We start from the raw sequence: 71,269 nt of genomic DNA, 5'->3' as shown, positions 1-71,269 counted from the left end.
TATATCATCCCCAAATGGATGGCCTGGTGGAGAGATTCAATCGAACACTAAAGACTATGCTATGGAGGTTAGTAGGGGATGACCCACGAGAATGGGACAGACTGTTGCCAGCCCTCTTGTTTGCCATTAGAGAGGTACCACAGTCCTCAGTTGGATTCTCCTCGTTTGAATTGTTATACGGGCGGCAGCCTCGGGGAATCCTAGACATAGTAAAAGAGGGCTGGGAAGAGCTGGACACATGAGGGCAGGGGACAGCTCAGTACCTCTTGCAGTTATGAGGAAAATTACAAAAAGTCAGACAGTTGGCAGCAACCAACCTACAGGGAGCCCAGGAGAGGCAAGAGCAGCACTACAATCAGACGGCCCAGAGGCGGGTGTTCCAACCAGGGGACCGGGTCCTTCTACTGTTGCCCTCGCAAGAATCTAAACTCATGGCGAGATGGCAAGGCCCATTTGAAGTGCGACGAAAGATTGGGGAGGTGGACTATGACATACAACTCTCAGGGAAACGGAGGGATACGCAAGTATACCACGTTAACCTCTTAAAAAAATGGAACCCACAGGAGTGTCTCCTCATAGATCCCCGGCCTCCTGAGCCAGAGTGGGGCGCATGAAGCAGAGAGCCCACCGGAGAAGCACCGGCCCAGGTGGAGGAAGAGCTGAATCCCGGACAACAAAGAGCGGGGCAGGAGCTGTTACAGAGATTCGCACATGATCTCACAAAGTGACCGGGGAAAACGACACTCGCCCAACATGAGATTTCTACAGAACCTGGTAAGAAGGTGTGTGACCCGGTGTGGCCCGTGCCACGGAAAATGTGGGAGGTGGTCCAAGAGGAGCTCCGGGCAATGAAGCAATGGGGGGTTATTGAAGAGTCATATAGTGGCTGGTGGAGTTCTATCGTATTGGTACCTAAGAACGACGGGACTGTGAGATTCTGCATTGATTTCAGGAAAATGAATTCAATATCCCGATTTGACGCGTACCCCATGCTGCGCGTGGACGAGCTCCTAGAGCGGGTAGGAAGGTATGTGACCACCCTTGACTTGTCGAAAGGGTACTGGCAAATTCCACTGCCCCCCGCAGTGAGAGAAAAAACAGCCTTCTCTACGCCGTTCGAACTGTATCAGTTCGTAACCATGCCCTTCGGGCTGCAGGGGGTGGTGGCGACGTTCCAGTGTCTAATGGACCGAGTGCTGAATAAACACCAACAATACGCAGCAGCATACATCGATGACATTATAATCTTTAGCCAGACCTGGCCTGAACACCTGCAACAGGTAGAGGCGGTCCTGCAGTCGCTAGGGGAGGCCGGGCTTACAGCGAACCCTAGTAAATGTAAATTCGGTAAGAGGGAAGTGTCCTACCTGGGATACACGGTCGGGAGGGGAAGACTGAGGCCCTTGGTCGATAAAGTAGGGGCCATCAGGAACTACCCCCCCCCCCCCTTCTACAAAAAAGCAAGTGCGACAATTTTTAGGGCTGGCAGGCTATTACCGACGATTCGTGCCTCACTTTGCAACAATTGCAGCTCCTTTAACGGAAATGACACGGAAGGGGAAACCTCAAAAGGTAGTATGGACCGAGCAAGGGATGCGGGCCTTTCAGAACTTAAAGGACCACCTGCAGAGAGCCCCAATACTGACTCAACCCGATTTCTCAAAAGCATTTATATTGCAGACAGATGCCTCAGAGCTGGGGTTGGGGGCAGTATTGGCCCAGGAGGCAGAGGAGGCGGACCATCCCATACTATACATAAGCCGCAAGCTGTTTCCTCGGGAACGAAATTACTCCACGATAGAGAAGGAGGCACTAGCCATTCAGTGGGCGATGGAATTGTTACGCTATTATCTTTTAGGGACCAAGTTTGTACTGATGATGACCACGCACCCCTGAAATGGCTACAGAATATGAAAGACACCAACCAACGGATAATGCGGTGGTACTTGGCACTCCAGCCATACTGCTTTGAAGTAGTACACTGACCGGGTAAAAGACATCTGAATATGGACTTTTTTTTGCGCATAGCAGAGGAAGGGGAGGGAGAGGATGGCACAATCCTGAGGGGAAAGGTATGTGATGGGGCAGGGCTGCCCCGCACTCTCGCCTGGAAAGAAGAGACGGCGGCGTGGCCGGGAATGCAGAGCGCAAGCCACGGCACCGTGAACATGGTGCAGGCGCTGGAAGCCGAGCCGGCACCTAGGAGTGACGTCAGGGGCTGGTGATGGGGTGAGGGCGTCACCACACCCCCTCCGGGAGCAGAGGAGGACCGGGGGGGGGGGCACAGGACCCAGTCCAGCGAACGCTCTGGCAAGCCCCACAGGGGGAGGAAGGGATGCTGGCGCAGGGGGTGGGGCCGATAAGGTTCCAAGGATAAATGAGGGAGAGGGGAAGGAGAAAGGGGGGAGCAGGAACCTGTCAGGCGGACAGGTAAGCAAAGGCCGGAAAGAGGCCGGCCGGGAGGAAGTGACCCAGGGTAGGGCTGAGTGTACGCCCGAGGGTTGGTGCATTTAGGGGAAACACCCCACCAATCGAGACGGGGAGGATTCTCTGTCCTTAGGACCCTGGGTCAGGACCTGGAGAGAGGGCAGGCCCAGGTCCCCCTCCCGCAGCCAAGGAGCTGAGCCGGCTGTGTGTCACGCTATAGTGCAAGTAGATTAGGGGGAGGTCCCCCAGGTTGCACCAGGTGGGCACGAATAAACTTGTAATTCCTACAAACTGTGTGGAGGGTCACGTGGGTTATTACGCGAGCAGTTACAGGGTGTGATCGTCACTCGGCCTGGACATCGTGCTACACTCTGTGCACATGGAAGCATGTGCTGCGCCAGTCTGCACCATGCAGCCTCAGGAGGCAGCCCCAAAGCACTTCTGGGCTCCTGTTCACAGGCTCTGAGGAGACCACACACACGTCTGGCCTCTGGCGTGGACACCCTCCCACCAGCCACCACTGAAAGCAGGCTGGGCACAAGGGTGCTCGCATGACCCCACACAGACTGAGGAGTGCCGCACACAGGCATGCCTGCCCACATAAGGCACCACCCGCTCCCGCGGACAGCACTGTTAGGCACAGGTGTGTGTGTGGGCCCCATGGAAGGCCAAGCTGCTCCAGGCACCTCTCCTGCCCATTGGATCCCAGTGTGGCTGGACACTTTCCTTGCCTGCTTGTCCGTGGGATGGGGGGGGGGGGGGTAGGGAGGCGGGAAGTGTGGTCCCTAGTTCGTGCCGCGTGTAGCCGCGCGGCACGGGGTTCGAACGAGCCGGGAGTTAAAAATGGCGGCGCCCCGCTTATGCAAATGAAATTCAAATCCCGGGCTTCATTTGCAAGTGCAGTATGCCTACATTACCCTCCTAGTTCGAACTAGCGGGGTAGTGTAGACATACCCAGAATGAGAGGAAGTGCCTGAGCCCTTGGTAGCTGCCTGCCCCCCTCCCCTCCCCCCCCCCCCAAACACCCCAGGAGCCACCCCCCCGAGCCCCCCCCCCACAGGGCTGTGTGAGAGCTGGATGGTAGAACCCCTCAGGGATGGGGCTTCCCCCCCAGCCCACCCCTACCCCCCTTTCCCTAGGGTCCCCCAACTGCAGGGACTGCAGCCCAAGAGTGCCTTACCTCCATGAGGAGGACCCTGACAGTGGACTTTCCCATGCCAAACTGGTTGCCCACTGACCAGTAGCCGTCTGGGGTCACAAGCTTCCATACAGTGATGGTGACCCACTTCTCCAGGGGGATGGCAGGTCACATCTGGGTGTGCCATCATCAGAGGGCAGGGGCAAGCCAGGCACACAACTCCATAAAGGTGGCCTTCTGCATGCAGAAGTTTTGGAGCCACTGATGATTGGCCCACCGCTCCATAACCAGCTGGTCCCACTAGTTGGAACTGGTGTCCAGCCTTCAGAACCTTCTCTGTACTGTGGGGTGTGGGTGCAAGGGCAAGTAGGAATAAGGGTATGTCTACACTACAAAGTTAGTTCGAACTAACGGACGTTAGTTCGAACTAACTTTCATAGGCGCTACACTAGCGCTCCGTTAGTTTGAATTTAATTCGAACTAGCGGAGCGCTTAGTTCGAACTAGGAACACTTCATTTTACGAGGATTAAGCCTAGTTCGAACTAGCTAGTTCGAATTAAGGGATGTGTAGCCCCTTAATTCGAACTAGTGGGAGGCTAGCCCTCCCCAGCTTTCCCTGGTGGCCACTCTGGCCAACACCAGGGAAACTCGTCTGCCCCCCTCCCGGCCCCCTTAAAGGGGCATGGGCTGGCTACGGTGCCAGTGCCAGGTGCAAGCCTGCCAGCACCCAGCCAGCAGATCCTGCACCTGGCACGGATCGAGCCACCCACCCAATGCCCCCCAGCCCTCCCCCTCTTCCCGAGACCAGGCTGGCAGCGCCCGGGAGCTTGCCCGGGACCACAAGAGGTGGGCACCCGCCTGGGCTAGTGCAGACATCGTGAACCTCGTCCACGACCTCCGCACTAGGCACAGGAAAGTGGCTGTCTAGGGCAGGAGAGCTGCCAGCCTGGCCACCCAGGAGCAGGTGTGCAAGAGAATCAAGGGGGTCCAGTGAGACCCCCGACCCTGAGCCCTGAGCTTACAGTGGCCGTCCTGGGTCAGACCAAAGGTCCATCTAGCCCAGTAGCCTGTCTGCTGACAGCGGCCAACCCTAGGGACCCTGGAGGGGATGGACCGAAGACAGTGACCAAGCCATTTGTCTCGTGCCATCCCTCTCCAGCCTTCCACAAACTTTGGGCAGGGAAACCACTCCTACCCCCTGGCTAATACCACTCCATGGACCCAACCTCCATGACTTGATCTCACTTCCCTTTAAACTCTGTTCTAGTTCTAGCCTTCACAGCCTCCTGCAGCAAGGAGTTCCACAGATTGACTCTTTGCTTTGTGAAGAACAACTTGCTGTTAGTGATAGAAATGTAGCCGTGTTAGTCTGGGGTAGTTGAAGCAAAATGCAGGACAATGTAGCACTTTAAAGACTAACAAGATGGTTTATTAGATGATGAGCTTTCATGGGCCAGACCCACTTCCTCAGATCAAATAGTGGAAGAAAGTAGTCACAACCATATATACCAAAGGATACAATTAGAAAAAATGAACAAATATGAAAAGGACAAATCACATTGCAGAACAGGAGGGGGATGCGGGGGGGGGGGGGGGGAGGAAGGAAGGTAAGTGTCTGTGAATTGATGATATTAAAGGTAGGGAGAGTGGGATGTTTGTGAGTTAATGGTATTACAGGTGATAATTGGGGAAACTGTCTTGGTAATGGGTGAGATAGTTCAAATGTTTGTTAAGTCCTTGTTGGAAAGTGTCGAATTTTAACATGAATGACAGTTCAGAGGATTCCCTTTCAAGTGCAGATGTAAAAGGTCTTTGTAGCAGAATGCAGGTGGTTAAGTCATTGAGAGAGTGTCCTTTCTGGTTAAAATGGCAAGAAACTGTTTTCTCTTTGTGATCTTGTCTGATATCTGTTTTGTGGGCATTAATCCTTTGGCGAAGTGTCTGAGATGTTTGTCCAATGTACATAGCAGACGGACACTTTCGGCACATGATAGCATACATTATATTTCTGGATGCGCAGGAATATGTGTTCTTGATCTTATAACTCACTTGGTTAGGTCCAATAATGGTATCAGCAGAATGAATATGTGGACAAAGCTGGCAACGGGGTTTGTTGCAAGGGAAGGTACCAGGGTTGGTATTAGTGTGGTATGTCCTGTGGTGGTTGGTAAGAATCATCTTGAGGTTAGGTGGTTGTCTATAGGAGACTATGGGTCTGTCTCACCATACTCAAAGTGGCTCTGGATCCTGTTCCAATATAGGCTGTAGTTTATTGATAATGTGTTGATAATGTGTATAGTAGATTTCTTGTCACCGACTGACACCTTGCAAGACTTTTGTTCCACCAGACAAGAAATCTACTATACACACTTCTATTCCCTACAACAAAGAAAAGACAATAAATTTTCTAACCTGCTCCATACCACTGGCTACAACAGCAACTGCCTCAACCCACCGGATAATATTGTTAACCTCTCCAGCTACAAACTCAATCCAGCAGAAGAGTCTGTCTTGTCCCAGGGTCTCTCTTTCTGCCCCACGTCCCCCACAAACTGGATACAATTTTGTGGTGACCTTGAGGCTTTTTTTCGCCGCCTCCGTCTCCGAGAATATTTCCAAACCACCACTGAACATCAATCTGACCTACCAGATCCCCCCTATCAACACCAAAGGAAAAATAATTCTATATGGACTCCCCCTGACGGTCGGAATTACAATCTGGATTTCTATATACACAGCTTCCGCAACAACGCACAGACTGACATTATTCGCAAACGACAACAAGCGACACACAATCTTAGCCGCGCTGAACACCATGCCATCCAGAGTCTCAAAAACAACCTGGACATTGTAATCAAACCAGCTGACAAAGGGGGTGCTGTGGTCATTATGAATAAAGCCGACTATAACCAGGAGGCAACCAGACAACTCTCGAACACCACATTTTACAAACCTCTCCCCTCTGATCCCACCTTGGACTACCAAAAGAAACTACACTGTCTCCTTAAAAGCCTCCCCACAGCTACTCGGGAACAAATCCTCACAGAATCACCTTCTGACCCCCGACCAGGATTGTTCTATCTACTTCCCAAGATCCATAAACCTGGGCACCCCGGACGTCCCATCATCTCTGGTATTGGCACGCTCACTACTGGTCTATCCAGCTATGTAGACACTCTTCTCAAACCCTTCGTAACCAATACCCCCAGCTATCTCCGAGACACTACTGACTTCCTAAGGAAACTACAAAACATCGATAACCTCCCCAATAATACCATCCTTGCCACCATGGATGTAGAAGCTCTATATACCAACATCCCACATGAAGACGGATTACAAGCAATTAGAAACACTATCCCAGAGGACACTACTGCCAACCTGATAGCAGACCTATGTAACTTTGTTCTCACCCACAATTATTTCCAGTTTGAGAACAACTTATACCTCCAGATCAGCGGCACAGCCATGGGTACACGCATGGCCCCACAGTATGCTAACATCTTTATGGCTGACCTAGAACAACGTTTCCTCAACTCCCGTCCCCTTTCACCCCTCCTCTACCTACGGTACATCGATGACATCTTTATGATCTGGACGCATGGCCAAGAAACACTGGAGATATTCCACAGAGATTTCAACAACCTACACCCCACCATCAACCTCAGCCTGGACCATTCTACACGAGAGATCCACTTCCTGGACACCACCGTACAAATCAACAATGGAAAATTAGACACCACTCTCTACAGAAAACCCACCGACTCATACAGTTACCTACGTGCATCCAGCTCCCATCCAGAACACACCACACGATCCGTTGTCTATAGCCAAGCCCTTCGATACAACCGCATCTGCTCTAATCCCACTGACAGAGACCAGAAGCTTCAGGATCTCTACCAAGCATTTATAAATCTCAACTACCCACCCAGAGAAATAAAAAAGCAAATTGAAAGAGCCAGACGAATACCTAGAAACCATCTACTTCAAGATAGACCCAAGAAAACCAACAATAGAACACCACCTGTCATCACCTACAACCCCCAACTTAAACCTGTCCAACACATTATCAATAAACTACAGCCTATATTGGAACAGGATACCATACTCAAAGAGGCTCTGGGAGACAGACCCATAGTCTCCTATAGACAACCACCTAACCTCAAGATGATTCTTACCAACCACCACAGGACATACCACACTAATACCAACCCTGGTACCTTCCCTTGCAACAAACCCCGTTGCCAGCTTTGTCCACATATTCATTCTGCTGATACCATTATTGGACCTAACCAAGTGAGTTATAAGATCAAGAACACATATTCCTGCGCATCCAGAAATATAATCTATGCTATCATGTGCCGAAAGTGTCCGTCTGCTATGTACATTGGACAAACATCTCAGACACTTCGCCAAAGGATTAATGCCCACAAAACAGATATCAGACAAGATCACAAAGAGAAAACAGTTTCTTGCCATTTTAACCAGAAAGGACACTCTCTAAATGACTTAACCACCTGCATTCTGCTACAAAGACCTTTTACATCTGCACTTGAAAGGGAATCCTCTGAACTGTCATTCATGTTAAAATTCGACACTTTCCAACAAGGACTTAACAATCATTTGAACTATCTCACCCATTACCAAGATAGTTTCCCCAATTATCACCTCTAATACCATTAACTCACAAACATCCCACTCTCCCTACCTCTAATATCATCAATTCACAGACACTTACCTTCCTTCCTCCCCCCCCCCCCCCCCCGCATCCCCCTCCTGTTCTGCAATGTGATTTGTCCTTTTCATATTTGTTCATTTTTTTTAATTGTATCCTTTGGTATATATGGTTGTGACTACTTTCTTCCACTATTTGATCTGAGGAAGTGGGTCTGGCCCACGAAAGCTCATCATCTAATAAACCATCTTGTTAGTCTTTAAAGTGCTACATTGTCCTGCATTTTGCTTCAACTTGCTGTTACTAGTTTGAAGCCTGCTACCCATTCCTTTCCTTTGGTGTCCTCTAGTCCTTCTTTATGGGAACTAATGAACTTTTCTGTATGCACCCTCTCCACCCCACTCATGCTTTTAGAGACCTCTATCCTGTCCCCCCTCCGTCTCCTCTTTTCTAAGCTGAAAAGTCCCAATCTCTTTAGCCTCTCTTCATATGGGACCTGTTCCCAACCCCTGATCATTTTAGTTGCCCTCCCCTCTCCCAGCCCCTCTCTTCCCCTCTCCCACCTCCTTTTCCCAGTCTCCCCCAGTTTTGTTGAATAAAGACAGATTCCATTTTGGAAGACACGTTATCTTTATTTTGTACATCAAGAAGAGGGGCTAGGGAAGGGTAAGTGGAAGGAGGTGAGGGAGGATTGGGGTACGAGCCCCCGATGGGGAGGACTGGGCTGGCTCTGCAGGCTTCTGGGGGTGGAAGCTCTCCTGCAGCCCCCCAATTGCCCCCTCTCCCCAGATGGCAGCCTGCGGCAAGTGCAGCCGGGCTGATGGCCGAGTGGTGTGATGTGCCCAGTGTGGGTAGTCCGGGCAATCCAAGCCAGGACTGCTTTGCAAGCGGGGCACCCCTGAGAACTGTCTGTCCGGGGTGGGGGTCGGGACCCTTTAAGCACAGCCCTCGGCTAGCCTGAGAAAGCATCTCCACACTCTAAGTTCTTCTCTGATGCCCTGCCGGCACTGCTTCCGGCCATCCTTAAGCCCGGTTCAGGGTCCACTTAATGTGGACATGCTAGTTCGAATTAGCAAAACGCTAATTCAAACTAGATTTTTAGTCTGGATCCGTTAGTTCAAATTAGCTTAGTTCGAATTAACTAATTCGAACTAAGTTAGTTCGAATTAACGTTGTAGTGTAGACATACCCTAAGGGATCTTCCGGAAAAGGGTTTATTTTCCGCAAGATCCCTAGACTGGCGCTTTTCTCCGGCAAAACCCCGAGCCGGAAAAAAGCGGCAGCCATGTTCATGCAAATGCCGCGGGGGTATTCAAATCCCCCGTGGCATTTGCAATTCCGAAGTGTCTCATTAACATCCCTTTTACGGAAAAGGGTGCCAATGTAGGCACAGCCAATGTGTAAGTAGGGTAAAATTTAGATAAATCCATCAGGTTTTATTGTTTTCTGTTGTGGGACTTTGGATCTGATGTCTGTGCTGTTAGAAATGGGGTTTCCTCTCTTTTGTAACTAAGATTTGGCCCATGCGAGTCCCCATGAGTATATTAATTGGCGACTTTTTCCATCTAGTCATTATGCTTGCAACAGGAGTATTGTTTTGATAAAAGTTCTTTCTTTTTTATTAACTTGGTATTGGTTCAGTTGTGTCCTGGAAAATCTGTCTATGGGATCTGCATGCCTCTGACTAGGGGATAGCAGCCAGAGACTGCAATTTGTATTTTCTCTTTTCTTTTTCAAGCTCTTTGGGGAAAAGAGCTTGGAGTGCCCTAGGGTTGGTTTCAAGTGTCCACCCCTGTTTGTGGGTTCAAAAGCACTTGATGGTGGCAGCGGATTTTATCCCCAAAATCTAGGTTTTTAAGATTTTGGGGGGAAGTTTTATACCAAAGCCTGGAAAGATAAGGTTTTGGGGTACTTTTGCATTCATCGTGCCAGAGCGGGGAATCAGCCTTGACAACGCGTCTCAGCTAGCCGTAGGCAACAGCACCCGGAAGCAACTGCTGACCTAATGCTCTGCCTGAACTGGTTTCGGGTGGTCTTAAATGCGAGATAGTGTCCAATCAATGTGGACGCTATCTTTCGAAAAAGCACATCACTTTTTCGTTGCACTTTTGCTGTGTAGATGCTCTCTTTCGAAATAAGCTTTTCTGGAAGATCTCTTCTGGAAAAGCTTCTTCTGAAATAGGTTTGCAGTCTAGACATAGCCTGAAAGAGAGGGGTTTTTCTTTCTCTCTTCTTTGTTTAAGATCAGAGCAGTTTTTTTCGAGGTATGAAGAGAGACGGGCTTTCCCAGGAATGGACGTCTTGAAATGTGTAAGTAGGGAAAAGTTTATATAGCCCGTCAGGTTTTATTGTTTTCCTTGTTTGGGGGTTTGGAAATCGTGTCTTCGCTGGTGTCATGGTGTTCAATTTATTTTAGATCCAAGGGAAACCAGGACACCCAGGGAAACTTAAAGCTTGCAATAAATAAGAAAGTGGTTAAGCAGTTAATACGGTTGTTTAAGTTTTACAAGCCTTAAAAACAATTACTATACAATTTAAACCTTAAATACTATAAATTCTAAAGCAATTAATAGAAGATTTACTATAATACAATAATAAAGTCTAGTTCACTTATGTAAACCCACAGGGGTACGGATTCGCTTCGACACAGAGCCTCTAATGAGTAGGGATACTTTATAATAGCAGTAACTTAGCAAAGCAAAGCAGATAGGAGTTACAGGGCTTATGGCATGCTTACGTCCCTTCTACTGCGGGAAGTCCCGTCCCCGTTGTCCTTGCTTCAAGGGCTGTAGTGGACATGGCTCCAGCTAGGGGAGGTCCGGGAACCCACGAGGTCTGGGTCCCTGGTGAGACTTCACGTGCACGGGACCCACCAACATCTTTGTACCCCAGCTGTTTACTGGGTGAGCACGTGCTGTCTGAGTGCCATTCTTATCACTCTTATGAGCTGAGACCAAGGTCAAACTTGTTTACTGCTTAGTAGTTTCCCAGCTCAAGTGCATGGGTTAAAGCTGATAAGAGCCAGCTGGTGTTTCAGGTTCCAGGGCTGAAATACAGGGCTGGGAATGTCCATCCTCAGCTCTCGGACCTGCGGGCCCACTTACAGCCTATACTACAGCTGGTTAATTGTTTTTCTCTTTGTAACTAAGGATTATAACCCAGGGATTTCCCCTGAGTCTATTTCACTCCATGGCTTTTTAACACACGGTCATTTACAATGCTTGCAACAGTAGTTTTGTTTTGATAATAAAAGTGTTTTCCTTTTGGTTTTGATTAACCGGTATTGGTTGATTGTTGTGTCCTTTGTCATATAAGAAGCCATATGCGGGGCCTGCAGCCCAGAGGACTGGGATGGAAGTTTCCATCCTTGGAATACACAGCCTAGTACAGCCTTGAACCCTGCAAACGCAAACACCAGATGGCCCTTATCGGCTGCAGCCCATGCAATTGAGCTGGGAATGTAGTGAGGAATAAATCACATTGACCTCGATTTCAACTTCACTTATGTCTGGTTTATGGATGGGTCAGCTAAATAAGGAGCCAGGCGGCGTTGCTGGAGGGCTGTTGCCCTCAACCCTGGGTGAGCCCCACAAGAAATAGATCAAGGCCAGGGCTTGTCTAGTCAATATGCTGAACTGAAAGCTGCTGCCCTGGCCATTGATACAGCACTCAAATTGGGGGACTCCCAAATCCGGCTTTATACTGATTCCTGGGCAGTGGCACAGGGCTTAACCACCTGGGCATCAGTATGGGCCCAGGATGACTGGACTATCAAGGGAAAGCCAGTTTGGAGCAAAGAGCTGTGGTAGGCGCTACAGGAGGCAGCCAAACACATACCTATATACATCATGCATGTGGATGCCCACCAGCGAGTAACAATAGAGCACTACTATAATGACCAAGCTGACCGCGTAGCGCAAATTGATGCGGTACAGATTGCTGCTGCTGCCCCCGATGAACTAGCTATGTGAGCCCGTGAGCATGCAAGCCACCTTGGCCTGCATGCCCTCTATCAGTGGGCCCAATCCCGGGGGCTCCCTGTGACTCAGCATTCTTACAGGCATCCAAAGCTAGCCTGCAGAGCATGCATGGCCTTCAAGCCATACTGTGTGGAGAAAGGGGTGCCCGAGATGGTACCACAAGGGGATGGCCCTGGACAGATCTGGCAACTTGACTGTCAGCCCATTGCCGGAGAGCCAACACAAACGGTACATACTGACCATGGTAGATACAGGCACTGGCTTTGCTGAGGTATGGGCCACGCAACGTGCCACCCAAGGTGCCACCTAACAGGGCAAAACCGATGGTATATAATACTATCACGGTCTCCCTGACCAGCTACACTCGGATAATGGTCCGCATTTCATCAGCAACCACCTGTAGGAATGGGCCAAGGGCTTGGGGATTCGCTGGGTGTTTCATGTTCCCTATCATCCACAGGCAGCGCTTTAACGGCCTGCTCAAACCCCAATTAAGGCTTGTGGACGGGTTTTGGGGTGCAATCGCCCCCTGCCACTTGGCAGGGGGGTTCGGCGAACCCCGTCATCCAACTCTGTGGCGCCTATTGCCAGGTCTGGGCCCAGGCCTGCGCCGTCGGGTGGCGATCACCTCGCTCCCACGAGTCCGGGGGATCTGCGAACCCAGTAGCCGCTCCCCTCAGTAGGGCCCTTTGTGTTTCGCCCCAATGGATCGATTCTCTCTCGCGGGGTCGGGGTGGCACCGACTCCTGAAGTGATGTGGGAGGGGGAAGGGGACCTGGGCCCACCCTCTCCTCCAGGTTCCAGCCCGGGGCCCTAAGTGCAGGGGTCCACTCGTCCCCTGCACGACAGACGTGGGATGCGTTCCCTAAACACGTCTGTCCACGGGCGCCAGAAGGACCCCGCCCCGGGCTGCTTCCTCCCCTACATGTGTTCCTGTACCCCGCCTGGGAGGTCCCCGGGGCCTACCGTGATTCTGATGTCCAGTTCTGTGGATGTTTCCACTCGGCATCTGATCCCGGGCCCGAAGGCAGGAGGCGTCTGCGGGGATCCTAGGCCTCCGCGAGGCTGCGTCTGGCGGCCAACCATCCTTAGGGGCGGCGCCGTCCCGATCCCGGCCCAGGGCTCCCCTGCGGCCAGCCCTGGAGGCTGCCCCCCCTTCGCTGCCGGCGGGCCTTTTTGAAATGGCCCGCCGGTTGTGACGTGCCCTCGGGGCCTCGCCCCCCTCAGGACATGGTGGGCTCCCCCACCTCTTCCCACCCGTCAATCCGCACGTCTGCCCCCCGCGGACACATGCAGGAGGCGGGGCCAGCCGCCGCTCGGCTGCGCATGCGCGGGGGAAGGTTCTGCCGGCGCTGCCTGCTCCCGGCAAGACCACGGTGTCCCGGCGCCGTCACTGGGGCCACGGCTTCCTCTGGCCCCTCCCCGCACATTAACATGCGGGTTGCTCACAACCCGTCACAAGGCTATTAATTGGCGCGCCCGACTTCAAGGGGTGGGCTCCTGTTCTGTCCCAAGCAGTGTATCTACTGAACCAGCATCCGTACTATAGGCTAGCCCCCCTCGCTAGGCAGAAAGGTGAGACACTATGGCTGTGTCTACATTGTGTTACCCAGGGCAGCGGTTGCAAACTGGAGGGATTGTACCCGAAGGGCCAGGTGATACTTATTGGGTAAGCCTCACTAACAAGCCACATCTATGATGTTTTGACAGGAAAAAAACTTCTCTGACAATAGAATGGCAGTTCATGTGTGGTGCCTCCTGGTCCTCTTTCGCCACCTGGCCCTCCCTCCCTGGCCAGGGGGTGGGGTACAACAAGCCAGGACCATGTCTCCATAACTCTCCTTATGAAACATGCAGAGGTTAACCGTACCATCGACAACTACACCTGTGATGCTGGCCACAGCTTCCCAGTCAGCACTGTAACCCTGCATGATGCTGTGAGGGGCCCATCACCGTGAACCGGCGTTCTGTACCTGTATACTCACAAGCAAAATGTTACCCACCAGGTTGCAATGAACACCACCACAAACTGTTGTTGGGACAGTAGAGCTTCTATTATACTTTTCGCTAACCAGACCTATCTCCTCTCACTAATTAATCATACTTGCTCTCCCCCTAAGCCAAATGTTACCTTGCTTGTAAATCATACGGTCTATTTTTACGATAATAGCGAGATTCAGGGACGTAGTTATTTGGTATTCCTGATATACCTTTGGCCTCTCCCTACCCAATACCCTGCTAATGCTACCCCTCCCATGGCACTATTATTGCTGGACACCTGTAGCCCGGTCCTGTTTGGGCCTCATATTCATAAGCTTTTTGTGCAAATTAATGTTAGCACGGTTCGTGTCAGTACATATAACAAAGTGTGTGCTGTTTGGGCAGACCCCATTTGGTACCCATGGCAATTGCCAGCACTGTGACGTAATCATTGAAGTGTGGCAGACACCATATTGGGAGGGGTGGGGACAGGGACAGGTATCCTGAATTCTTTTGACATCGAAACCCTTAGGAATAAGTTACAAAAATTGGGCGGACTTAATGCTGGGGCACTTACCCCACAAGACCAGATGTTAGAAACCACATTTTGGGTACCCTATACATGTGGGAGGGACAATGGAAACTTTGGAAGGTGGCAAAAGCCTCCTTATGGAGCACTTATGTCAGCCTCACCTCCAACATAAGCTTTGCCCCAGCATGTATGGTGGATCAGCTCCTGTCTACTATCCAGTACCAAAACTTGTATTCGCTTTTAAGCATGGCTGCCCGCACTCAGCTCGAAACTGTGTTAGCTCAGCTCCACAGTATGTATTTGAGCGGGTATGTCCGGCGTACTGCCGACCCGCAGTTGGGGGAGGACATACTGCTCCTGGGTCTTGAGATAGCTGTTCCCCGACCATCTCAACCCCCCGAGGACATGGTGCAACTTCGAAAAGTAGAGATACAATATGGACACCAGAGATATTGGGGATAAAACTACTGGTAGGCTCAAATGGTACATATCTGCATCATGAATGCCAGTGGTGGGGCAAGGCATGGGTCTGCCCCCTCCTACCCCTCAACACCAGAACCTTGCAGTCTAAAGCGTAGTGCAGCAACCTGCATATGGCACCCTATTGAAAGCAACACCACCCGGGTGCACGATAATGGTCAAGGCTGTGAACACTATAGAGTGGGAGGACGAAACTCTTCATGCTCACCCTGTGCAAGTGTGCCATTGCAAGGTAACTTTCATGCTAGACCGCACAATAGGCAGTGTGTATTGGGCTACCAGATATGATCAGCAGTTCTTGAATTTGTCCCTTACTCCCACATATCTCATTCCCGCTGCGGCTAGCATTCCCTTAATTGGATAACTTTTTGCAAAAAAACCCGAAGTCACTCAATTCTTGGCTGCACAGGGGCAGCGCTTGGTACGTACCTATGTCTGTATGTAGTATGCCTCAGGCGAATTATTACGTTTGGCCAAAGAGAAGTCTGATCTAACCATACGTCACTGGTGGGATATTTTCAAGGCCTAAGGCCCCTGCCCTCCTCAACCTCGCCCTTCATCCAATTGTTATTCTGTGCATATTGATTGGCTTTGACTTCATTGGAACATGTTATCGCTGTTGGCGCCTTCTGTATATATACACGTGTGCAACAAATCACATATCGTATGCATGCTACACCTGGTAGAATGTCATATAAGAAGCCATGCGCAGTGTCCGCAGCCCAGAGGGCTGGGATGGACGTTTCCATCCTTGGAGTACACAGCCTAGTACAGCCTTGAACCTTGCAAACACAAACACCAGATGACCCGTATCAGCTGCAGCCCATGCAGTTGAGCTGGAACTGTAGTAAGGAGTAAATCACATTTACCTTGATTTCAACTTCATGAGAATGCTAATAGTGATGTGGGGGCACTATGCGCACACCCAGGAAACAACTGCGATATAGTGTGGGGAGTCCCATGCCTGGTGAGTTTCACCAGGGACCTAGACCTCGGAGGGTGCCCTGGATTCCTGCCCCGCCCCCACTGGAGCCACGGCGACCGTGGCCCTTGAAGTGAGGATCAGGGATAAGTCTCCCTGCGATAGAAGGGATATAAGCATTCCAAGTGCCTTTTACTCTGTAGTGCTTGCTGATGTGCACTCTGTCTATAGTAGCAGTGATGTAGTGAGAATAATAAAACAAAATCAACTGTGTTGAAGCAAATCTATAATCTTGTTCGTCCATGGCCCTGTGAGTTGACATCTGTGACGGGGCGGTGGAGCCCCTGCCGACGGGACTCACCGGCACTTGCACTGAGGCGCCGGAGGCGCTCAGCAGTGAGAGAGCCGCCTGCCGCGGTAAGCCGTGCAGGGCCTGCTCATCCACGGCGCCCCATGCATGCACCAGACCCCGACCAACCCCCGGCAAGCTTCAGCGTGGTGGGGGCGAGCAGGACCCCCCCCCCCAAGGGGGACCAAAAGACATGATCCCACCTGGAGTGTCCCTGAAATCACCACCCTCCTCAAGATGTGGAGTGAGGAGTCCCTGCAAGACCCCAGGGCCAAACACCGCAATGCGGAGATCTACTCCCACATGGCTGTATCCCTGGCAGAGTGAGATCACCCTGCCTGGACCATGGAGCAAGGTGAAGGAGCTCCATCAGGAGTACATTAAGGCCAGGGAGCAGAGGGGGTGCTCAGGGGCAGGCCCCCAAACCTGCCCCTACTACAAAGAGCTCCACCACATCCTTGGGGGGGGAACCCTCTTTCCCTTCCATTGTGATGGACTCCAGCCTGGAGCAGCAGGTAGTCCAGCACCCAGAGCCTGTCCCTGACCTGGAGGAAACAAAGGGAGGTCCAGCCCCCGATGGAGGAGAACGACAATGATGACCAGGACAGCGGGAACATCACCCTGTCCCCGGAGCCAGTCCCTGTGACCCTGGACATCTCCCAAGCCTCAGAGGAGGCTTGGGAGGGCTCCTCAGGTACGCCCCCCCACACACACACCCCCACACACACCCCCACACGGCAGGGGAGGTGGCCGCACAGGGGGTGGGGAGCACAGTGTCATGCAGGCCATTAGGCCAGCACATGCTGCTGCAGTCTGGGCACGTGCAGCGTGAGGGTGCGGCTCGCAGCCACAGCAGCCAGCTCCTCAACGTGCCCCGGAGCCTGCTGCCAGCCTCATACCTAGCTACAGGAATCCTGCCCCTGCCGGGGGGGGGGGGGGGGGAGGAGGGAAGGACAGCCCGCACCCAGCTGGCTAGTAGCAAGGGCACAGGCACAGGCACAAGCGCACCCCCCCCCCCCCCACACACACACACCCTGGAGTGCTGCACACAGAACATGAGGGGATCCACTGTGACCGTAAACTTCCCTTGCCTGCCTGGCCATGGTATGTGTGTGTGTCCGGGGGGAGAGGGGGAGAAGAGAGCAGCACGGTCCTCTGGCCATCTCAGAGCCCATGAAACAGGGTGTGCTGTGCAGGCCACACATGGCCTTGCACCTGGGACATCTCCCTCCTGTGGGCCGCGGACTGGTGTGGTCGCTGCTCACACAGGAGGGCAGAGTGACAGGGAATGTGTGTGCAGCGACAACTGACCGCCCCTCCCTCTTGTGTGTTCTCCACAGCCTGACCAGCCAGGACGCAGGGCCCAGCCACACCATCGCAGTCACCTGTCAGAGTCCAGGGGAGCCACAGACGGGCCAGGCCTGGGGAGAAGCTCATGCAGCAACACGTTGGCATCATGCGTGACATCCATGACACCCTGTCACACAGGCTCAGTGCAGACCTTGAATGGCAGGAGCGTGCATGGACAGATGATGTCGCCTTGCAACAACTTTACCAACATCCTGTCCCGCACGGGGAAACACCCGCCCAATGCCACTGCCCCTGCCTTCCACCCTCCTATGGCCCTCGCCCATCCATCTGCCCACCTTGCTATGCCTCTGCTCCCTGCCTTCCCCATAGGGAAGCTCCTTACCTACACGAGGATGGCCCTGACGGTGGACTTCCCCACCCCAAACTGGTTGGCCACCGACTGGCAACTGTCTGGGGTGGCCAGCTTGCAGAGGGCAATAGCAATGCACTTCTGGACAGGAATGGCGGGCCGCAGGTGGGAGTCACATCTCTGGAGGGTGGGTGCGAGCCAGGCACAGAGCTCGAAGAAGGTGGCCTTGCGCATTCTAAAGTTGTGCAGCCACTGCTGGTCGTCCCTCCGCTCCATGACCAGCCAGTCCCACCAGTCCGAGCTGGTCTCCAGCCTCCTGGGTATGGTGGGGTGCGGCAACCAGACCGGAGCAGCCACAGCCACACAGAGGGATGCGAGGAGGAGTTCAGTGTCCACATCCAGCTGCAACAAGTAGGTTGCTGGAATCAAGTGCTGCAGGAACTGCAGCATGGCCGTGTGGGGCCGTCGTGTGCCCAGGGGCAGCTCGGGCTCCATGGCAAACAGCAAGAAGCTGTGTCGCCCCCAAAAAGGCATAGGGCAGACACAGCAGGCACTGCTGAAGCTTAGCTTTGCCAAAGAGAGGTCCACAAGCAGGCAGCAGAAGCAGCTGTTCAGGGGGTCCCTTTAAGCGCACATCTCTGGAGGGCTCCGGCAACAGCATTGAAGAGCGACTGGTGACCTCTAGCCTGGCTAGAACCGGTTCCGGGTGGCTTTTATGTGCAGGAGAGCATCCAATAGTGTGGACGCTCTCTTGCGCAAAAGTGATGTGCTTTGAGGTGTGGACATGCTCTTGCGCAAGAAGTTTTTGCGCAAAATCTCTTGCGCAAAAAGCCTGCAGTGTAGACGTAGCCTAGGAGTCGAAGAGAGGTTTTACAGAGTTTATTCTACTAGCCGGCTCCCCATCTCTGCACTCGGAGTGTCAGGTTGCAGAATTGAGCCGTGACATGGTGGTAGAGGTGGGATCATTTTGAGAACCCATAATTTTAAGAGGACACAGGAAAAAAAAAACCACTCCCCAAAACTCTCAACCAGTCACAAGAAAACCCTTTCTCCCCCCCCACGTTGCTGCCCTGGGGAAAGGCACACAGGTTAACCCTGTAAAGCGAGACAGACCAACCCAAACAGGTTTTTCGCCCCCTCTAGCTTTTGGGGCAACTGAATAGCTAGGCTAAAATAGGGCAGGGAAACAGCCCAGTGCATGCTTTTGAGGTCAGTCACGGTAGCCCTAAAGCAACCAACCCTTCCTAAGTGACTCCCCAAGGTGAAAACAGCCTCAGATCAGGGCAAGATGTCCTCCTCGGGGTGTGAGTCTTCCCCAGAGGTGGAGGGACAGGAGCATATCTGTGTGAGGCCAGGGGAAAGTAACCTTGTGGGGGCAGGAGCAGATGATAAGAACGGCCATACTGGGTCAGATCAAAGGTCCATCCAGCCCAGTATCCTGTCGGCCAACAGTGGCCAGTGCCATCTGTCCCAGAGGGAGTGAATCAAACAGGTAATGATCAAGCGATCTCTCTCCTGCCAACCATCTCCACCCTCTGACAAACCGAGGCTAGGGACACCATCATGGAAGACTTCTTAGCAGCAGAAGCTCCGGTGGGTCCCGCACTCAGATGGGGCTTCCCCTCCTGAACCGGCAAACCTGAAGGCAGGATCCCAAAGGGAAGGCCCGTTGTGACGACGCGTCGGGGTTTTCCCATCTCCTGCACCCCGAAATGGCATGAACAGACTTCACCAGCCAGTAGAATGGAGGTTGTTTATTGTTCCTCCAGCACAGCGCAGCACAGATGTAATCTGGTTACAGAAACTGGGGCTAAGAGGCCTCAGTGCCCCCCTTGAGATAGGGGAGTCCCAGCCCCCCTCCCCAGCTCCTTCTTCCCTGCCTTCCAGCCAGGAACTAACTCCCCCTCTTCCAGCCCTGCCCACAGCCAGGGCAGCATTCCACCTCCCTTTGTTTCTCCCCATGGGGGGCCGCAGGTCAGACAGGTTTTTGAGTCACCTTTGCATAATGAGGTTTTCCCTGCTGGGTCTTGCTCCGGACAGCAGAGGTCACCACAGCCCAGCAAGTACCCCCACTACGTCACAGTTCTCCCCCCTCCGAGAGCAAACTGAGCAGGGTCACTCCGCTCGTGACCTAGGGAAGTTCGGGCCCCTCGCTACGGGACAGCGCGTCGGCGATGATGTTGGCCTCCCCTTGACGTGGATCACTTCCATGTCGTAGTCCTGTAGGAGCAGGCTCCACCGCAGCAGCTTGGTGTTGGTCCCTTTCATCTGGTGTAGCCAGGTCAGGGGGCAGTGGTCGGTGAACACCGTGAAACACCGGCCAAACAGGTATGGCTGCAGCTTTTGCAGGGCCCACACCATGGCCAGGCATTCCCTCTCTACGGTCGCGTAGCTCCGCTCCCGGGGCAGCAGCTTCCTGCTCAGGTACACGATGGGGTGACGTTCCCCTTTCTCGTCCGCCTGCATCAGCACCGCCCCCAGCCCGGTGTCCGAGGCGTCCGTAAACACGATAAAGGGCTTGTCGAAGTCTGGGTTTACCAACACTGGGGCCTTGGCCAGGGCTTCCTTCAGTGCACAGAGAGCCCTCTGGCACTGCTCCGTCCAGACCACCCTGTCTGGCCTCCCCTTCCTGCACAGCTCTGTGATCGGGGCAGCGATGGAGCTGAAGTTGGGCGCAAACCTCCGGTAGTACCCCGCCATCCCAATGAAAGCCTGGACCTGCTTCTTGGTCTGGGGCACAGGCCAGTCCCGGATGGCCTCCACTTTGGCCGGCTCCGGCTTCAAGCAGCCACTCCCCACCTTATGGCCCAGGTAGGACACTTCGGCCATTCCAACCTTGCACTTCCCAGCCTTTACGGTCAGCCCAGCCTCCCTCAGCCGATACAGTACCTGGTTGATCTGGGCCACGTGGTCCTCCCAGGACTGGCTGAAGACGCAGATGTCATTGATGTACGCTAGGGCACAGTTCTCCATTCCCCGCAGCAGTTGGTCCACCAGGCGCTGGAAGGTGGCCGGCGCCCCTTTGAGGCCGAAGGGCAGGACCAGGAACTCATAGAGCCCCAGCGGCGTGATGAAAGCCGATTTCAGACTGGCCTCCTGGTCTAGCGGCACCTGCCAGTAGCCCTTGGTGAGGTCCAGGGTGGTGAGGTAGCGAGCTCCCCCCAGCTTGTCCAGGAGCTCGTCGGGCCTTGGCATCGGGTAGGCGTCGGACACCATGATGGCGTTGAGCTTCCGGTAGTCCACGCAGAACCGGATCGACCCGTCCTTCTTGGGAACCAGCACCACGGGAGAGGCCCAGGGGCTGGAGGATGGCTGGATCACCCCCAGGGCCAACATGTCCTGGACCTCTCTCTCCAGGTCCTGGGCTGTTTTCCCTGTGACCCTGAATGGGGAGCAGCGCACCGGGGGGTGAGTGCCCGTCTGCACCCGGTGGACAGCCAGGTTGGTGAGACCAGGCTTGTCGGAGAACAGCTGCTGGTGGGAGCGCAGCACCTCCCGGATCTCGGCCTGCTGGGCCGGAGTGAGCTGGTCCGAGGGGGAAATTGACTCCAGCGAAGAGTCCTCTCCGGTCCCAGGGAACAGGCCCACCAGGGGATCCTCCCCCTGCTCCTCCCAGGGCTTACACACGGCCAGCACCAAGTTCTCCCTGTCCCAGTACGGCTTCATCATGTTAACATGATATACCCGCTGGCCGCGCGTCCGGCCCGTCAGCTCCACCACGTAGTTCACCTCGTTCAGCTGCTTAACCACCTTGAAGGGGCCGTCCCAGGCGGCTTGCAGCTTGTTCTTCCGCACGGGGATCAGGACCATCACCTGGTCCCCGGTAGCGTAGGCGCGGGCCCGTGCATTGCGGTCGTACCAGACCTTCTGCTTCCTCTGGGCCCTGCTCAGGTTCTCTCTGGCCAGGCCCATGAGCTCGGCAAGTCTTTCCCGGACTGTCAGGACGTATTCCACGACCGGCTCACCCTCTGGGGAGACCTTCCCCTCCCACTCGTCTTTCAGTAAGTCCAGGGGGCCCCTCACTCACCTCCCATATAACAGCTCGAACGGCGAGAACCCCGTGGACTCCTGGGGCACTTCCCTGTATGCAAACAGCAGGTGGGGTAGGTACTTGTCCCAGTCCTGCGGGTGTTTGTGCATAAAGGTCCGTAGCATCTGCTTCAGAGTCCCATTGAACCTCTCCACCAACCCGTTGGTCTGGGGGTGATACGCCGAGGCCCAGGTGTGTTGCACCCCACTTCTCCCACAAGCACCGGAGCAGGGCCGACATGAAGTTGGATCCCTGGTCCGTGAGAACCTCCTGGGGAAACCCCACCCTGCTGAAAATGGTCAGCAGTGCGTCTGCCACCGTGTCTGCCTCGATAGAGGGCAGGGCCACGGCCTCGGGGTAGCGGGTGGCAAAGTCCACCACCACCAGGATGTATTTCTTCCCTGTCCGGGTCGCTCTGTTGAAGGGCCCCACAATATCCATCGCCACCTTCTGGAAAGGCTCCTCTATGATGGGCAGGGGTCTCAACGCAGCTTTCCTCCTGTCTTGGGCCTTCCCCACTCGTTGGCAGGAGTCGCAGGACCGGCAGTACCGCTGCAAACATCCCCGGCCAGTAGAAGTTTTGGAGCAGCCTCAGCCGCGTGCGCCGGATCCCCTGGTGTCCCGAGAACGGGATGTCATGGGCCAGGTGTAGCAGCTTGCGGTGATACCTTTAGGGAACCACCAGCTGCCGCTGGAGCCCCCACTTCCCTACCGTCCCGGGGGAAAAGCCATTCCCGGTACAGAAATCCCCTCTCCGACCGGAACTTCTCCTGGCAATCTCCTCCTAGGGGTTGAGCTGCACCCAGGTCAGCCCGGTCCCTCAGGGCCTGCAGGGAGGGATCCGCTCGCACCTCCGCCTGGAATTCAGCGGCTGGGGCTGGGACAGGGCCGTGGTTCCCCCCACTGCCTAGGTCCAACTCTAGGTCTGCTGGGACGGGGCCCTGGGCCCCCTGTTGGGGAACCTCCTCGAGTTCCGGGCCGCCAGCCCCTCGCTTGCTCTGGCTACGGGTGGTGACCAGCGTCCTGTGGGGTCCGTCTGGCCACTCCTCTAGGTCACTCCCCATTAGCACGTCGGTGGGCAAGTGCGGGTGCATCCCCACTTCCTTGGGGCCCTCCTTGGCCTCCCATTTCAGATGCACCCTGGCTACGGGTACCTTAAAGGGGGTGCTCCCTATGCCCCTCAGTGTCAGCTGAGTGTTGGGTAGCATATGGTCTGGGCCCACTATGTCGGGTCGGGCCAGCGTCACCTCCGCCCGTGTCCCAGAAACCCGTCACCTTCCTGCCATCCACCTCCAGGGGTACGAGGCAGTCTCTCCGTAGGGGCCGCCCTGCCCCCACCCGGTGCACGGATAAATCTGTCTCCCAAGGGTCAGACCTCCCAGGGGTGGTGCACTGAGCATCCTTCCCCCCTCCCCGAGCGGAGGTTTGCCGGCCAGCCCCTGCCTCTGGGGCAGCCTGCCCTTCCTCCCGCCCCAGCCAGTTAACCCTGGAAAGTCCCAGGTCATGGGACCTGTTCTTGCGCCTGGTGCATTGAGCCCTCTTGTGGCCTCATTGCCCACAGCGATGGCAAGTTAGGTTCTGTGGGCCCATTCGGGTCGGCTCTGCCCGGGCCCTGGCTGGTTTTCTGGGGTATCGATGACTGGTCCTGGTCCCTGGGGCTCGCCTCGGAGGTGTGTCTCTCTGTTGCTCAGCCAAGAACCGGTCTCTGCGCAATTCTCTTTCTCTCCGGGACTCCCGTTCACACCCGGACCAGCTCTCCATGAACTCATCCGCCAGTCTCTCGGCCTCCTGGGGGTTCTCTGGTCTCCGGTCCTTGAGCCACAGCCTCAGTTTGGGTGGGCATGCTTCATAGAGCTGCTCCATCATGACCAGCTTGAGCAGCTCCTCTGCGGTCTGGGCTCCGACTCCAGACACCCACTTGCGGCAGTATTGCGACAGGCGGGAGGCCAGTCCACATAGGTCTCCCGTGGCCCTTTCTGTACCCCCCGGAACTTCTCCCTGTACATCTCGGGGGTCAGCCCGAACTTGTGCAGCAGGGCCTCCTTGACTCGGTTGTAATCCCCTGGCTGTAGGTCCTCCAGCTGACTGAGCACTCCGGCCGCCTCCTGGTTCAGTGCGGGGACGAGCTCCTGTAGCCAGTCAGCTGGGGGGACCCGTTGCAGTCCACAGGCCCTCTCAAAGGAGCTGAGGAACCCGTCTATGTCGCCCACGTCCTTCAATTGGGCCACCGTGAGCCTCTCCAAGCGCCTGGCAACCCCAGGACCCTGGGGCCCATCCGCACTTGGCGCAGCCGGGGCCCCGCAGGTTCTCCGCTCTGCCATGGCCAGCTCATGCTGTCGCTGCCTCTCTCGATCTTGGCGCTCCTTCTCTCGGTCCTGGCGGTCCCTCTCTCGGTCTTGGCGCTCCTTCTCTCGGTCTAGTATTTCCAATTCCTTCATCTGCAGCTGGATCTCCAGCCGCCGCAGCTCCGCTGGGGTGGTCCCTGCCCTAGATGGGCTATGGCTTGCAGGCCTCCCGGGAGATGCTGTCTCATCTCTCCGTTGGGTTTCAATGCTCCTCCCCCTCTCAGAGACTGACACACTCTCGGGGGGGGGGGGGGGTCTGGCTGCTTCCCCTGGGGACAAGATCCTGGCCCTGTGGCTGGTCATTATCTTCCAGCTGGGTAATCAGCTGGGCCTTGGTTGCTTTCCGCACAGGCAAGCCCCTCTCTCTGCACAGCCCCATCAGCTCTGCCTTCAAGAGTCGGGCGTAGGCCATCTGCCCGCTGGTCCCCTCGGTGCAGACTCACCAGTCTAGTGCTGCAGCGCCCCACGATTCCCCGGAACCGCTTCGCTCTGCCTCCAGCACGCCTGGCTCCAGGGCTCTTGCTTCTACGGCGCCTTGTCGCTTGCCGCTGGGAGCTTCATCCACGGGGTGCAGTGGATCCCACTTCTGACACCAGTGTGACGACGCGTCGGGGTTTTCCCATCTCCTGCGCCCCGAAATGGCATGAACAGACTTCACCAGCCAGTAGAATGGAGGTTGTTTATTGTTCCTCCAGCACAGCGCAGCACAGATGTAATCTGGTTACAGGAACTGGGGCTAAGAGGCCTCAGTGCCCCCCTTGAGATAGGGGAGTCCCAGCCCCCCTCCCCAGCTCCTTCTTCCCTGCCTTCCAGCCAGGAACTAACTCCCCCTCTTCCAGCCCTGCCCACAGCCAGGGCAGCATTCCACCTCCCTTTGTTTCTCCCCATGGGGGGCCGCAGGTCAGACAGGTTTTTGAGTCACCTTTGCATAATGAGGTTTTCCCTGCTGGGTCTTGCTCCGGACAGCAGAGGTCACCACAGCCCAGCAAGTACCCCCACTACATCACACCCTTCCCCAGAGATGAGTGGCAGTGGCCGAGCTCAACACCACAGCTGGACAGCCAGGGCTCCATGCCCCATGTTGGACACAAAACCAGAGGGAAACTGAAGCAGGCACCAGCGACTGCGGAGGAAGGGGTTGACCAAAGTAGGACCCTGTTTTTCCTGTGGGTGATACAGGCACTTACAATCCAGGTCTGTGCAGTCCTGCTGTAACTTTGGGCAAGTCTGTGCTGGGGAATCTCGGGTCCGCCCACAGTCTCCCCTTAAACTGACAACCCATGTTACGATTGAGGCAAAACTATGGATTGCCCTTCTTGACTCCGGCTGCGTGCAAACCCTGGTTCAACGGCAAATACTCCCCGGCCCCAGGCCAATTGACGGCGAAGTAAAAATACAATGTATTCATGGAGACATCCAGACCTATCCCCAGATCCATGTACCGCTGACAGTTGGGGGGGGGGGGGGGGGTAAACAATAGAGATGGCAGTGGGTGTGGCCCCCACCCTGGCCTATCCCATCATCCTCACATGTGACTGGCCCAACTTTGGAGAACTGTTACAGGAGATCAGCTTGGGACAGCCTGAGATACAGAGTGCTTTAGAAGGGGACCCGGTGGAAAACCACCAAGAGATGGGAACCTTAGACCGGGTGACGGAGCCGGCTAAAACCCAGGCGACGACTCAGACTCAGCCCCACCCACCCACCGGGACCCAGGGACCTCCATTCTGGACCCCAGCGCAGACTTTAGCCGAGATCAACGAGAAGATCCCACACTAGTCCGAGCATTTGAAGTAGTGACACGGGTCAACAGGGTAACAAAGGACTCCCAATGAGCAGTACAATGGCCCCGCTTTTAATTGGTTGCAGACCACTTGTATCGACTTGCCAAAGACCCGCAGACCCAGGAAGAACAGACTCAGCTGGTAGTACCTCGTCGGCACTGGAGGGCGGTTCTGCAGTTAGCACATCCCGGCTGCTGGGCACCTAGGGCACGAGAAGACCCTTGCCCAGGTCTTGACACAGTTTTTTCGGCTGGAGATTTGCCAAGAGGTCTGGGAGTATTGCAACTCATGCCCCACCTGTCAACTTGCTACAGGTTCGTGAGTGCCTAAAGCTCCCTTGATTCCTCTCCTAGTGATGGGCATGCCTTTTGAGCGGGTGGCCATGGACATAGTGCAGGGGTTCCTAACCTTTTTCGGTCCCCGTACCCCCTTGGCTTTTAGTAAACCTTCCCATACCCCCTATTCAATATGAAAGGAAATAAATTCTAGACTCTAAAACCCACAACTTTTTTCACTAACACTACTACTTTTGGAATATTTCAGTTAGGATAATTAGTTATTTACCAAATATTCCCCATACCCCCTTGACAAGCTTCTCGTACCCCCTGGGGGTATGCATACCCCAGGTTGGGAACCCCTGACATAGTAGGTCCCCTGCAAAGAGTACAGATAGGTATAAGTACATATTGGTTTTACTGGACTACGCAACCTGGTTCCCCAAAGCAGTCCCCATCTGGAATATTCACACCTGGACCATTGCAGCTGAGATGGTGAAGATATTCACTCGGGTGGGACTTGATGGAACTCTTAACCGACCAAGGAACAAACTTTCTCTCTCAACTCCTGTGACAGGTATGTGCCTTGTTAGGCATTAAAAAGCTTCAAACATCTACCCACCACCCCCAGACAGACAGGCTCGTAGAGCAATTTAATACAACACTCAAGGACATGCTGTGAAGATTTCCTCCACAGGAGTTACGACAATGGGACCAGATGCTCCCACCGCTACTCCTAGCCATACGCAAGGTACCCCAGACCTCAACCCACTTTTCTCCTTTTGAGATGCTATACGGTCGCCAGCCACGGGGGGTCCTCGACCTTGTGTGCGACGAGTGGGAGTAGAGGCTGCCTGCCTCCCAGAGTTTGCTACAATATGTGCTCGAGTTGCGGGACTGTCTTGCACTGGTGGGGGTGTTGGCCCAAGAAAACCTTCGAGCGGCCCAAAGGTCCCAGGAAAAGTCAGTATAATAAGGGGCTCAAGAGCATACTTTCCAAACCAGGGAGAAGGTAGTATTACTCCTACCGTCAGAGGAGTCAAAACTCCTTGCCCGCTATGAGGTGATCCGGCAGGTGGGCCCTGTTACCTATGAAATCCGGCAGCCCGATCACCGTAGCAAAAGACAAATCTACCATGTGAACTTTTTAAAGCCCTGGCAGGTCCAAGGAGGACTGATAATTGCCCCTCACCCCCCAGACCCCGCACTGGGGCCTCAGGCAGTGGATCTGGAAAACGGGGAGGCAGCAGATGAACCTGCTCTCAACACCACCCTCTCCCCCCCCAATAACATGCTGATGCTCACCGCCTGCTGAGCTCCTTTCAGGAGATGTTTACAGCCCACCCAGGATATACAACTATTGTTTATCACAAGATCCCAACAACCCCAGGGACCATGGTCCAGGAGGCAACCCGCCCTCTCCCCCGGCAAAGACAGGAGGCTGTCCAGAGGGAAATCCAGATAATGCTGGAACCAGGGGTGATAGAACCCTACTAGAGCGAATGGCAGAGGCCCATCATGTTGGTACCAAAGCCTGATGGAAGCTTGCATGTTTGCATCGACTTTCGCAAGTTTGATGCCTACCCGATGCCCCGAGTGAATTAACTGCTGGAGCGCCTGAGGACAGCCAAGTATATTACAACATTGGATCTGACAAAGGGGTATTGACAAATACCCCTTGACCCACTGTCAGGGGGTACACCCCTGACGGGGGCTGCTGCCCCCCCTTATACTGGCCCGCGTCTCAGTCCGGGCCTATACCGCACCCAAAGTCCCCAAAAGTCCAGGCCCCTCTATCAGGGGATATACGGTATCAAAGGCCTAGTCCCTCTGAGGAGCCTCTCCTGGCCCCAGGCCTGGTTATCCGGGGGGGGGGGGGGGGGGGCCTGCGTGGTAGGGGGACCCGGGCCCTCCCTCTCCACCGGGTCCCAGCCCAGGGCCCTTTAGGCAGGGTCTGTGGCTCCTGCTGTCTCGGCGGGGAATCCGGCCGATACACGCCGAGCCATGCTTTGTATCCCCTGCCCTGGGCTGCTTCCTACCACGCCCCGGTTCCCCTGGGGCCCATTGGCCTCTGAGGCAGTACCTGCCAGGGTTGTGGGTACGCTCCGGTCTACCGGGGTCGGGGTCCGCTTCCTTGGTGTCAGGGTCCAGCACTGGCAGCGACTCTGGTCCCAGCGGCTGCAAAAACACTGACCTGGCCTGGTCTCCTCCCTCACCCAGCTGTTTGCCTGCCTGCTGGGCTCCCTCTGCCTTTATACCTGGCCTCTGCTGGGAGCATGCCCTCTCCGCCAGCTGGGCCTGGGCTACTCCCTGCCCTGCAGTGCGGGGCCTGTTTGCCCCGTCACACCCACAAACATGAGAAAGACGACTTTTGCTACCCCCACCAGAGTGTACCACTTTGTCCGAATGCCTTTCGAGCTACACGGGGGCTCCAGCGAAGTTTCAGAGATTAATGGACCACCTCTTGAGCACCCACACTAAATACGTGGCAGCCTATCTAGATGACGTCGCAATTTACAGCAAAGACTGGGACACGCACCTGAGGCAAGTAACAGCGGCCCTTCAGTCACTACAGCGGGCGGGGCTTACAGCCAATCCCCCAAAAAAGTAGGGTAGGGTGGCAAGAAATGACTTATGGGGTATACCTTGGGCAGAGGACAGGTATGACCCCTTAGCAAAAAGGCGCAAGTATTGCAAGACTGGCCAGCCCCGAAGACCAAATGCCAGGCCTGGCAATTTCTCAGCCTGGCCAGCTATTACAGGAGATTCGTTACCCAATTTGCAACCATCACGGCCCCCCTCCCCTCACTCCTGAAGACAGACAGCCCCCGACAGGTTAGGTGGAATACAGAGTGTGAGGAGGCCTTTTGTAGGTTGAAAAGGATCCTGTCACAGGAACCAGTACTTTTTAATCCACATTTTAAGGAGTTTGTGCTACAGACAGACGCTTCAGAAGTAGGCTTGGGGGCAGTCCTGTCACAAGAAGTGGATGGAGATGAACAGGGCTCGCCAAGCAGCAGCGAGCCCCGCTCACCAGCCACGCGGTTCTGCGCTCTGAGCTGGCTCTTCCGGGTTGTAATCTACTCCCCACGGGCGGGTAGATTACATTATTTGTCGAGCCGTGGAGATGAACATCCTATCCTATATTTGAGTAGGAAGTTGTTCCCACGGGAGCGTAAATACTCCACAATTGAAAGAGAGGCTCCTGCTATCAAATAGGCCATTGAGGCCCTCCACTACTACTATCTGTTAGGTGCCCTGTTCATCCTCGTGACAGACCATGCTCCCCTACAGTGACTGCACTGGATTAAAGACACCAAGGCCCGCCTCACACGCTGGTACCTAACACTGCAGCAATACACCTTTTCAATCCGACACCGAGTTGGTAAGGAACATATAAATGCTGACTTTCTCCCGCCCAGGGGAAAAGCCAGAATCCAGCCCCAGAGACCACAGACTGGACTTGCGGGGGAGGGGGAGAAGTGTAGTGAGTCACTATTTGAAGCCATGGGCAGGGTGGGCAGGCACTAGCCCACCCACTTCTCAAAGCCCCTCCCCCAGCCTTGTGGGACAGGTGACTAGACCTAGGCCCAACTCATCTCAAGGGACAAATGATGACAAAAGGTCAGGGTGTATGGGTCAAAGGTTCAAAATAAGGGAACCAGATGAGGACACCGAGCAAAGAACCCCCGACAGCGCCCACTGCTCCTCAAAGCTTTTGATTGGGCCAGTGGATGATGCCCAGAGAAACTGCTCGGATACGTGATTCAAGGGAGGAACAGAAGTAGGCCCCACAGTCACAGAGCACCCCTCCTCCAGCATCCTCCTCCTGGTTCAGGGCCAGGAGGTTGACGAGGAGGTCTTGCGACTTTGTGGGGCCACGGAAGGGGTGTGCATAAATGAAAAAGCGTGGGGAAAAGTGCAACCAGAACCTCAATAAGAGGTTCTGGAGGAGCCGGAATAGGGGCTGCAACCTGGCGCATTGCAAATACGCGTGCGCCAGGTTTTCCTTCACGCCGCAGAAAGGACAGGTGTCTGGGATAGGAGCTGCCAACTACTGTACCTGAGGGGCCACATGATTAGGGTGGAATACACAATGGCCCATTGGGATTCCCCACCCTCAACTGGTCTAAGGTAGTCTGGCCACTTGATGTTGGTGCAGGACACGAGGGTGAGGAAATGCATTGTACGAAGCACGAGCGTGTACACGTGTTCCCTAGGCGTGGTTCAAAAGCAGACCAGCTGCCAGATCCTGCAGCCAGCTGGGGGTCCAAGGATGGGGAGGCTGGAGGGGCCCAAGGAACAGGGGCCCGATAAGGGATGGTGAATTTGCAGGGGAGGGAGGGGCGGGGCATACCCTCTTGCAGGGACCGCTGCAGGAAATCGAGAGCGGGCTGCAACAAAGCCGCCTTCACCTCCTGGAATATGCATGGAGGGGCTTGGGGGCTGGCGAGCCCCATGCACTGAACGAGTGCTCAGGGGTCCACCTAGTCCCCTCTGTCATACTCCAGGAGGTCCCTGAACTTGGTGGTTTCCACCAGGATCAGCCTCCGGTGCACTGAGGGAGACTCCGCCTCCTGCACGCACAAGGCTGGATTGTGGAGCAGGGGCTCCGCTAGGTCTGCTCCCTCAGTGGCCACAAAGGACCTGATTGCAGAGAACAGCTTCCAGGTTTGGAGGAGTTCCTGGTAGAATTCCAGAAGCTCAGATATCTCACAGAAGACCCCTCGGGTAGATGAAAAAGAGCTGCCTGTCATACTGGAGCCGGCGGAAGAAGGCATACACCAAAATGGTCCATGCCGGACTACCCGCACTATGGAGAAGTCTCTGCAAGGCCAGGAAGGTCTGGACCTGGCTGCACATGCAGACCAGGCCCTGGCCCCCCTCCTCCAGGGGAAAACACAGGATGCCTACAGAGACCCAGTGCAGTCCTGGCCAGAAAAATTACAGGGCAACCCCCTGGAGCCTGGCCAGGACCTCCAGGGCCAGGCTCAGGGTGTTGAGCCGGTGCCAGAGCATGGACAGGGCCAGTTATTTAGCACTAGTGCCCTCCCACAAAGGGAGACACACTGGAGCAGTCCTGTCCATCTCCACAGCCGCTCACCCACCCTTGCCTCCAAACCCTGCCAGTTCTCCGGCGGAGAAGGATGCGTGGCAGATAGAAAGACGCCCAGATAGAGCAGCGGACCCATTCCCACCCGTGCTTTAGGCCATCAGGTAGAGTAAGAGCTTACCTGCCACCCATCCCCGACCACCAGGCCAGAGCTCTTGACCCAGTTGACCTGGGCGGAGGAGGCCGCCAAGTAGACAGCTTGGCAGGCCTCCACTCGCTCCAGGTCACCCAGGTCCTGGACCATAAGGAGCACGTCATCGGCGTCCGTCGACAGCACCAGCAGCAGCTCCAGCTCCAGCTCTCAGAGCACCAACCCCATCAACCTCCAACAGAGGAGACAGAGGAAGGGCTCTATCGCCAGGGAGTACAGCTGGCCTGACAGTGGACACACCTGACGTACTCCCCTCCCCGCCCCCCGAAGCTGACCAGCTCAGTCAGGGTCCAGTTGAGCCTGACCAAACACTCTGCAACGGCGTACAGTATCTGGAGAAAACCCACAAAACAGGGCCCAAAGCCGAAGGCCTGCAGAGTGCCCAGGAGATACCCGTGGTCCATCCCGTCGAACACCTTCTCCTGGTCCAAGGACAGGAGGGCGAACAACAGACCGTCCCTACGCCCGGGCTCTAGGAGATCCCGGACCAAGTATAAATTATCGAAAATACTACAGCCTGGGATGGCGTGATCCACCCCGAGCAGACCTACATCTGCCAGCACGGACCGCAGTTGCAGCGAAATGGCTTTTGCTACGACCTTGTAGTCCATGCTAAGGAGTGAGAGGGGATGCCAGTTCCAAAGGTTGTGGAGGTCCCCCTTCTTCGGCAGAAGGAGGACCCCGCTCTCCAAGGACTCAGACCAGATGGTGATGAGGTCTGGGCCGAGGATGTCCCAGAACACATGGTAGAACTCCACGGTCAGCCAGTCCATGCCCAGGGTTTTGTTGGTAGGCATGAGACAGAGGGCTTCCGAGAACTCTGCCAGTTAGAGGCAGCTCTAGCCGGTCCCGGTCGCCCGCGACGACTGTCATGAGCTCGGTCCAGAGCACCCTGCAGGCGCCTGCTTCTGTCAGATCCGGGGAGAACTAACTGGCGTAGGAGGCCCTGGCCCTTCCACGCATCTCCTCTGGATCTGTGGGGGGGGGGGGGGGGGGGGGGGGTGTGCCATCCTCCGCCAGAAGGCACGTGACATGCCTTTTAGCCACCTTCTTTCTCCAGGGCATAGAAGCAGCCCACAGGAGATGGATGCGGGATCGAACAAAGGCACCCCGGGCCCAGTGGCCCTGGAAGGCTCAGTTCCTCCCGCCTCTCCCGGTACGCCTCGCGGAGGGGCGGATCCTTGGGGTCAGATGCCAGGTGCCCCTCAAGCTTCGAAACCTCACTCCAACCTATTGCCACGTCCCTCCGCCCGCTGGCACCCCGGGAGTAGTCAGAGTAGAAGAGCCAGGCATGCACCTTCCCCACGTCCCACCATCGCCATGCCAAGGGAAAGGCGGGCCGCTGCCCCCACCAGGCCAGCCAGAACTCCTGGAAGGATGCCACAAAGCCCACATCCTCCAGCAGACTATTGCTAAAGTGCCAGTAGGCTGGCCCCAGCCTCTCCGCAGAGAGAAGCTTTCATGGACAGCAAATAATGGTTCGTGAAGGGGGCTGTCCGGATGCTGGAGGAGTGGATTCGTGCTAGATAGAAACAAGAGAGATAAATGCGATCCAACCAGGAGTAGCTCGACTGATCGTCCCCCACCCAGACGAATATGAAGGTGGTGTCATCATCCGGGTGGTGGTCTTGCCAGACATGCACCAGGGAGTGGTGGTCCATCATCTCCCAGAGGATGCCTGCCGTGACCTGGCAGTTCAAGCCCTAAGCGGTCCCGGTCATCAAGGGTGGTATTAAAGTGCCTGCCTAGGACCAGACACTCGCGAGGATCCAGGGTGCAGAGGAAGGTGGCCGCCTGCTGATAAAAGGTGACCCGGTCCAGGCCCAAAGTCAGGGCATAAACGTTGACCAGTTTCGATGTCAGCCACTCCACGCAGGCCTGGAGATGCAGCAGGCAGGCCCGGATGACCTCGGTGACCCCCAGCGCCTCAGGCCGTAGGGCAGGGTGACCAGCCCAGCCGAGTGGGCACTGAGGTGACAAATACACCGTCCCCCCACTCCAGCTGCCAGCCAGCCTTGACAGCTGGAGTCGTGTGGGTCTCCTGCAGGAAAACCACCAAGTACCCCCCCTCCCAGAGGAAGGAGAGCAACCGGCTCCTGCGGAGACCCGCTCTACAGTCCCGGGGCATTTAAAGTTGCAATGATTGTATATTTCATGGTGAGGGCGAGGGTGGATCCTCACGGGCAAGGTAATCGTCAGCCCCCCCGCAGGCCCCACAATAGGCCTCTCTCCGACCCAAAGGCCAGGAAAGTGTCTCAGAATTTGTGGGTCTGGCGGTAAACCGCAATGTCCTGCCTCTTGGTCCCTCTCTCCTCTGTCAAGAGGGCTGTTGTGGCCCGAAGGACGGTGTGAAAGTTCCCCGAGCTCCTCCTTTCCCTTACCCCCACAGGTGTCCGCGAGAAACTGGCAAAGCTCAGGCCCAAGCACCAAAGGGGCACCAGGCTTTTTCCTCTGTCTGGGCCCCTAGATGGACCTTGGGGGCTATGGAGATAGACAAACTGGGATCCGATCCCCAGCGCGGCACCAAGAGCGACAACACCGCGCTGCTCGTCCCCAACCCCGGCAAGTGGGGGGGGGGGGGGTGGCGCACAGGCACGCGGCAGAGGGAACAAGGCAGCCCTTAAAGGGATGGGGACACAAATACCACCCCGAGGGCCGCCCACAGATAGTGGGAATGAGACAGCCCCCACGGGGGTGGCAATAAGTGGAATGGAGGGATGGTGGAGGGGGAGTGGGCCTCACGGTGGAGGCGGCGGGGGGCGTGGGGAGAGAATCGGGGCTGGATGATAGGTTGGGAACAGAGGTGGGGATGACAGTGGTGGGAGATGGATCAGGAAAGGGGGTGGACTCAGGGCTGGAAATGGGTTTGTAAAAAAGGTGGGGTCAGGCCCAAGGGTGTGAACGGGGCCTGGGAAGGGGAGCTGGGGCAGGGCGAAGAGACGATTGGGACAGGGAGGCGGACCAGAGCTTTGGGCAGGGTCACGGGAAAGGTCCCCCAGATCCAGGCCACCAGGCTGTGGTGCCTCCTGAACAGAAACCGAGGGGACAGGAGTAGGGAGGGGGGACCACGCCGACACCAGGCTCAGATTGACCAGGGAGACCCTGGGTCCACAGCCACAGCATCAGTTGGGAGAGTGGCACTTGCCGGCCCCCCAACAGAAAGGGAAGGCAACTGCCCCGCCTCAAAGGTGGAGGAGGGGGCACCCTTAAGCCCAGGACCTGGCCAACGTGTGCTGGCCGCCGCCCTTGAAGGCTTGGCAACCTCAGATGGGGCATCCGAAGTGGCCAGGCCGATGGGCTACATGGAGCTGAGGATGCAGGCAGCCACCTGGGACGTGGGGGAGGAGGCGACGGCAGAACTCCACCGCCCAGACCGAGGCCCTTTGGCAGAGGGTTGTCCTTCATCTGGGCAAGTGGGGTCAGACTCAGGGTCTCAATCTCCTCAAAGATTGAGCTGAGCTCCATCCCCACGACCCCAGAGTTCTCCCCACCGGCTGCCAAGGCAACAATTACCTCAGCAGTGACAATGAGGGGCACAGATGGTGCTGGGGGAGCTCTACCAGAGGCCTCCTTGGGAGTGGGCTCTGCAGGGGGGACAGCACTGTCCCCCCCCTTGCTGCCATGGCTGCCTCAGCTGGCACCTCCCATTGGCACTCATTAGGGGTGCTCTTGGTAGCACTGCCCCCCCCCGTATTTTGCAGAGGGGGGGCCTTCCCGCCCTCCTCCGGGGGGTGGAGGAGAGAGGGAGAGAAGAAAAGACTGAGCTTGCGGACTCAGTGCTTCCCCCAAACAAGCGTCCAGCCCTCTGAGGTGGCGGGCTGGTCAGCAGCAGCTAGGCCGGGGTGCAGATGTTTTTCGGGGGGGGGGGGAGGAAATCTGCCCCTGGGGGGAGCCCTCTCCCTCGCCCAGCAGCGACCACTCCACCCTCTCCTCCTCAGGCCCCACCGAGTTGGATTCCATAGAGGCAAGGCCCACCTGCTCACCGCACTACCGGGGGCCTGGCGGTGTTGGGGATGGTGCCCTCCTGGGCCCCGGATGCTTCCTCTGAGTGGGCCAGAGGGCAGTCCCTCGAGCCATGCCCTGTCACCCAGCAGACGAAGCACCGAGTCTCCTCTGTGGTATAGTGGACCCGGTAAAGGGCCCCCTGCTAGGGCACCAGGAACGACCCCTTCAGTACCACCCTGTCATGCGCCTTTGCCCTTGTTCCTGCTCAGGCCCTTCTTGCCCAACAAGGTGGAAGGTTTTCCCGGGGGGGGGGGGGGCGCAGCAGCGAGCACAGCAGAATCCAGACTAGGAGTGGGTAGGTTGGCTGCAGCAGTCGGCAGCGGTGATGGCAGCGTTGAGTAGAGGGTATAGGCAGCAGGGCAAGGGGAAGAGGGTTAGCTCCTCGTCCATCAGCAGACGGGGGGAGTCAGTGGAAGGGAGGGCAACAGGAGATTGAACCAAGCACTATGCTCAGCCAGGGAGAAGGATGCCCAATTGGGAAGGGGATGATATCCACTCCTCCCCACTAAAATAAGACACAGGGGAAGAGGGCACCAAAGTTTGGAGGAGAGGGGAAGAAAAGGAATGACCAAGGGAAGGGAGTGGTAGCCACTACTCCCCACCCACCTGAAGGCGAGGGAGGAGTGCACAAGCAAGTAGGATCAGCAACTCAGTTTACCACCACCCCAGGAGCATAGATGGTGTAGCTGAGTTGTTGAAAGCCCCCTCCACAAGTCCAGGGGGTGGCATCTCTCTTCCTCCTCAATGAGGCAGCCAACTGAGAGAGGGGGTGCTGGTGGTGGAGTCCTCTTCCTCTGGAGGGGAGGGGCAGGCCTGGCCCTAGGCGGCAGCAGCAGCAGTTCCAAGGGAGAAGGCCCAGCAGGGGCCCCTCAAGGTGGATGGTCAGGACAGGGAGAGCTCCAACCTGTGCCGAGGCAGCAGCAGGGTGGGGAAGTCAGGAGAGCAGCAGCCACACCTTCCTCCTCTGGAATGAGACAGCAGGGCCTCTCCCTGACGCAGAGGAAGAAACGCCCCTCAAAACCCCTTGGTGGGCAGTGGCAGAATCACCCAGCCCCAGGAAGAGAGCACTAGGGCTATGTCTAGATTGGCCACTTTTTCCGGAAAAGCAGCTGCTTTTCTGGAAAAACTTGCCAGCTGTCTACACTGGCCACTTGAATTTCCACAAAAGCACTGACGATCTCATGTAAGATTGTCGGTGCTTTTCCGGAAATACTATGCTGCTCCCGTTCGGGCAAAATTCTTTTTCCGAAAAACTTTTGCGCAAAAGGGCCAGTGTAGACAGCAGATTTGTTTTCCGCAAAAAAGCCCCGGTCGTGAAAATGGCGATAGGGGCTTTTTTTTTTTTTTTTTTTTGCAGAAAAGCGCGGCTAGATTGGCCACTGACGCTTTTCCGCAAAATGTGCTTTTGTGGAAAAGCGTCCTGCCAATCTAGATGCGCTTTTCCAAAAATGCTTTTAACGGAAAACTTTTCTGTTAAAAGCATTTCCGGAAAATCATGCCAGTCTAGACGTAGTCTAGGGGTATAAGAAGGGAAGCTCCTAGCTCAGTCAGAGTCCAGCTGCTGAGCAGGGCATAGGCTCTTCCCCAGCATAGAAAGGCTCTGCTGCACTGCACCCAGATAAATGACTGGGTCTGGCCTCCCAGGCCACTACCAGGCCCTGAGTCCATGCCTAGATCGCCCCAGCTGCTGCTGGACCTAGATCCTGGGAGACACCACCCAGGCCCACTGATCTGCCAGGACCTTCAAGACTTGCATGAGACTCCACCAAGTGGGCTGGACCACCTGGACCCTTGCCTACCCCGGATCCCGAGCAGATAGACACTGTGCCCCCGTTCTTAGCTGACGAGGAATGGCAGCCAATTCAGGTAGGCCCCCTAAGGGGAGCAAGGACATGGTCCAGAGACAGCCAACCCTGGGACTGCTGAAGAAATGGAGGTTGGGTGGGCAGCGTGCTGCAACTCGGACCCCCACTGACCCACCGAGCTGGACAGCATGTTGTGGCCTGGAGCCATGCTGGTCCAGCAGCTGCCACATTGCCACTGTTAGGGCCCTGGGCTGGGATGCAGTGGAGTAGGGAGGGCTTGCATCACCCCTGCCACTCCTTTTCCTGGGTGGCAGGTTTCCCCCTGTGGGGCAAAACCCCTGCACTTGTCAACTCTCCACCAGCAAGGAGCACCAACCCCTGGCTCAGCCTGCATCAAGGAACCACCCTATTGTTTCCCTGTGTTGTTGCTCCCTTGCCCTGACTCAGGGCCTGGGCTCCACAACTGTGGGGTAGCCTGCAGGAACACTGTTAAATTCTTGATTTACTGCCTGGCTCTGAACCAGCAGACCATTAGAACGGCTAATTAGCAGCCACCCAGCCATTGAGGCTCCCGACTTGGGGCTTGCCATGAGTCAGCATGGCCTCTCGTTGCCTCAAACAGTTACAGACTCCCTTCCAAAAATACAATTTGATAGCAGTAACTTGTTCTAGGGGCTATGGTTAATGTAAAGAATTGAGGGTCCTAGGAAGAGTAACAATTTAAATGCTCAATTTGTTGACCTTTACACATTTTGGAAAATTCAAACTAAAAAACAGGAGTGCAGCTAAACCCTGCTGTGAGCACTGTAACAACCTGTGCAGGACGTATCTCTCCTGACTGAAAATGGAGCAATATACAGAATGACTGCCAACTGAAGCACTGATGGTTTGATTACTGCTCCAGGTCTCACTTTCAAAGCAGTTTCAAGAAATAACTAAGCTATTCCCTACTGTTACACCACGGGTTCCCCCTCATCAGCGGAGTTACCCACAAACAGGCAGTCATCCTGGGCCGCTTCCTCCTTCCCGCTGCGGTTATCGAATTAGGATCTTTAATTCGAACTACCTACTCCGTGCCGCGTGTAGCCGGGGGCACCGAGTTCGGACTAAGGAGGATTTAAAAATGGCAGGACCCGGGAACATGCAAATGAAGCCCGGGATATTTAAATCCTGGGCTTCATTTGCAACTCTGCTTGCCCTCATTACCCTACCTAGCTAGAACTAACGAGCTAGTGTAGACTTACCCTCACAGGTGTGTCGCAGGGGTCTCTGTCTTCCATTGCCCTTGAAAAGAAGTCAGCATTTTTGTGTTTTGTCCCAGGGTGGTGTTGCACCTCGAACTTGTATGGCTGCAAAGCCAGGTACCCCCTCATCACCTGAGGGTTCGAATCTTTCATCGCTTGGATCCAGTGCAGCAGCGCATGATCCGTCACTAATGTGAAAGGGTTTCCAAGTAGATAATAGAGACCTCAAGGTCTCTATCGCCCACTTCGCAGCTAGAGCTTCCTTCTTGATGGTGACGTACCGTTGTTCGCGTGGGAGCAGTTTACGGCTTAGGTAGGCTATGGGGATGCTCCTGTCCCTCGATGTTTTGTGTTAACACTGCTCCCAGCCCGACTGCAGAAGCGTCGGCCTGCAAGATCAATTCCTTTGAAAAGTCTGGTTGTAATAATACTGGGGCCTGCATTAGAATTGTCTTTAGTTGCTGGAAAGCATGCGCGCATTGTTCAGTCCATATCACCTGCTTCGGGTGGTTGTTTTTCGTCACGTGGGCAAGGGCGCAGCCACCGAAGCAAAGTTAGGAATGAAGTGTCTATAGTATCTGGCTAGCCCTAGCAACTGCCGGACCTGCTTTTTCGTCTTGGGGGAGGTACTCCACCAGGGCCGGCACTTTGCTCACCAGGGGTTTCAGCTGGCCCCTTCCTACTGTGAACCCCACATGTGTCACTTCTCACTACCCCAGATAGCATTTCTCTGGGTTTGCTGTTAACCCTGCCTCCCGCAAGGCTTCCAAAATTGCACATAAATGTTGGAGGTGGTCAGCCCAGGTCATACTATATACGATTATGTCGTCAATGTATGCTGCAGCATATTGTTGGTGGCCCCACAAAACCCGTTCCATCAGTCTCTGAAACATTGCCGCCACCCCATGAGTCCGGACGGCATAGTTTTAAACTGATAAAGCCCGAAGGGGGTAGAGATCAAGGTCTTCTCCTTAGAGGCAGGTGTCAGGAGGGATTTGCCAGTACCCTTTCATTAAATCTAAGGTGGAAATATATTGGGCCTGGCCTAACCGCTCTAAAAGCTCATTCACCCGGGGCAGGCATCGAACCGGGAGATCGCGTTGATCTTCCAGAAATCGATACAAAAATCATATTGAGCCATCCTGTTTCGGAACCAGGACGATCAAGCTGCGCCAGTCACTGCATGACACCTCAATTACGTCCAACTGCAGCATTTTCTGGATTTTGTTCTGCACTGTTTCCCACATCTTCCTAGGGAGTGGACGTACTGGTTCACGGACCCTGCATCCTGGTTTGGTGGCGACATGGTGGTTTATCCACCCGGTACGCCCTGGCATTAACCTTTACGACCGAGCTATACTCCTGGAGCAGCTTTTGTACCTCCTGTTTTTGGACAGGCGTGAGGTCTGGCCCTAGATCCAGAGATCGTGTTACCGTCAGATCCCCAGCCCAGGGCCCCAGGTCTGTGGGCCGTGGCTGCGGGTCTAGGAAAAGCCCTTCTCTTGGGTTCCACTTCTTTAACAAATGAACGTGGTATACCTGGGTATCCCGCCTCTTTCCGACCAAATGGACTTCAGAGTCTATGGTGCCCACCTTACGGACAATCTCGTACAGCCCCAGCCATTTTACTAAGAGTTTAGACTCACTTGAGTGTAGGAGAAGGACCCTCTCCCCGGGCTTAAACTCTCGTATCTTGGCATCCCGGTTATAATAAAAGGCTTGCCTATCCTGTGCCTGCAGCAGGTTCGCTTTAGCGAACTCCCCGAGCTGCTGTAGCTTCTCTGTAAGGCGTAGGACATACGACACCGTCCCCTGTACTCGAGTCTCTTGGTCCTCCCAGGCTTCCTTTAACAAATCTAAAATACCCCGGGGCTGCCTCCCATAGAGGAGCTTGAACAGGGAGAAACCCGTCAACACTTGGGGTACCTCCCGAACCACAAACAGGAGTGCGGGGAGTAGTTTGTCCCACTCCTGGAGGTCCCCTTCAGTGAACCGGCAGAGCATGTTCTTTAGTGTGAGGTTAAATCGTTCTATCAGCCCATCAGTCTGCGGGTGGTAGACAGAGGTACGCAACGTTTTAATGCGCAGTAAGCAACATAACTCTGCCATAAGTTTAGAAGCTACATTCGTCCCTCGATCGGTTAGCGTTTTGAGGGGTATATTCCCACCCTGGCAAAGATTTTCACGAGCTCGTTCGCTATGGTTTGGGTGGTGGTGTTTTTCAGGGGCACCGCCTCGAGATATCGAGTGGCATAGTCTACCAACACCATTATGTATTGGTGGCCCGCCTTTGTCTGTTCTAAGGGACCCACCAGATTCGGGGCAACCCAGTCAAAGGGTACTCCTATGATGGGTAAGGGAACCAGGGGGGCCTTGGTAGTTCCACAAGGTTGAGTGAGTTGACACTCGGGGCAGGAACTGCAAAAGTCTTACACCTCTCTATGCACCCCGGGCCAGAAAAACCTCTGTACTATGCATTGCAGGGTTCTCGCCCCATATGCCCAGCCCAGGGATTGGTATGGGCCAGTTCTAGGACCGGACACCGAAAGCTAGCTGGTACTAACAATTGTCTCAGCAGGCCACAACCCTCCCTGGCCTCTGTTACACGATATAGCCAGTCCCTGCATACCTCAAAGTAGGGACCTTGCTTTAGTCTGTCTCCTCTACGCCCATGGCGCTCTCGCACGCCTGCTCACACTTGGCTCAGTGAAGGGTCTTCCCCTTGCTCCTGTACAAAGTCACCATCCCTCCATCCTTCAGGGATCTCTTGTGGTGGCAGAGGGGTTGCCAGCTCTCCAGCTCCCTCGTCCGCAGCTGGAGGATCGCATTCCCGGCTCCTCGTAACCTTTCAGACCACTAGCGCGCTCTCTGCTCCATCCTCCTCGGGCCCCCGGGTTGTTTGGTGTCTCCAGGCCCCTCTCAGGCATTGGAATCCGGGCCAGTCTCACCCCAACAACATATTTCAAATTTGCAGCTAACGCTACCTGACATTATTTCTTCATAGTCATCGGCCATCCATACCCAGGCTGTGGGATAGGGTTGGACGTCCCCGTGGACACACTTCAGCCACACCAGGGCTCCCGCCGGCTCAGGCTGGGGAACTAGCGTGGCCCAGACCATAGTCTGCCCACAACCCGAATCTAATAGGGCCCAGACGGCTTGCCCCTCTACCTTGACATGCACCAACAGCTTTTCTTTATCCCACGGCCGTGCCTGGGGGCTTGAGTTCACGATCTGCCCAAACGAGCAGTCCATGAAAGGACAGTCCCAGCAAAAGTGCTCTTCCTGCCCGCACTCATAGCAACTTGCCTGGGTGCTTACCCCTAGCTCAGGGGCTCGCCCCAGTTCCTCTCACCTAACGGCTTTGTCCCTCTTTACCACTTAGTCTACCTGATTTTCTGCAGACCTGGCGGAGCCGTCTTCCCGACCCCCCCCCCCCCCCCCCCCCATCATCATGAACCCTCCAAGGCTCCAACCCCTACCTCCTTGCGGGGTCCGGGCTCATCCTAACAGTGGGCGTTGCCCATGTCCGCCTGACGGAGTCCTGCTCGTCTCCCCGATCCCTTCAGCTGCCAAATAGGCCTCCATTAAGGTAACTGCCTCGGCCAGGGTTGACAGTTGCTGTTCCTGCACCCGTTTCTGCGCCTCACCTGGCAAAATCTGGAGTAAGTGCTCGAGTACTATTATGTCGACCAGCTGAGTACTGGTCCGCCTCTTGGGTTCTAACCGCCTCCAGCAGGCCTCCCTGAGCCTCTGGGCAACCCCCCGTGGGCATGCCCTGGCAGGGTAGTGTTCCTGTCTAAATTTCTGCCTGAATGTCTCGGGGTTTACCCCAACTTGGTCGAGGATAAATTCCTTTACCTTATGATAGTTTAGCAGCTCCTGGGGGGTCTAAACTCAGGTATGCTAATTACGCTGCCCCCAACAGATAGGGGGCAAGTAAGGTGGCCCAGTGGTCCTCTGGCCACTGTTGCCACCCTCTCGAATGTCTCTGGATACGCTTCAGGGTCATCCTACGGTCCCATTTTGGTCAACCGTATGGGCAACTGCAGCACTCCTCCCGATCTGTCGTTGGCACTGCCACTCACCCCTCCACTTGCTTTTGCTAAGGCCACACCCTGTTGAAGCCATCTCTCCCTCTGGGACTGCTGTTGGTCCACCAGTTCCCTAATTAACTGCCTCTGCTGCTCCTGTTGGGCAGCTAACTGTTGCAGTAATTGTGTTTGTTGCTGCTGCTCCACCAGCCACTCAAACATTTTATTGACATCCATCTTCTGATGGACTGGGTGGTTTATTTATTTAAAACCCTACACCCAAGGACTGCAATCAATTGCCCGCATTCTCCACCATCTGTTACAACGCAGGTTCCCCCTCAGGTTTACAGCCCCCTCATCAGAGGTACCTGCAAATGGGCAGTCGTCCTTTCCACAAACCCTGGTGCTCCCCCCTTCCCAGATCTCTCCGTCCACCAGTCAACTAGTGATTTCCATGAGTCCGCCTCAGTTCTGGGGGACTCAGGCCCGCCCCCTCTCCGGGTCCCGACCCGGGACCCTAAAGGCAGCGAATAGGATTCGCTGTCTGGTTGGTGGGGAGTTTCCCCATAACCCACCAACCCTCAGGGGGTGTGTGTGTGGGGGTGTTTCTCCACCTCCTGTCCCCATCCTGGGCCGCTTCCTTCTTCCTGCTGTGGTTATCGATCCAGCACGGATCCGTGTAGGGTCCTCCGTGACTCCCCCCCACCACTGGGAGTCCTCCTCAGCCCCCTTCCCTCTGCCGCTGGCCTTTTGGTGCTCCCCCTCCCCGGCCCAGTGGGCCGGGGCACCATTTAAACTGCCGCCGGACATGGCCATGCTCAGCCCCTCCCCTGGCGCTCACCCATAACATCAGCGGACATAGTCTCTCCGCCGGCCTCCTCCCGGTCCCTGCTGGCCCCGGAGCACCCGTGTGTAGCGCAGGGAGCCATGCGCTCAGCTGCCTCCAGACTCTGTCTCCCCCCGTGGCGCCATCGCCACGGAGCGCTTCCCCCAGCAGCTGCAAAGGGCGGGGCACCGGGTGCTCCGCCCATTCAGAACCCAGGGTCCCATCACACCTACTTTGATGGAAAAACACAATGAATCAGATGTTGTACAAGGAGCAAGTTGTAGGCTTTTACTTCAAGGTTCAGCTACACTGAACCTACACATTACATAAGACAAGGAGAAATATGCTCGGAGAGGGAGATGTGAAAGATATCAAGAGGTAAATCAGCTTTATCTTGTTCACTCTCACACTTCACATCTGCAACTTTAAGATTAAACAGAAGTCCCACATAAACAATGAAGAGATCCAAACCATAGGTACAACTAAAGCTCAACTTATCAGCTAATCTTATGTACATCTGTACAAAAAAAGGTATATACACAATGTTTGTATATTTTCTGCAGGAGGAGCCCTTAGCTACTCCCTCTACACAAAAGGATAACCCTTCATTCACATATTTTACAAACACAAAAATAGAGATTTCCAGGATTAAATTGGCTTTGTATTGCACCCACATGTCTTCAGGCTTCATGGTTCCAAGCCATAAGAAGCCATGGAGACCAGGACAGGTGCCATGTGCTTTAGTCTCTTGAAAAGTTCTGCACAGAATATTAAAGCCCCAAAACAAACAGGTGAAGTACAACATACTATCAGGACTCGTTCCAATCTAAACAAAGAGCTACCCACTCTCCTAGAAGTCACTGCCGATATTCCAGTTCATCTACACTGATTACTTTGGATGGCATGGAAGGAAGGGTCTGTTGCAAAACATCTGAGCCAAACCATTTTGCAAGGCCAATAGGTGAATCACTTCTCTGGTTGGTGCAATGGTCAAGCTGTGAGGATACATGAGGCAGCCCAGTCCGAGATGCCACATTCTGAACACCAACAGCAGGTCCCTGTGCTCCAGAGGCTGGAGAGTGGAGAACTATTAGGAGGTAGGAACAGAAAAGTTAGAGCCAGGAAACCTTTTTCACATCTCAAGAGGACTTGTGAATGCACAATCAATATGGAAAATGGACAGGGCAAACAAGCTACTATGGGGTTCAGTGTTTTTCTAGATTAATAACTGCTGTTGCACAGTAGTTTCAACATGCATTTGTTGACTTCAAGTAGTACATTGATCTCCATCTTTTAGATGAGATCTGCATGTTGTTCCCTCATGCTCACAAAGATTGACTAGAGTGTTTTAAAGTTGTGGGTTACCAGAGCACGCCCCCCCCCCCGATAAGGGAAAAGGTAAAGCAGCTGCTCAGCTTGAGTAGGTGGTATAAGCACTAACTGTACCACGGCATAAAATTCACTCCCACCAGCAGACAGAGGCGAGAAACCATCACCCCATGATAGAGGGGGAGTATAATCATGCTACAGTTAAGTGGAAAGGAAGCTTTGAAAGTCTGAACCTATCTAGGAAACTAATCCATGAGACCTAGGCTTCAGGGGAGAGCGTAGATAGCTTTGAAAAGTTTTCCCTATAGCAGAGACACCAAGTACCTTCAGTTAGCCATGTTCATTAATTGAACACAGACTAGTCAGGGGAGCCAACAGCCTCCATGGGCCCCTGGGCAAGGTGTGTGGGGCTGGGGGGGGGGGGGGGGGGGCAGGTAGGCACACTCAGCTCTCTGCTCCTGGAATGGGCAGGGCTAAGGGCCAGCTGCCCTCAGTGCTGCCTGGAGCATTGCCAGGCAGTGCTAAGGAGGCGGCAGGGGACATGTGCAGCCCAGCACTCCCGCAGTCATTTGAAAGGCCCAGGGCTCAAGCCACCACAGCAAATCACTGCTGCCCCCCGCACCCTCCCCCGCCAATGAGTGGGCCTGAGACCAGTATGAAAGAGTTCCTATGGTGCAGATTAGTCTGTTCTAGAAGGCCATGATTACCTTGAGGTATACTGTTTAACCTACCTGATCGCTGTAGGTGCTGTTGTATCATTGCCAGCTGCAGAGGTGTTCCCAAGCGTGGGTTTAAGAGGTGATGGCTGGCTGTTGGATAAAAAGGCTGGCCAAGGATGGGAGTAGATATCCCCTGTACGAGAGACAAGTCCATTCCTAGAGAAATCATACCTATTGATTAGACAAAGTTGGGGGAGGCTCATTAAGGAGTCAGAAATATAATTAAGGCTCTTTATTGGTAAGGCACACTTGTTTAGCTGGTTTGAGAGATTGTCAGCCTTCTGAAAGGAATTTGTAATTGCCACAAATAAGTTATTTTCCCCATCACCACAGGTCTTAGTCTGTACCTAGCATTACATAAAGCCATCAGTGCTTCTGATGAGGCTACAAATAAGTTACTTTGAAATGTCACCTAGCAGTTAAGTGGTACAAGAGCATTACCTGCTTGCAGCAGTGGAAGATGTTGTGGATGTACTCCCTGTGCCAGCATCCACTGGACCAGTCCTGGATGCAGTTGATGAGCAGGTCGTACAACTGGTACATGGGGTACCTGGTGAACAGGACAGAGGAAGGGAGCCCCTGGTACAGGGGAGGCTGTTGCAGGAGCGTCTCTGCCAGTTGATTTAGGTCTGTAGTCTTGTTCTTTGGTACAATGGTTTGGCTGAGAAAGTGGTGTAGAACATGCAGAGCGTTGCAATGCAGATAGTTTGGTACCTACAGCAGGTGAAGTATCTTGATCTGCAGTCTTCACCAAGCTATCTGCAGTCAAATTGAAATGGGACCATTAAACTGGATTTCTAGTTGTGCAGTGTACAAAGAGGCAGAAGTCTCTTAAAGCTAGGTGTAATATTTGCTAAAGCTAGTCTGGAAGATGTACAAAAGTCTGATTAGTCAGATGTCTAACCACGTCCCTCATCTGGTTTCTTCAGCTTTCCTTTGATTGCTCAAGCACTAATGACAAAGGAGTCCATATTCTTGAATTAAAGAATCCACTGTTTCAGCTTTATTGAAAAGATCATGTTAACATTCTTGTATAGCTTATCAAGGTCTCATCTGAAAATCTAGTTCAGTACAGCAATATTCCCTCAAACCCAAGTTCTTCAGAATAGCTCTATGAACATAGAACCATGCCCTTTTAGCTCCAGAATTGCAGGCAGTCTTAAGTGGATTTCCAGGCATGCTCCTCTAGCAGTAGACTAGTTACTATTTATAAACTGATACAAGCAAGACAATTAAGTTCGTATTCTTGGATAGACCTCTAGTCTTACAAACGACTGGAATTAAAAGTCACATGCAAAATTAGAGGCAGTCCTTACTTTCTAGCACTAAATCCGTAGCCTCTTAGGAGGCTGAAGGCACCCACAACCACACTGAACACAAACTGCACCTCCCTAAACTGGGACTCTGGTCCAGCAGACCATGGATGTTCCTGGGCCAGAGTGCCCCGGTGGCCATGAGTCAGACATCACAAGGGCCAGCAGCTTGGAGCTCTATTCAGCGGGGCTGGCAGCAGCCTGACTGGGAGGGCCATGGCACCAGGGTGATTGGCCAGGGCATGAAGTGGAGCTGGCAGCAGGGTGGTGGGCCGGCAGCAGGCGACTTCCCTTGGTCTGGCAAATCCCCTCATTGGGTGCCAGACCAGGGAGGTCGAGCCTGTATTTCCAGAGGTCGAGCCTGTATTTCCAGAGTTAGAAGGAAAGAAAGAATGCACAGGATCATCAATTCTTTCCCAAAGATGAAAAAAATTTACAGGCAAACGCAAGCTTGTCATTATCTATTAAGCCAACTTCCACAAAAAATGTAACTTAACAAGTAGAAATGAAGGGGCAACAATGCATGTGCACAGAGAAATAGAAGTGGTTACACTGGAGGATATTCCTGCATATCTTGGTAACCAAGGGCCGTATCAACTTAGGATGCCATGTTCACTGAAGGTGGAGAGAGAATCATGCTTTCCAGATATTAAGAGGGGTGTCTCCTCCCCAACAGAGTATACTCTTCCATTGCAGCAACTTCTAAGACCTACTCCTCCAGTGTATACTCATGTGAGTTTTAAGGTGGCGATTCAAGGATTACTTGAGACCTGAGCTCAATTTTGTAGTGAAGTTAATCAATGGATGGATTAACCATCTGGAATAAGATACAGTAAGGCACATTAGATTCTAAAATGTGATGCGTGAGGGTTAGATGTTGTACCTTGTGTGAAACTCCCACCTGAGCAGGTCCTGTGTTTTCAGGTGGATTACTTGCCTCAGAGGCTCACAGAAGCTCCCTCTAGGGCAGTGGTTCTCAACTTGTTTCAGTCCATGGACCACCAGGCCAATCAAAAAATTTTCGTGGACCACCTCCTTTTAGAGACATGATGATAAAAAAAAAAAAAAAAAAGCGCAGACAACGAACATTTTGGTTTTTGACACCAAAGCTTCCCTATGAATGAAGCAATGAACTTCGGTTACCATTGGAGCGTGCTGTTTCAACCAGCATTTGGAAGCCCGATCTTGAGCCCAGCATGGCAGGTGCACCATCAGTGGTGACACCCACAAGATTTACCCAATCCAGACCACGTACTTCAAAGAAATTTGTTAACAATTTCCATCACATCCTGAGCCTTTGTGGTGGTATCAAGAGTCTAACAAAAAAAAAAAAAAACACACACACCCCCCCCACACCCCAACAAGCTCGTCTTTGAAGTCTCCCTCAACCATGTATCGTGCAAACATCAATAGTGAGAGCACAATGCGACGTGAGTCGATTCATCCAATTGTATGGCAAACAATGGAGACTTCTTTATTTCACCACAACTTGTTCACTGATGTTCTGAGAGATCTCATTTATCAGTCTCAATACTGTGTCGTTAGAGACAGCTAGATCATTCAGCTTCCTTGCCAAGAACAAGCCGCACCATCTCTTTTGCACAGGGGAGCACAATGGTATGAGGCTTCTTGGCCTGTGCAACTTGGTATGCAACAATGTAGGAAGCGTGTACTGCATTGCTTGTCTTATTGTAGAATGCACTTGAGTCGAGGCGCTGTCGTTTCAGACCTGATAACCGCCGCTCAAAATAATCTTCATCCTTTTGCAACAAGTTGGGGTGACACGGAGATGGAGTTTCAGCTTAGCCAGCTTCATTGAGTCATTCCCCAAGACTTTGAAACAAACACCACATTGTGGCAAATCCACGCCTTTTTTCTTAACAAGCGAAGCCAAATTTGATGTACTCCTCTGAATACTTGTGCTTGACATTTCTTCCTGTCATTGCCATTATAAACAAACTACACCACACCTGTAAAACAGCACATGTAGCACAGGACAAATCACACAGCAACCGCTCAGCATGATGGCGGCAGCTACACTGACGCTCAAAACCTCAGACGGAAGTTACTGGCAACACAACGCGGTTGCGTCCTAGGTGACGCTATGGATGACACGCCGCATGCTTGTGAACACAGCGTAAGACAGCCCAACAGCGGCGCCTGCTCACGCTGTGTGACTTTGGACAACGTTCCTGTGGACCACCAGTTGAGAACCACAGCTCTAGGGCACCAGCTTGCCGTTTGTTGAGCCATTCATCATTGGCCAGCACGGGTATAAAGGGAAGACTATAGAGTTCAGTCTCTGTGGCTCCTCCAAGCAATTCAGGGCAGGACAAACCCCTTTACTAAAAAGGAAGTGTGTCATCCTCTGGTGCTGAAATTGGGAGTCAGCATGGGGGGAGACTCGGGTCCACCCTCTACACTGCGTTCCAGCCCAAGGACCCTGCAATATCTGCTGCCTCCAATGTTCAGTATCAAGGGATCATAGCAGTCCATGCAGCTGGGCTACTTCCCCATGGCCCTCCCCAGCACCTTCCTTACTGCAAGTACTTCTTCCTGATACCTACTTGCACTTGCTCCTCCCAGACCCTCCACAGCACCTTCTATCCTCAGCTGCTTGATCAGTCAGCTAACAGAAGGGGAGCCCTTTTTCAACCTCTCAACTGGTACATTTGCCCTAGGTGTTCTGATTAGTCTGACTCACTTGACTCTGGAAACCTAATTGGCTCCAGGTGTTTAATTGGTTTGATTGCCCTGATGGATTTGGCAAATTCCTGCTGGATCTGAATTAGCCTTTGTTAGATCCCTGTTCCCAGGGTAAACTATTTAATCTAGGGCTAATATATTTTCCTTCTATCATTGTCCTGTAGCTCTCTAGCCTGACCCTGTCACATTAGTTATTCTATTTGTCTCAATACCATTACAACCCCCTTCACCCCTCAATCGTCCACTGCATTTGTAGCTGGTTCTGCAACCACACATTACAAGGTGTAGCTGAGGTGTCAAAAAAAAAAAAATCTACTACTGTATCACTGTGAAAGTGAGTACCATCTTTTGTGATGCTATATTTAGTCAGTTCAAGTGACTATCAGAGGAAAAATCATTTCTTTAATGACTAGTCAAATACAGTCACAGAATCTTCACAGTATATTTTGCAATTCCTTCTGGCATGCTGTTTTAATTGTGTTAAATTGCTATTTTGAACATGTAACTTCTGTTCTGGCCATCTCATTCAGTAGGCTGTCACCTTGCTGGGGGGGACAGACCTCAACTGGAAGAGCAGTCATTTAAGAGAGGTCTTGAGTTCTAGACTGCACCTGAGCCCCAAGAATTCAACTCAAAAAAGGTAAGTGTCTAACATGGTAAAATACACATTATTCCTATTGAACAGAACTACCCTGTTCTAATGGTAGTGTTAATAGAGGCTAAAGAACCCTGTTTGCAAGTCTCTGCCATCTGCAGCATTTAGATTTTCAGGTGAACTTGAAAGTAGCTGTTCTGTCACTGACACCATTATAACACCATATCCAAGACCACCTGATCTTAAGGAAAAGTGAATTCAGAACTCAATAGCAGTGGAATTTTGCTCTGGAAGAAGCAAACTACTTTATTAAGAATTATAGGAAATTTTTGAAGTACACCTTTCATAACACTGTCATGGAGGTTAGGAATGTCTTAAATTCACATCTGGCCTTCTAACAGTGCTAAGGAGTAGGAATCCACAAAGCTAGAATCCAAGTTGTGGATTGGTGATTTTTTCTTCAAGAAAGAAGCCATTACAGTACCTTCATTTGTCCTTTGACCTTCATCTTTACTGTCACTGGATTTCACTTTCCCATACACTGGCTCCTCATTTTTTTCTTTGCTTTCATACATCTTGCGAATCACTGAGGTGGGAGTAAAGGAAGGCGAGAGCTGTGAAAATAACTGATAGTGAGCCAAGAATACCAAGAACAGCTAGCATAAGGTATTAAGCATTATATCTGTCAAGTTTGCAAATACAGAATCAGGCTCTTCTTGCAACCCTGCACAAGGCCATACTGTATCCCAGTAGCAGATGATCACTAGTAGTCATAGCATATACCTTTCAAATAAGTGTTTCAACTACATTAGACATGAAGGGAACTCAACTCCAATTCTGTTTGGCCATCTCCACTATTCCTGGCTTATTTCCTGCTTTTACTTTTTCTCGTAAATCTCATTTTACCCAAGGTTTGCAGAAGTACATGGGTTTACTTTGTAAAAACAGCCCAGAGATTATTAGAACCAAGGCTCTACGTTCACTTAAGGATTTGTCAGCACTTGAGGCAATTCAGATTATGAAGTTAAAGCACAGTAGCTATTCCTGATTAACTCCATGTGGTAACAGGAGTCTTATTCCAAGCTTAGCTCTAATCCACCTTCAGTGACTACAGAAGAACTCCTGAAGTACACAGGCCCTTAGATTTGCATGGAAACATGCTTCCCTTCCAAAAGGGACTCGACATCTTTGTTGCAGCTATAAACACTTGCTTACGTGGATCTAGTCATTCGGAAGGTGTATTTAAGTTTGATGCAATAACTTTAAAGAGCAACAATGCGGTGGCCAGAGTTCTTGCCATGGGCCACCACAAGTGCCTTGTAGACCAGCTAGGAAATGACTGTCCTTATATCAAGAGGACTTTACTATACTGTAGTGGGCTGCGTGTTGAGCCACACGGGGCAGTTTGGGTTTACGCAGGGCTCAACACGCAGCCCACAGGTGGGATCCTTTGAACATGGCCTCCACCGAGAACATGCTCCACTGTCTTTTAAAATTACCATATTTTATACGGCCATTTGATGTGACAGGTTAATATTTTGTCCTAAGTAGTTATTCAAGCTGCATTAATCGTACCTTAAGTTGTTTACAACAAGGTATTTCAAGAATGGTAATTAGTATGCTGCTTTAAAGTTAAAGCTCTCTTCCTATTAAGAAAATGCTATGTTAACACTGATGCAAGTACTGACCATGCTAGTGATGGAGGCAGCAGGAGCTGGAGAAGATACATTCCCTCTGTGGCCTGGTGCAGGAGACTTAGTCACTTGCTGCTGCCTATAAATAGACAAATATTAAGAGGCCAAGGCAGAATTGGTGTTTTAGTAATCCTGCTTTTCAAGCTAAAAACCGGTACAAATTTAGGATATACCTGGGCAGTTGCTACTTTTGGTATTGATGCAGTATTTCTAAAGTTCACCCTTTAGAGATCACACTGGAATTTCAATACTAATCACTTCCTGCTTCAAACAAAAACAATGAACTAGTTATTGAGCTGTTCAAGAAAGAAACCTGTACAGTGGATTTTTCCTGTCACTATTTTCACTTGTGGTGAAAGGAGGACTGTAGATTCAATTTTCTATCAAGTAGTCTTGGTGTTTATAAGAAGATTTTAATAACCGTCTCACTATTAGCTTCAGAATAAGCTTAACGTTCCATGCATCTTCTGGTAGTTCTAGTTTTGGCTTCTCATTCTTAGTTTTATTCTAATTGTAGCAAAGCACTCATCTTGAGAGACTATTCTTAAAGGAAGCTTCAGGGGGTAGCTGAGTTAGTCTGTTACAGAAAAAAAATGGTCTGGTAGCACTTTATAGACTAACAAAACACATAGATGGTACAAGCTTTCATGGGCACAGCCCACTTCTTCAGATGACCGGAATTATGAGTTTAGGATGTGCAGACCCAAAATAAATGGGGGTGGGAAGGAAGGGGGGTTGGAGACAAGAGAGCTAGAGGGAATCAGTAAGTATCTGAAGACTGATTCTTATCTGCTTCGTTTTAGCTACCCAAAGTCAATAGATAGTATCCTTCCTGACATGGGAGTCTACACAAAGCTGTTTGCACCTTCAATGGCTGTTGGTTGGGACATTACCAACCAACTTTCATCACAATTGAGTCCATTAGAGTTCATCCGCAAATTCAATTCACATGCTAATTCCAACGCTTCCCTGTGGATCTGGCTTGTAGAACTGGTTTGTGACAAGACAGTGTAGAAGCTGTAGAAACCATTTTCATATTTAGCTAGAAGCCATCTTGTAAAACAGAAACCATTTTAGCTTCTCTCTCAAGCGCATAGACCAGAGTAAACTATCACCCCGTGAGAAGAGGCCTACAGAATGGGCTATTGGTATGTGTTAATTGGGCTGGTTGGGACAGGAGATGTACTCCCTTGTACCTGTCCGCCATCTTGTTGATAAGGCTTTGCTTTTCCAAGTTTGAGGATTTCTGTAATTGGATGCCATGCTCTGCTGGGACCATGTTTGGCTCATGCTGTGCTTTATTAATTAATAAAGCTGTTTGTTAGCTGCCTAAACAGAGAGGAGTGTTTTTTTGCTTCAACAATTTGGAGGTCCCACCGAGATTCCTAACACGCCGCTTGCCCATATGGACGGACCAGCACTCCACTTCCAAACCTCTCAGAGTGCTCAATAGAAGGTAAGGGGATACCTGTTACGAAATCTCCTGGTGAGGGCTTTGGATTTGGAGTGACGGCCGGCCATTGGGGTAAGGGGAGCTACAGAATTCAATTTTGTGGAGCGGCTAACGTTTTGTCTGTCTGTCTTTGTCTATTAGGCCTGTCTTATGTGTCACAGTTCCAAAAGGGCACACCGGTGTCTCTAGTGAGGCAGCCATGCGCTGGACCCTCTGTGTTCGGACGCTAAAAGCTGGTGTGGTGCCATTACACTCTCTCAGCACACGGAACTGTGGGAAAGCTTTGTTGTCTCTCTCTGTTATTTGTGGACGTAGTACTGACCTCTGAGGCTAACCCCAGGCCATAGTATTTCCCCATTCCGCCAGGCTGTCTCCAGGCGCCAGGACGTGGTGTTCTGCCGGGCTGGGGCAGGTGCCGGAAACCCCTGCGAGCCAGGTGGACTTTGAGTCCAGTGCCTCGCAACCAAAAAGGGGGGGGGGGGGGGAAATCAGTGCGAGCAGGCGAATTCTTAATTTGGTGACTCGCAGAAGAGAATAGTGTAAGCAGGCGGACTTTTGGTTCGGTGTCTTACAGAATCTTTTAAGTGCGCGCAGAAAATGGAGGTAGGTCAGTGTATAGGAATTCCAGTGCCTTTATGATAAAAGCCTTCTGGTATAGGATCCTAATGAAGTCTGACATTAAGTGCCGGATGTCTTAGGGCAGCACCACTTAATAGAAACACCCATGAGAATTGGACAAAGAAAGATGCATCTAAATGTGGAAACTGTAGGAAAAATGTGAAAAAGGAGAAAAAAATTTTGTAAAAAAAAAGTGAGAGAGAAAAATGAGTATGAATGTAATGAGTGAAGAATGAATGCCGCTGCATAGGTCTGAGACTTGAGCTGATCCCAGCTGCACCAGGGCTCTCCCACGAGGGAGCTCTGAACGCCGGGGGGGGGGGGGGGGTGTCAGCTGAACCTTGAGACTCAGTGGATATGAGAGGGAGTGACTCCCCCCCTTATTTCATGAGCTGCTAAGGTCTGACACTCTAGACCCGGCAGACTCTTTCTTTGGAGTGTGTAAAGTTAGCTTAGGTGGGGGTTAGTCTAAACACTCCCCACTCTGCCGAAAGGCACCCCTGTGTACTACATGTATGTGCATAATGGTCCAAGGACCTGTAAGCATTTAACAAATTGGAAAAGAGGAAAAAATTAAAGCCCTGAGGGATAAAGTGAAGCTCAGAAAAGCAAAAATCCTCCCTGCAGTAAGATATGTAACTTAAAAGTTGCTGCAGCGCCTCTGTGCCAAAATAATGCACAAGAAGGGGGGGGGGGAATCTCAGTTGGCACACCTGTATCAACCAAGATATACGTATGGTGGGGGGGGGAGGAATTTGGCACAACATCACCCCTCTATATAACGCATATACAGATAGAGAGGAAACATGAAAAATAACTGAAAGGAATTAGCTCTTCCCTTTGAAAACACGGGCTCCTGTAACAAACTTGCCCAATCCAAAGCAAAACACCAAGTTTAAAATAAGTTTAACAGTTTAAGGAAAGTGTTCCTCCAAATCCTAAAGGGGGGGGGGGGGGGGGGGGAGGAGAACCACACACAACAACCTGCTTTAAGAAATGACTCCTTGTTTCTTGCAGCCTCTTTTAATCATCTAAGCAAAGAAACAACCAAGTTAAATATTTGGCTACAGACACTTTGTTAAATCTATTAAAGGGAAAGTAAGGAATTCTACTGAAACTTAATTGGTTAACCGCATAAAAGAATAGAATCTATACATTGTAAATTTGTAAAACCTGCACCTTAAGGTCTCTTCCAAGGAAACTAATTATTGTTTTAAAAATCCAAGCCCAGAAACTTCACGGTGTTTCTGTTCAAGGCTGAGTTGATAGCACTTTTGGCTTGCTTTCAGATCCAAGGTTGTGTGTGTCTGCAAACTGTCTGTCTGTTCTGGAAGGGGAGGGGGAGGGGGGGCACTGTCCCTTGTAAGTAAGCCTGTAACATTGCATGTGATTCTTTTCAGGAAAAGAAAACCTTTTTGCTTGCTGGAATAGTAACTAACAAGCATCTTGTTCTAAGAAAGTTTCTGTAGCAGTAAAAAAAAAAAAAAAAAAAAAAGCCTGGTCTGCAGTTCAAGAGGGAAACTGAGGCATGCCACCTTTAACTTAATTCAACAATGAAGTAATTTACTCAAACCCTCTGAAGCTGGTGTTCAAAATAAAAGCATACCATTGGGTAACAGCAGTCTGATCAAAAGTAGCAAAAATCTATAAAGAAACAGTGTTCTAAAATATAATGCACCACTCCAATGTGGATAGAAATGTTTTTGTCTTTCAGATCAGAAAGCGCTAATATCGGCTGAAAATTAACGGAAGAAAAAAAAAAACCCACCATGGTTGTGTCATGACATAAGTTTGTGTTCTGTCCAGATTTGTTGTGTGTGTTGATTGTGATATATGTATTTCAAACACTGTTGTGTGTACAATATTGTTGTTTTAATGAAAGAATAATTTAAGTCCCTTGAATAATCTTAACTTTGTGCTTTTTTTGCTTTTATAATTCTAGTGGAGTTTTAGCTGCTATGCAGTTTGTACTGTCTGAATGTAGTGAAATCTGCTCCTCTACCTGCTGTTTTTCCCTTCTCTCCTACCATCACCAGCTCCTTTGCCGTCTATTTCAGAACTGGCCCTCCTGAGAGACCAAGCCCCAGAATCAGAAAAGCAGGAGTGGAGACTGGCGGGGTGCACCTTGCACCCAGACCACTTGTGGTGCAGCTCTGATGGCCACATTGTTGCCCCAGTGGTCTTGCTACCTCACCTTGCCCCTGTGCTCCCTGGATTGTCACACGTTGGCAAAGGGGGAGATGGTAGCAATCCTTAAAAAAAAAAAAAAAGAAAAAAAGTTTGCTCCCAAATTCTCCCAAGCAGCCAAAGATTACTGTCTGGCTTGCCCTGTCTCCCAAGCCCATAACGTGGGTAAACCTGTAAAGACAGTTCCGGCAACCAGACCTCCGCCTTTGGGACCATTTCTGAATTTACAAATGGACTTTATTCAATTGCCTAAATGTCAATCTTTTAAATAATGTGCTGGTTAATGTTTGCTTGTTTTTGAGATGAGTAGAAGCTTATCTCTGCAGAAAAGCTGATGCCATCACAGTGGCAAAGAAACTTCTAAATCATTACATCCCATCATGGGGAATACCCCTTGTGATCTCCAGTGAAAGGTACACACTTTACTGGACAAATTGTTCAAAAACTGGCAAAGTACTACTCTACCAGACAAGCACTGCACTGTGCATGACACCCGGAGAGCACAGAAGCAGTAGAAAGATGAAACAGGATTTTAGAGAACAAACTTGCTGAAATGCGAGAACTCTGACTTAACATGGGTAGAAGCACTCCTAATTGCCCTAATGAGCATGAGAGCCACTCCTAATCAGAAAACTGGACTCAGTCCACATGAAATTGCACGTGGCTGACCTATGAGACTGTTAAGCAGCCCAGAAATTAACCTGGCTGATGCCACACTTGTTAAAGGAAGCATAGTCAAGTATTGTCAGGAACTTATGAGGTGTGTACAAGTCTTATCATTCACAGGTTAAGGACGCCTTCCAGGAGGTCCCAACTGAGCCGTGCCATAAACTACAACCAGGAGACTGGGTTTGTGTGAAGATTCACCAGCAAAAGACTGCCCTGGAACCCAGGTGAAAGGGTCCCTACAAAGTCCTTCTTACCACTCATACTGCTGTAAAGTGCGAGGGATTGCCCGCCTGAATTCACACCTCCCACTGCAAACCGGTTCCAGCCCCTACAGAGGTTGGCCCCAACAAGGAGCACCGCAGACCTGGTACCAGAGACCCAGGTCCAGAAGTCGACAGCAGTAAACCTCATTTTACGAGGAAGAACGCCTTTTTTTGAAAAAGCTTTCTCGAAAAAAAGACATTGACCGCGAACAGGGATTTTTCGAAAGAGCATCCGGAGTGCCTGGGTGCGCTTTCAAAAAAGTTGTGGCTGTCTAGACGATCTCTTTCGAAAGACACGTGTAGTCTAGATGTACCCTTATTGAGGAATGGTAATGAGCTATGGGCTCCACTGAAAAGCATGCACTCAACTTTTTTTTTATAAAGTACCCCCAGTACCTACATTTTTCAACCGTTGCAACACATTTGTTTAAACAACTTAATCGTAGCTGGGCGGGCAATTAAATTTTTGGGTGTAGAAGTACAAATAAACACACTGTACAACTTAAAACAAGTTCAGTTTTCAGTTGTGTTGATGTACCCCGCAGACTTCTCTGAAGTACCCCTAAGGGTACTCGTACCACTGGTTGAGAAACATTGCACTACTGTACACAATTAAGGGTTTTCCAGTCCAGCAAGTTTCTAGAATTTCACCTGTTCCTAAAGCCACCTCTGCTTTTGTCCATTTGTAGTTTGACAAAGTCTGGTTGGTAGAAGTTCGCTGCCCGGATGGCTAAGTCATGTGGTAGAGCTAATCCCTCTAAAGCCGCTTGCTGCATCCCCAGTGGACTCATCTGAAATCAAGAAAGAGGAGACAGCATTAGAATCTCAGTGAACTCTTTTTTAATCCCAGATCTTGCATTATTCCATGAAGGGGAATTCAAATATTTGAAACAGTCATGAGTATTCACCACTACAGTCAACAGGTGTGGCAGACATTTAAACAAGCTCATCTGAAAGAGTTAAATTTGCACCACTGAGTTAGTGTCCAATTCATCTCAATGCACTGCTGCAAAATGCCACTTAGCACAGCAACCGTGTTCTAGGACTAGAAATGATGGCAGGTGCATCTTCCTCCCAAGAGTGATGTGCTGAATAGCATGCTTCATCAAAACTAGTGATTTAATCAACTGAAATAGCATCTATATGTAACCATTAAATAGGAATTAGCATCCCACCATTCAAACCCCAGGTTATACAAGAAATGGGTAAAAAAGGTGCTCATTAATATTTAAGTTTCAGTAATCACCAAATCTAACCTGTGCAGCAACTGGGCCTATTGACTTCTGCATCCCCTGAAACGGATCATGGAGCAATTGCTGAGAACTTGGTCCAAAACCTACAGGACGACAACATCTAAAAATTTTAGAACTGGTATTTATTCTTTGACAACTTTAGCTCCTCCCACAGTTCCTTTCCTTGATTTCAAAGGTGGCTAGGTGGGGTTTCTTTTGAAGCACCTCAACACCACTCTTGCTTTTACAGATCTGTGCAAGCTGGTAAGCAAGCTATCCTCTTATTTTGCAATACAGAGTGCCAGCCAGTGCCTGAGAGGATTTTCTTGTTTAAACTGTAGACCACAATGCTATGAAGTAAAATTAGTCCTTAATATGCAAGTACTAACAAGGCCCAACTTGGTCAGTTTGGATTTTCAAACTTTAGTGTCAGCAGATTGTTTGAAGAGGCAGGGGAAGACAAATGGCCCTGGAGGTGGTCATCCATTAAGTGTTAGATAATGCTGTCCAAAGTCCTTCTCTGAATTCAGTTTTAAAATTGAAAGGTCAAAGTGGGGAAAAAAAAGTCTCTTCCCTATAAGTTCTGCATGTTAGAAGCAGTCTCGCTTACCAATTGGCGAGGGGATCCTATGATGGAGGTAGTCTGCAGAAGCAGCCTGAGTTGGAAACACCTGTGAAATCAAAGGGGACGGTGCTCTTTGGCTCAGCAAAGATGATGCAGGTTCCAAGCCACCTATCAAGCCACTAAGAACATTTGATGAAGTAGGTCTGGCAATGAGTGGACCAAGCAGCTCCTTGGAGGAAAAAGTAACAGCTGTCAAATATTAACTGTATTGTAATCTTCATACAATCTGCAGACAGTAGTACATATGTCAGGTAATAGCTAGACATGCTACAGTTTGACCAACGCTTAGTGTACACACTTAGGCTATGTATAAACTACATATCCCACGCTTCATTTACATATTCGCATCCAAGCGCTTTCAAAAAATGGCTTTTCGAAAGGGAAAGCGCAGTCTAGATGGGGTTCTTTTGGAAAAAGACCCCTTTTTCGAAAGAACCCGACCTAATTTTTTTCCGGAGTACTAGGCTCCCTACCCAGCTGTAGGCTCTGCGTTCCTGGCTGCCTGCTGCAACCTCCAGCCCTCCACTGTGCCTGGCTGGGACTGCGCTCCTTGCTGCTAGCCCTGACCTGTGCCCTCCACGGGCTACACTTCTGAACCTGGCCAGCCAGGGCTCTCCAGTCCAACAATACCCGTGATCCTGCTGGGCCACGGATGTCGCCGGACCAAATAGTCCTGGATTTTAAAGGTTCATCCTGTACCTACTTCATTAACAGTACAACCACTTTCTTATCCCACCAATACATTATGAAATTGTAATTAAATCTTCTGATAAGCACTGCTAGCTAACCAGCTCAGATGGGGGCCAAGTTAAAAAGACAGATGATTGTAGTTCTCTGTTCCAAACAGATTCTCAACTGTATCATTGAGTGCTCTCAGTGAAGACTTTACTAGCTTCCATCTGCTAAAACTGCATGAAGACAGCTAAAAATGTCAACTACTTCATTGAATTTTAAAAGTTAAATAAAGATTGCTTAGACAGAGGTTAAACTTTGTAACTACACAAGATTATATTCCTGGATAACTGCCAGCAAAGGGTTTAATAAACTAGTACATGGAAGAGCCCTCCTTTCTCTACAATTACCACACAAGTTTTAGAATCATAGAACACTAGGACTGGAAGGGACCTCCAGAGGTCCTAGAGTCCAGTCCCCTGCCCTTATGGGTCTAGACCATCCCTGATAGATATTTATCTAACCTGCTCTTAAATATCTCTAGAGATGGGGATTCCACAACCTCCCTGGGCAATTTATTCCAGTGTTTGACCACCCTGACAGTTAGGAACTTTTTCCTAATGTCCAACCTAAACCTCCCTTGCTGCAGTTTAAGCCCCATTGCTTCTTGTTCTATCCCCAGAGGCCAGGAAGAACAATTTTTCTCCCTCCTCGTGACACCATTTTAGATACCTGAAAAACCACTATCATGTCCCCCCTCAATCTTCTCTTTTGCAAACTAAACAAGCCCAATTCTTTCAGTCTTCCCTCATAGGTCATGTTCTCTAGACCTTTAATCATTCTTGTTGCTCTTCTCTGAACCTTCTCCAATTTCTCCACATCTTTCTTGAAATGGTGTCCAGAACTGGACACAATACACCAAGGGTATGTCTACACTACAGTGCTAGTTCGAACTAACTTAGTTCGAATTAGTTAATTTGAACTAAGCTAATTCGAACTAACGCGTCTAGAACTAAAAACTAGTTCGAATTAGCGTTTTGCTAATTCGAACTAGCAAGTCCACATTGAGTGGACCCTGAACAGGGCTTCAGGATGGCCGGAAGCAGTGCCGGCAGGGCATCAGAGGAGGACTTAGAGCGTGGAGATGCTGTCTCAGGCTAGCCGAGGACTGCGCTTAAAGGGTCCCGACCCCCACCCCGGACAGACAGTTCTAAGGGGTGCCCCGCTTGCAAAGCAGTCCTGGCTTGGATTGCCCGGAGTACCCACACTGGGCACATCACAGCACTCGGCCATCAGCCCGGCTGCACTTGCCGCAGGCTGCCATCTGGGGAGAGGGGGCAATCGGGGGGCTGCAGGAGAGCTTCCACCCCCAGAAGCCCGCAGAGCCAGCCCAGTCCTCCCCATCAGGGGCTCGTACCCCATTCCTCCCTCACCTCCTTCCACTTACCCTTCCCTAGCCCCCCTTCTTATTGATGTACAAAATAAAGATAACGTTTCTTCCAACATTGACTCTGTCTTTATTGAACAAAACTGGGGGAGACTGGGAAAAGGAGGTGGGAGAGGGGAAGAGAAAGGCTGGGAGAGGGGAGGGCAACTAACATGATCAGGGGTTGGGAGCAGGTCCCAGATGAAGAGAGGCTACAGAGACTGGGACTGTTCAGCTTAGAAAAGAGGAGATGGAGCGGGGACAGGATAGAGGTCTCTAAAAGCAGGGGTTGGGTGGAGAGGGTGCACACAGAAAAGTTCTTCCTGAGTTCCCATAAAGAAGGACTAGAGGACACCAAAGGAAAGGAATGGGTAGCAGGCTTCAAACTAGTAAGAGAAAGTTGTTGTTCTTCACGAAGCAAATAGTTAACCTGTGGAACTCCTTGCTGCAGGAGGCTGTGAAGGCTACAACTAGAACAGAGTTTAAAGGGAAGTGAGATCAAGTCATGGAGGTTGGGTCCATGGAGTAGTCTTAGCCAGGGGGTAGGAGTGGTGTCCCTGCCCAAAGTTTGTGGAAGGCTGGAGAGGGATGGCACGAGACAAATGGCTTGGTCACTGTCTTCGGTCCATCCCCTCCAGGGTCCCTAGGGTTGGCCGCTGTCGGCTAGATGGACCTTTGGTCTGACCCAGGACGGCCATTGTAAGCTTAGGGCTCAGGGTTGGGGGTCTCAGTGGACCCCCTTGATTTTCATGCACACCTGCTCCTGGGTGGCCTGGCTGGCAGCTCTCCTGCCCTAGACGGCCACTTTCCTGTGCCTAGTGCGGAGATCGTGGACGGGGTCCACGATGTCTGCACTAGCCCAGGAAGGTGCCCGCCTCTTGCGGTCCAGGGCAAGCTCCCGGGAGCCGCCAGCCTGGTCCCGGGAAGAGGGGGTGGGCTGGGGGACATCGGGTGGGTGGCTCTGTGCCGTGCCAGGTGCAGGGTCTGCTGGCTGGGTGCTGGCAGGCTTGCACCTGGCACGGGCACCGTAGCCAGCCCGTGCCCCTTTAAGGGGGCCGGGGCCGGGAGGGGGGCATAGAGTTTCCCTGGTGTTGGCCAGAGTGGCCACCAGGGAAACCTGGGGAGGGCTAGCCTCCCACTAGTTCGAATTAAGGGGCTACACACCCCTTAATTCGAACTAGCTAGTTCGAACTAGGCTTAATCCTCTTAAAATGAGGTTTCCTAGTTCGAACTAAGCGCTCCGCTAGTTCGATTCAAATTCGAACTAGTGGAGCGCTAGTGTAGCGGCTATGAATGTTAGTTCGAACTAACATCCGTTAGTTCGAACTAACATTGTAGTGCAGACATACCCCAACTGAGGCCTAATCAGCACAGAGTAGAGCGGAAGAATGACCTCTCATGTCTTGCTCACGACACACCTGTTAATGCATCCTAGAATCAGGTTTCCTTTTTTTCGCAACAGCGTCACACTGTTGATGCATTTAGCTTGTGGTCCACAGTAACCCCTAGATCCCTTTCTGCCGTACTCCTTCCTAGACAGTCGCTTCCCGTTCTGTATGTGTGAAACGGATTGTTCCTTCCTAAGTGGAGCACTTTGCATTTGTCCTTATTAAACTTCATCCTGTTTACCTCAGACCATTTCTCCAATTTGCCCAGATAATTTTGAATTATGACCCTATCCTCCAAAGGGGTTGCAACCCCTCCCAGCTTGGCATCATCTGCAAACTTAATAAGAGTACTCTATGCCGATATTTAAATTGTTGATGACGATATTGAACAGAACCACTCCCAAAACAGAGCCCTGCGGAACCCCACTTGTTATACCTTTCTAGCAGGATTGTGAACTGTTGAGAACTACTCTCTGGGAACGGTTATCCAGCCAGTTATGCACCCACCTTATAGTAGCCCCATTAAATTGTATTTGCCTAGTTTATTGATAAGAGTATCATACGAGACCGTATCAAATGCCTTACTGAAGTCTAGGTATACCACATCCACCACTTCTCCCTTAGCCACAAGACTCGTTATCCTATCAACGAAAGCTATCAGATTGGTTTACAAATCCATGCTGGCTGTTCCCGATCACCTTATTATCTTCTAGGTGTTTCCAGAGAATATCCTTAAGTACTTGTTCCATTATCTTTCCTGGCACAGAAGTTAAACTAACTGGTCTGTAGTTTCCTGGGTTGTGCTTATTTCCCTTTTTATAGATGGGCACTAGATTTGCCCTTTTCCAGTCTTCTGGAATCGCTCCTTTCTTCCAAGATTTTCTGAAGATGATAGAGGAGGTATCTGAGCCTCTAGCTATCAGCTCCTTGAGTATTCTAGGATGCATTTCATCAGGCCCTGGTGACTTGCAGACATCTAACTTTAAGTGATTAACTTGTTCTTTATTTTCTTCTAAACCTACCCCCTATTCACTACGTTAAGCATTCCTTCAGACGACTTCTCGGTGAAGACCAAAACAAAGAAGTCATTGAGCATCTCCGCCATTTCCAAGTTTCCTGTTACTGTTTCTCCCTCCTCACTGACCAGTGGGCCTACCCTGTCCTTGGTCTTCCTCTTGCTTCTAATATATTTATAGAACATCATCTTGTTTCCCTTTATGTCTGTAGCTAGTGTGAGCTCATTTTGTGCCTTTGCCTTTCTAATCTTGCCCCGCATTCCTTTATTTGCCTATATTCATCCTTTGTCATTTGTCCTAGTTTCCATTTTTTAATAGGACTTGTTTATTTTTAGATCATGCAAGATCTCCTGGTTAAGCCAAGGCGGTCTTTTGCCATATTTTCCATCTTTCCTACGCAGCGGAATAGTTTGCTTTTGGGGCCTTAATAATGTCCCTTTGAAAAACTGCCAACTCAGTCTTGCCTCTTAATTTGTGCAATCCTTTGTCTCAGAGAAGGGTCCAATTCCAGGAGAGAGACCAGTACTGAATGAGTGTACTTTGGCATTTTAGTATTGGGGGGGGGGGGGGGGGGGGGAAGAAGAGAGCTCTATTGCACTTCTGTAGACACACTTCCTAGTTCCAGAAGCCTTGAGAGACACCCACAAGTAATAAACCCCACAGCTTCCAGATACATCAGTTTGTGTGTGTTTGCAGATTGGAGAGTGCACTGGATTAGATGACAGCTGAATTTTAACTCACTAGTGTGGTTCTTTTGAGAAACATCTAAGAACAGTGAGTTGGGCATGTCTCACTACCTTCAAGATTAACTGTGCAAGTTTATCACGTTTTGCCATTTTAGCAAGATGGCCGGACTACAAATCAAACGAGGCTCCCAGCAGTAATTCTACAGGCCAAATCCATGCTTGAAGTTACACTCCTGAAACCCCACTGTTAATTTTGCCTTCATATATGCGTCAGCATTGAAAATTAGAGGTTGGACGGGAATAGTGAAGGGCATGAGTTGACCTGTGAAGTCTTACTAAGGGGTATGTGCGTGCGCACACACGGGAAACTGGCCCAACACTCCCACTAATACAAAACAAGAAACCAAGTATTACCTAGCATTCTAGGACATCACTAACATGTATTTGTTGCACACAGCACATCTTCTACAGAAAGCTATACATTGCCTTCACTGGGGTATGTTAAGATTAAGTGCAGAGATAAGCCTTCTCCCCTAACCAAAATGGCCAATTTTTGTGTAGCATGAGAGGTCATCTTTTCATCCAGCAAGAAAGTTGCCTATTAACTTACAGGTCAGACTGACCCATCTCCACTTTGTGAAATCTAGCATCTGTGTCTGCTTTAAAACAGTCTGTTTAAACTACCAGAAGCTTTTAGCAGCTGTTTGGCTACAGACTAAGCTACCAACTGCTGAACTGGAAAAAACATACATATACTTCTGGTTAGCTATCCCCTAAATGGAAGCAGTCCTGTTACCAACATCTCCCCAGAAATAATCTTAATATTACCAACATCAGTCTCAGGGCCAGTATATTTACCATCTCCCCCCCCCGCCCCGCAATGTGTCATGTTTAGCCAATGACTGGTACAAAAATCATGAGAATCATGCTGAGAAGCTCCCAGTTCACTCAGTGCTGTGTCATTGATCCATTTATATTTTAACAACACCAGGAATTGGTTACTTACATTGAGCTTGGGTTGTGAAGGTAAAGTTCCACTTGCCTTCATACTGCTGACTAGTTTATTAAATGCAGACATATCTCCATCTTTGAGTGGTCTGGAGCCAGCTACATTCAGTGCCTCCATCTGTTCTGCCATAAACGGAATAGTAATTCTCTCTTCCTGGTCCATTTTCAGGCCTTTTAGCCCAGCTTCTACTTCTTCCACTGAAAGTACAACTCCTGAATGTGCTGAGAAATAGAGGGATGAAGACAGTTAAACTAGGTGTTCAATTTACAAGCATATGCACCAGTACCTAGAAGGGGTGGGGGGATTTAATGGTGTGCCACGAATGTGAAGCTAATTCTGTCTGTCACTTTGGTTTCAAATCACCGTTTGAGCTACATTACAATATTCTAATTCAGGCTAAAAATAGCCGAGCCACGAACCATTAGGCACAAGTCTAAATTTTAGATTAAGATTTTAGCTCTTGAGACTTGGAATTTTAGGAAGCAAAGACATTTCCTACTGCAGCTTTGACAGTACATGCTTAGCAGGAAGTACAGTCAAATAAGTTAGGTTCTTGTAAATTCAAGTCATTTGCTACAGTTACACATGCACAGGTTATGATTTAGTACTTCTCAAGTACTTCAGAAAACCAGTTTTACAACTACAGAAGTAATGGCTATTGTTTGAAGAGAATACATACCTGGAAGCCTACACACTTTTCTAAAGTCACATTAGAATTTGAATGGCATGTTCTCTCAATGGGGTGTGTTTCCCCAAAGAAAACTAAAGCTATTATGGATCATGGGAAAGATTTGTATATGCACCAACAAAGTAAGGAACAAGCACCGTTTATTATTTTCTCTGTATACCATTCTTTGTTGTCAGATGTTCACATCTGTGTGTAATCATGCGAGTACTTTGAATAAGGGAGGGAGGAAAAATAGCCATGTCCAATGGGTTTTGTAGGAGATGGTGGTCTAGAGAAAGCGAGACTTACTGGAAATATGGCCACAAGGCAGGGGAGGGATGCTATTCTGACACGCACTACAGGGCATGAGGAAAGAGACTGAATGCTGAGGGGATACTAGCCAATAGAGAAAAAAATCCCAGTAACTTCTCTAAGTGCTTGATTAGTATTTTAATCAATCAATGGGGACCAAACAGGTCAAGAGTTTTGACACTCAAGTGAACACAAAAGTCTGTGCTATGATTGGGAGATCTTTACCCTTGGTCTGTGATAAATATGTAACACAGGCCTGCACAACTCGGAAAGTGGCGAGGGCCATATTACTCCAAAGAAAACAGCTGCAGGCCACAAGTCGGGTTGTCAGATGCCCTCCCAAAGAAATACCGAACACACGAGCAAAAAACCAACCCCCCCCCCCCCCCCCCCCCACGCGTGTCGGGCATACAAAAAACCCCGCAACACCCAGCTTCAGCACACAACCACAGGAGGTTCCACCAGGCTTCCGTCCAGTGCCCAGCCAGAAATTCAGAAGATACCGGACATTGCACGTGGCCAATATTTTCTGAATTTTTTTTACTGGGCCGAACGCGCAAATACCGGATGGTCCGGTAGAAAACCAGACACCTGGCAACCCTAGTCACAAGGATAGGTTGGGGGCAGGGGGATACTTTATTAAGAATTTTTCAATTAAATCAGGCCTGCACAACATACAGCTCCCAATGCCCTTACCCTCTCCTCCCCCAGCATCACCCTGTCCCCCCTCCACTCCTGCCCCTTTTCCTCATTGTCTCCACTTGGCCCCCTGGCATTTGTCTCTCCTGCACCCTGTCCCTTGGTGCCTACCCCTTTCTCCTGACCTGCCCCCCTCCCCTCAGCACAAGCCCCTTCCCCTCCCCTACCTGGCTTCTGCCTTCCAGTTTGTGGAGCTGCCAGAGACTTTTTGAATTCGGCGGTCACCGGCCGTGACATCACGATGCCACATCACGCCAGCATCCCGCCCTCTGGCTCGCACCCCGCCTCCTCACACAGGCGGCCCGGCGGCGAGAATTGCAACACTTCCCCCTACCCAGCAGCACTCCACTCCTCTGCTTGGCTGGCAGATTGGATGGGGCCACACAGTGAGCCCCTGCGGGCCACATGTTGTGCGGGCCTGATGTAACGTTAGAAGGCTGTTCTGGGAAAGGTAGAAGTCGGAGTAGAGATTGAGACCTAAAAATATTTAGTTAAGCCAAAATGGGGAGAGCTTTGCTCCAATGTTCACCAGGTACTTGCTGCTCCACAAACAGGATGCTAGTCAGAAATGTTTGCAATACTTGGTTGGATGAATTCCCTGTTTCGCCATATTTCCACCACTCAAATCAAAGCAGTATTTAAAGTTTTGCTCAACACAGGAATTTAAAGTTTAGATGGCAATACATCCCGCTTTCCAATATGGACTGAAAGATTTGTAAGGTAGACATCAAGTTTCACAATAGTATATGAACTTACGTTCAGTTTGTGTATGCACATGCAACAGTATCAATTTGCATGCTCATTGGGCAGCTGTGTGCATGCACTTAAAATTGGCACTGAATACATTACTAGAATGAATACGGAAAAGGTTACATTGGCTCCAGCAGAATAGAATCAGTTCCCTTCATTACAAAATGGTTTAACAGTATGATAAGTTATTGGGGGGGGGGGGGGGGGGGGGGGGGGGGAGAGGAGACAAAAGAAACAAACATTTATAGTCTTGTGTTGCTTTCAGTAGCAGCTCTACTTGTTAAAACTAACTCCAGTAGCGCAGGAATGCCTGTTTGAGCCACAGTTCTTTGAAGTGAACTTTTAGATTGTACCTAACATTTCCAGAACAGTTTGAATGGTTAATGGGAAATATTACCAGGTACACCTGAAAAGGGTGTACAAGGGCCCAAAATAGCTTAATGCATGCAAACCTCTTGTTGATCCCATTTTAGATAAATATTGAGACTTCCAGGATGATCACTTTGATCCAGCATACAGGTACTTGCAAATATAATTCTTGTGGTACAAGTTTCAGGAAGAGCTGCATAATTTGAGTTTAAGTATTAAGTAAATTTAGGATTGCTGACATTTTACCACTGTGTAGTGCGAAGACCAGTCTAGATGCCAGGAACAGTGAAGCTGGGAGACTCATTTACACAATCTTAATGTATTAAAGCAGCACAGGCTAATGACCACGTTCACGATGAAAATTCAGCTGTCGTCATCCTAGGATTATGATGGAAGGAAAGAGTCAGCAACAGTAGCAACATAACAGATTTGTGGGCCAGTGGGGTTTTTGAAGTGTAAGTAAACTTGTAGTACTTCCTACATCTGAACCTCAGTAATCAAGGGTTGATGTTCTGGAAAACCTCCTGCCTTGATCTGGCATCACAGGAACGCCACAATATCAGAAGAGGCACTTACTGCTCTCTCTAAGCTTCTCCTTGTTGGCTGAAAGACTTGAGAGGAGCGGTTTTAAGTCCACTTTGGCTTTCTGCAGCATCTCGAGGATGTCCACTTTGTTTTCAGAGTGGTCTTCCAATGGAATGGGTGCAAAGTAGCTTCCAGAGTTCTGGCCAGGGGAGAGAATGGCTTGCTCTAGACCTGAAACAGCAAAACCAGGAGCACTGCCACATCAGTTTACAAACTAAATGTCTCAATGAATACACACTGGATAACAAGCTTCATACTTCACTGAAAACCATGACTAGAGCCCCCTGCCTGACATCAGATGAAAAGAAATAAGTGAGGAGAACTCTTTAAGAGGTGACTACAGAGCTGTATACACCAGATGCTTCCAAAATACTTTTGGAAAAATTCAAGGTAAGAATTACTTTTCCACACTATCATGTTCATTGAAAGAATGGACAGGCAAATAGGAGACATGAGTACGGAGATTAAAAAGATAAGTGTTAAGAGAATTTTACCTGCTAGCCTCTCCAGTTCTTCATGTGGTGTGGATCGCAGGCTGCTAGAATGACTTCCAGAACTAGGATTAGAGAACCACCTACTGAACCTGCTAGCCGACACTGAACCTTCCCCGAGCACATCCTCTATCATCTGCATCATTGGGGGGCAGGGGTGAGGAGGAAGAAAAAAGTTTTAGACAAGTCAACAGAAAAGAATGGAAGGGTTTGATATACAAGAGAGACTGTGTAACTTGTAAAAATTCTTTTGCGACTGACCGGATGTTACTCCCAGAATATAGGGCCTGGAATGGTTTAAGCTACCATTTCTCTTCTGCAGAAATTGCGCCATATTTGTGAAAGCAGTGTGTTGGTATAAATATCAATCATTTTGAAGAAAGAAGATACAAGCCAGTTTTATATTTTACTAGAAGATTCACCCAGCATTGCTTGGGTCCTTAATTTGTTTTTCAGAAAATAAAATGGAAAAAAGCATAGATGCTTCATTTAAAATCATTGCTCTGAGGTAGGGCTGAGGAGGAGTGTGCTCAGTACACAGGGTGCCCCAGCGAGAAGGGACTAGCCCCAGCCATCTCACCCCAGCAGCTTGGGGCCATGTGAGAAATGCCTCTCCATGGCTGCTGAAGCTCCAGCTGGCATGGCATATGGGGGAGGGAAAGGGTGCGTGTTAGGGATGTAAAAGGTTACCCAGTAGAGGCAAATGCTTACCAGATAACCAGTAGCCTAGTGATTCTTTTTCTGTATTATGAGACTCAATCCCATTCCAGGTACAACCAATCCCTTACCTTGCTTTAAAAGTTACAAGAGAAAGCTATATACAGTGAAACCTTTATCATCTGGCACTGTTAATCGGCATTGCTCCCAGCCACAATACTATCACATCTTCAGGCGCACAGGCCTGACTTGGTTTACCATGCTTGGCTTAATTTTTTATTTAAGTAGTACTAATAATCTTTAACTCAAAATAGAAATGAGACACCAACTGCCTCACACTACAATATTAAAAATTTGAGTTTTACTATTATTGTCCATTGGTTTTTCCTAGGTTGATGGAACCCTCAGATAACTGGAACGCCCTAATCCCCAAGCATGCCAGATAACACAGGTTTTACTGTACCGAATTTGGTAGTCCTCTTACGGTTTAGAAGGAGGTTCTTGAACAGACTCAAATATAGTAGATATTCTGAAATTTTGATTAAGCCATTATTGCAAGTGCCACTGTACCAGAACAGCGGACAGATCAATATTTGATTGCTCTTATCTTCTGGCAAAGGGTAATCTTCTCAGTCACTAGTTGAAAGATTACCCTGTTAGTCATTAACACTTGATTCCACAGTTCAATGACCTATTATGGAGCACTCAGGTTATAAGGGGTCAGCTGCAGTGAAGGACCCACATAAAAATATATCTTCTGTTGCAGTAGAAGATCTTTCTTCACTTGGGCTTATTGTAAAATTTAGAAATGGTTCTTCAGGAGATTGGGGGCCGGGGGAGGAGCATATTGACATGATCTTGGACAGTTATCCAACCCCTTGTACTGTGTACCATGCTGGTTAAACAAACAATCACCTTGAGTTCTGTCAAATATTCTTTACATATGCAGAAGTAAACAAGCAAGAGCTATTTTACTCTAGAGACCAGTAGAGTTTATTCATTCTTGGGCAGGGGGAGTCAATGACTTTCTAGAAGCTGAACAGCCAAATAATTTTAACACTAGTGTCAGTGCAGGCAACAGTTCTACAGTGTCTGTTACAAGTAGTTCAGAAGCAGTGAAATGTGCCAAGAGATCATTTTAAAAATGAAAGCTAAAGCACTTTCATTTTGCAAGCTAGTTTTCACTAATGCATGTTTGTGACAGATGGAAAAATTAGTTTTCCACAAAAATCTTCAGACTCCAAAGACTCACGTTTATCCTAAGCAAGCTTTACTGCCCCACAGCCTGGGACGACCTCATTCACTGCATAACTCAAGCACTGTCCTGTTTCCTTGGCATTTCATTCAGCCCAAGAGGAGAAAAAAAATTCAATTCTTTGCCAGAGG

At 51.2% G+C, this 71,269-nt stretch overlaps 1 protein-coding gene across 2 annotated transcripts; it reads right to left on the bottom strand.

The window, feature by feature from the left end:
* Positions 1–44,005: 44,005 nt before the first annotated feature.
* LOC102450726 (eukaryotic translation initiation factor 4E transporter-like) lies at positions 44,006–71,197 on the bottom strand. Of its 2 annotated transcripts, XM_075897797.1 has the most exons (11): positions 69,230–71,189; positions 68,727–68,906; positions 65,351–65,574; positions 59,142–59,325; positions 58,556–58,635; positions 57,951–58,090; positions 52,104–52,188; positions 50,900–51,029; positions 46,243–46,560; positions 45,814–45,957; positions 44,006–44,840 (listed from the first exon to the last, which is right to left on the bottom strand). In XM_075897797.1, exons 1-11 carry the CDS (start codon positions 69,369–69,371, stop codon positions 44,611–44,613), a joined length of 1,857 nt encoding a protein of 618 aa, XP_075753912.1. In that variant the 5' UTR covers positions 69,372–71,189; the 3' UTR covers positions 44,006–44,610. The 2 variants fall into 2 exon arrangements, with proteins under 2 accessions (XP_075753912.1, XP_075753913.1); XM_075897798.1 differs by lacking the exon at positions 46,243–46,560 and having other exon boundaries at positions 69,230–71,197.
* Between the last annotated feature and the right edge of the window lie 72 nt (positions 71,198–71,269).

The sequence above is a fragment of the Pelodiscus sinensis genome, chromosome 15 (assembly GCF_049634645.1).
Source record: "Pelodiscus sinensis isolate JC-2024 chromosome 15, ASM4963464v1, whole genome shotgun sequence".
Lineage (NCBI taxonomy): Eukaryota > Metazoa > Chordata > Testudines > Trionychidae > Pelodiscus > Pelodiscus sinensis.
Note: the sequence above shows the minus strand (reverse complement) of the source record. Positions and strands in the feature narration are given on the sequence as shown.

Coding starts and splice junctions, on each gene's coding strand:
- LOC102450726 (XM_075897797.1), bottom strand. CDS start 69,371: ATGATGCAGATGATAGAGGATGTGCTCGGGGAAGGTTCAGTGTCGGCT. Junction 52,189..57,950: donor AGAGGTGGCTTTAGGAACAG/GTGAAATTCTAG, acceptor GTCTATTTATAG/GCAGCAGCAAGTGACTAAGT. Junction 45,958..46,242: donor TCTTCCACTGCTGCAAGCAG/GTAATGCTCTTG, acceptor TGATTTCTCTAG/GAATGGACTTGTCTCTCGTA.